Here is a 72,089-nt window from a genome sequence, read left to right on the forward strand (position 1 = left end):
TAGAACCAAACATGTCATCATGTTTGCAGTAACTTGGATGTCACTGTCTCAAGTTACTATTCTCAAATAGCACAAATCGGCTAATCGATCAAAAATCCGGTCTTTTATTGGCTTGACTCTGATTTGGTGTCAGATTCAGTTAAAATCTTGTATAAGGCAAGCGTAACTCTGATTTGGTACTGGATTTGGTGTAAAGCTGGTCTCAGATTGCAGTAATTCTAATTTGGTGCCAAATTCGGTCAAAATCTGATCTCAAGTCGATTTGACTCTGATTTGGTGCCGTAAATCTGATACCATGCCAGAATCTCGCCGACCTGGTGAAGAATTTTGCTTTTCTGGTCTGTATAACAACTTCCACAGCATTAAAGCTTCAAAAATCTACAAGCTATCCAAAATTCATTACATTCACCATCAAAACTACGCTCTAAGCCTCATCAAGCATCTCAAATTTCCGTCCTAGAACTCGATTCTTTAACTTTTTTTTTAGCACAACATCATGATTTATTAAAGTGTTATAAAATATATTTTATGAGTAGAACACGATTTCAGTCCACAATTCATTACATTCAATTACTCCACGACTACGAGCTATTAAATGAGTGAACGACTCAGTTCACAAGAAGACATATATGAATAAAGTTTGTCAGGATTAATTAAATTTTCTATTCATTAATTTGTAACTTTCAGTGGGTTTTAATTTAATTTAACGTTTTGTCAAGTATGAGAACGAAAAATGTGTGATATTTGTTATTCTAATAACCGTAGACAGGAGAAACCAGCATCGTAGGTAAAAAATTCATGTAAATAAATTAAATATTTTAATGAAAAACTCATGTTTGTGCTTTCATTTGAATTGTAATTAAATGTAAAGAACATTTAACATGAAAGCTTATTTAATTTTAATTATGAAAACAAAAGTTTTTCTATAAAATATTCCCTGTTGTATTCCTATTAAAATTATCGAGGATCTTCACGAAAGTTTTGTGTACTTTTAGATTGTTTTTCAATTAAAAATGTAAGACTTGTAAAGACTAAGAAGTTTATCCTGTGTTAAGAAAAGTTTGAAAAGATGTTTTTAAATAATTTTAATGATTATGAAGATTGTAGGTTAAGTACGGCTGATATTTTTGAGTGGATTTTGAGATTTTTATCGATATTACGAGAAAGATTTAGATAAATGAGATTAGATGAGTTTTTAAAGCCGACTTTTGAGTTTATTAATGCTAAATATTATTTATCTTTTGCAGAACAGCACAAATGTCGTCCTGAAGCTCAAATTCAACTCGAATTTTGTATGAAAAAGTCGATTGAAGTCGACTCGCCTTTAAATAGAATTCGGCAAAAGCTCAAAAATGACTTGAATTTTCAATTCAATTCGACTCAACTCCATATACAATTTGAGTCGAATTTGAGCTCTGCTTTGCACTTAATACCTGAATTTGAGACGTCAAAATACATATCAACAATCTCTGCAAATTCTAAATGATCTAATGATTAACAAATAGTCTTTTAATAGCAGCATTGTATAAAATAATATTAAACTCGACTTTATTTGTTGAACTTTTTATATGAACTTTAAGTTCAAAACTATTTATCATCCAGTTTGTGACAATTAACTGTCACATGGAAACACTCTTTGTTGCTATTAGCTCTGAAAAGTTAGTTCTGAATTTTTCACTGAACGTTTTAATCTTTATAAGTCAAGTATTGTTGTATTGTGCTGTATTTAAGCTTTATAGCTGTTCTATTCAGTTGTTTGTTTTGGAAAATCAGAAAGTTTTCTGTAAATTGTAAGTTGGATGAAAAGTTTTGGGATATTAATGAATTACTTAAGTTGATGCATTTAATTTTGGAAAATATACAGTGTTTTTCATCAGTGATTAATCACGTTTTGAACGTTGAATGGAAATTCTCATATGCATAAGGATTCACAAAACCACAACAAATTTTCTAACAATTTCAAGCTTCTTTCCCGAAAAATTTGAAGTCTCTATCCATTCTCATGTCTTCATGTAGACGTCCTCATGAAAACTCAAGTTTCATTCACCAAAAACACATTTTCAAAATTAACCCAGACATTTTTAATGGGTAAACTCAAAATTATTTATGTGACATGCATATATCATATCTTGAAGGAACTTTGTCAGTCTATCAGACACATTACACACCACACGGGCTTTGTGAGTGTACAAAATTTACCGAGAAAATGTCATAAACTTTTTAATGACTCTTGAATTATAAACAGATGCTACAGAAGGAAAGCTTTTAAGAACTTTTATGTCTCAACTGATTCTTGATATTTTATTTCTTAAACTTTTTACTTTTCTGATATGTTTTATGCATCTAGCAATGCATCAGTCTAACATGAAGTCATAAAATTTATATGATCTCAATTCAAGTGATTGTTGAGACTTTGAGGTCCTTTACTTGAAGTTTTGACTGAGAATTGAAATTTATTGCAGCAGTCAAGATGATCATTAAACGTTACTAGACATCGATTTATGATTACTCGACTCCAGACCGGCGTGACGATAACTTGATGCAAGAATCGATTTGAATTCAGCGTCATGCCAGACTCAAGTTAACCTGTCATCTAATTATGGATCTATTAACCAACTTGTGCTATTCGGGTCAAAGTTGCATGACCAGATCTACACAAATTTCCAAAAATCCTCAATCCTACCCACGACCACCCAATTTCTCAGCCATAATTCCACGCCAACAATAAACAGCTGACTTATCTCATAATCACACCAATTTTCACCTCAACATCGTTATAATGACACTATAAATTACAAGCAGGTCACGTTATTTTTTTCCCACAAGACATAAGACTTGCTCTCAGATTACGGATAAAATTCTGAAAGATTAGATTGGGTCAACTCTTCTTCCTTAACATTCATCCATCATATTCAATTTACGAAATACAAAATTTGTTTTCCTTCAGTAATATCATTTAGATTTTCTGGTTTATTTTTGTATTATTAAATTTATTTATTATGAGTCGCAAATTGATATTAACTTCCTTCGTACGATGTTGTTCTTTTGGGGCGTTTACTTGTGAGAGATTTGTGAGATTATTGAAGAGTTGGTGATAATAATTCACTCGGAGTGGACAAAAATACGTTATAACTAGTTGATGGAAAGTTAATGTCCAGTTGAAGACTGGTTTTAACGTATTTTTGTCAATTAGGGACAATAGCATAAGTTAGCTGTTCGATCCATATCCAGCACTAAGCAGGAATGACTCTAACCTGATTGATGCCGGATTCAAACTAAGTCTAGTCAAAATCAGACACCAAGTCAGAGTCATCTCGAACCGATTTATGCTATTCAGGTAGTAATAACAAGGAATCACCATATTTTAGGAACTGGACGAACGGAAATCCATAGAAAAACTACTTTAGTAACTGATCTCAATTCACTCAAGAGCTGGTTAATATTTACTGAATCTTTTTTCATAGTTTTTGGCAAGAATCTTAACTGAAAACTCAAAATTGAAAAAATCATAAATTAATTTCATAACGGTCTTTCAAAATTCAAAATTTTCAACCTAAAGAAAATTCAAAAATATTGCAAAAATCAAACAAAATTCCCAAAATTAATTTCAACTCTGCATCCATTTACTCATATCAACGGAAACTCCTCTGCTTCCACATCCTCCACGATGAGATATCTTCTCTATGTCATCAAATACTCTTTCGGTACTGTAACTACAAATTTATATAATTTTTTTGTTTTTTTCGTTAGACATTATCAATCATTTCTGTAACAATTTTATCTTCTTCGTCTCTATTTTTCTGCTCTACATTCAACAACTTCACATTATTTGTGAGATTTTTTCAGCTATCAAAAAGAATTTTTTTTACTTCTGCTTTGTCTACCGGAAAATTATTGTGTCTTTATCTGATATCCTTTTTTTGGTTTCTCTATGTGAGTATGTATAAGATGCTGATTTATGTGATGCTGTCTAATTTAATGTAACATATGAATTGGACACTTTGAGAGATATGTAAAATTTAACGGTTCATTGGTTTCATTCGATTACTTTTTTTATGTCTTTTTGTTCATTTTAAGCGGCAACAAAAATATCGTGTTAAGAAGCTGAAATTAATGCAGCATAAAAACAATCACATAATTTTAAGGGGTAACAAAAAAAATTTTATATTCAACTGAGTGGCGTTTAATTGGAGATTTTTGAGGTTTTTGTGTAAAGTTTAATTTTGTGGGTCTTTTTTTTTGTTTTAATTTTTGAGGTTAAATTGGGTTAAGAGTGGAACTTTTAGTTTTTTGGGATGTTTAAATAATTTTTGAGGGTTTCAATTTTTTAATTAAGTAGGCTCTATACAGAACAGGCGAGTTGTTTACTCACAGAATTAAGCATAAACTCATTTAGTTGAGCATGTTCATTGTCTCCAGAGCTCCACAAATGACGTAAGCTCTGCCATGGAGCTTTTAAAGCAATGCTAAACCTCTTTTATTATTCCCAAATAGAAGTTGCCTCCATTTTCCGTCCATTGACTTCCAAAAACTGGCGGCATCCATTTGGTGTCATTGAAGCGGAGCCTTAAAAGCTCGCAACGGAGCTTTTTTCATTTGTGTCGCTCGGGTATGTTAGAATAAACAGCTGTACAAATTAAAAACAGCTAGATATCATTACTGATTCCATATTCTTAATTGCCTCACATAATTCAATACCTCCTGACCCCTTTTAACCTCAAAAAATCACCCATCGCATCAGTCCATTCTACCGCACTCCATATTTATTCATTAAAAACCAAAAAAAAACTAAATTGACCTTTCTTCATTCATAAATTGCACTTGTTATTTTGACAAGAACCTATCAAAATGTTATTGCTACAGCTAGCTACATATCTCATGACCTATCTAGATTTTATCCACCATTTGTTATTATTTTATTTTTTTGCTCTATTTTTGCAGCTGCACGTGCTGAATTTTATTGTTTTTTTTACTCTTCGTGCCCCCGAAAAAACAAGAAATAATCAAATATTGCAGAAAATAAATATTTTCATTGCATTTGTGTTTTTTCAAAAAAATTGAAATCAATTTCTATTTGTGTATAACTCATTCAGCATGTATCAATCAATTTATTTACTTTATTTAATATAAAAATAACTTTATTTATTTTCTAATATTTTTATTTGTTTTTTTGTGTTTTGCAAATAAGTTAGTTTATAGCTTGCTCATTTCGTGAGAAACTCAATAATTTTTTTTTAAGCTTTTTAAGGACTTTTTTTTGTTAATTCGAAAGAGGAAAAAGTTAGAATTTTTTAAGTAAAAGTCACATTTTTAAAAAGATCATTAACATCTTAATTGCTAAAAAAGCACTGAATTTTTTTTTTCATAATTTTTTTACATTCTCATTTTACATTTTAATTTTATTTAAACGCTAATAAAGCAAGGAATGTTAATATATCGTATTCATCTCCTCATAGTCATCATTCTTTATTTTTTTAATTTTGAGAGGGTTTGACAGTTTGTTGAAGGTATTTTAAGATTTATTTATATAATTTGTTTGTTTGCTTTTTGAATTAAAGTTGAGTTATAAATTTTAAAAAGATTTCAAAAATTTTAAAAAGCTTTTAAAAATTCTAAACAGCGTCAAAAAAAGATCAATTTTCATTTAAAACTACTTTTAATTTAAAAATAACAAATTCAAATAAATTGTAATTAAATGTTAAAATTTGAAGTTCAAAAATATTAATATTCTTTAGGTTCGAATCCTATCAAATGATAAATTGTGAATTAGTGGCGGCTAACTATATATTTTTGGCATTATATTTCCTGCAGTTTTAAAAATAAATTCAAAAATAATTTTTAATTTCAAAAAATACCTCCAACAAACTGCTAAAGCCCTTCACGTCCTAAACATTATAAACTTTTTAATTTTTTTTTTTATCATTTCATTTGCATGAAAATTTCGTTGCTACTTAGGAATCAATTAAGTAATGTATGTAAGTTTTGTGAAGAATTTGGAAGCATTTTACGAGTGATTAAAGAATTAGAAAACATTTTTTGAACAATAAAACGAAGAAATAAAAATGTCAACAACAAGAAGAATTTTTTTAAAAAAAATTTCCACTCAAAATCTTCCTTAACTTTCTAAATATCAATTTAAAAAGCTTGTAATATATTTACATATATCCTATCAAGATCACATTCAGAGATTTTTTCTTTTAAAATCGAAAAATAAAAAATGAAAAAATTATTTTGCATAAATGTATGCCTGTGTATGCGCGTGTGTGTATGACGAAAAAATAGCAAATAAAATATATTCTATATTATCATCATATACCGTAAACATTCATAATATTCTATTCAGCTGGAATAAATTGACATTTCGCGAGAGCGGGAAAATGAATAAAATGACTCGATTTGATGACGTCTGTTGGCTTATGAATTAGATTATGTTTTAAACTACTGTGTTGTGTTTATGAATGCGTTTGACGGTTTGGCTTGGAAGGATTTTGGGGAGTTTTTGAAGATTTTTATTGAATATTTTAAAAAAATAATTTTAATAGATTTTTGTCAATTTAAGTTTCAATTCTGAGAAGTTGATTAAATGATAATTTAATATTTATTCTAAAATGCAAAGGTTCAAATCCTGACAGAAATAAAGTATATTCTAAACGTGTAAATTTTTTCTTTTTAATTTTAAAAAATAAAACTTTGAAATTTTCAAATCTTCAACAAATTAGAATAATATTCAGTATATTTATTTCAACAAAAAAACCGATCCAAAATTCTTCCAAGGAACAAATGTTTCTGTATAAATGTTTCGATATTTTTAAGCGTAAATTGAACAATATAATTCTATGATTGCTTCTTTTTATTTCGAGCATCGCGTCGTGCTGCTTCTGTTGGCTGTTGCAACGACAATTCACGAAACTGTATCTGTGAGCATGAATAAATTAATGTAAAGAAAAAGTTTCAAGTGTAAATTGAATTATAGGAATAAAAATTGAAAAACTTACAAGTTCTTCATCGTCAGGAACTCTCGAAAGGAAATCAAGAACTTCATTATTCGTCACAGCATGCGGTCTTATTATTCTCTTTGAAAATTTTATAATTCCCCATGCCATTAGAAGCACTCTAATTGGTATAAAATGCAATACAATCATCACACCAAAAAGTAGCAAAGCAGCAAGCCAACTTAATTCTGGGACGGAAAAATTAAAGGTACTGAAATGAAAAAAAAGACACAAAAGAGAGAGAGCAAAAAAAGGGATAGAGAAGATTAATTAAAATGCTGATGTTGATGAATGAAATATTATTGTACATCTCCCCATTGATGCATCTTCTTTCTACTTTATGTTAATCATTTTCGTGTTCTTAATGAGCTTCTTTACATCTTTTATCAGCAATTAAGCACATTAAGGATTTGACTTGTTTATGAAGCAATTTGTCAGAATGTCATTTGAGTGATTTCTACTTTTAAATTTATAGATTTGGATATGAATGGGGTTTTCTTTAAATATTAAGCTTGAGAATGTGCTAAAGTGAACTCTTCAGGTCAGTGGTGGGCAACATGTGAGCCGCAGCTTTAATATACACCTGTATCCCGCCAAAAATGTTTTGAATTCCCATGAATCGCATGTCAGTTTGCATAGAGGCTTATCAACAAGTTGTGCCATGAATAATGAAAGGTTGTCCACTACTGCTCTAAATGTCCATGCCTAAAGGACACTTTAGTGACTCCAAAGTTATGAAACGTCTTCACTAGAGTCTAGACTTCAAAAAAAAGTTTAGTCCGGACTCTAGTGAAGGTTGCCTTTTGGCCTTTGGTGTCAAGACTCCCATAGTCCTTCCAACTCTGTATTATCCCATTGGGAATCATTCGGGAATTTACATTAAACTCCAAACCTCAAAAATTCACAATAATTCCACAACAAATCAAAACCGTAATTCTGACAAAACACTCCATAAGCTTGCCATTCATTAAACACGATCTAGAAAGATAACCATCTTCACTTCCCCATTTTTCACATTTCTTTCTTACTTCTTAACACTCTCTCCTAATGATGCTAAAAAGCCAATTGTATTCTGTACGGTTTGTGATACTTCTTGTATTGCTTGCAGTCTTTCTTTAATTGTTTTCTTTTCTTCATCTTTCTTATCATCATCATCACATTCATCATCACTACCTAGTTCAAGTTCATCATGTATCGTCTGTACGGATGTTCCTGTTACCCATCTAACAAACCAATTTCTAAATTGAATGGCAAAAAGTTAATTGGAAGGAAGAAGATGAAAATTGTAAATAAAATTAGTAGGAGAAATTTTTTTAAAGATGAGAAAACTTTTTGGCACTGAGTTTGAAGGTTAAAGATTGTGTCAGGTGGCTGATTTGAAAGCTTGATGATTTAATGATATGTAAACTGTCGAAAATTCATTCATACTAAGCAACTAAAGCTCGAAGTCGATTTGGATTTTGTATGGAAATGAGTCGACTCAAATCAACTCGATTTCTAGGATTTTGAATGGAATCAAGTCAACTTGAGTCGATATTCTATACAAAATTCGACCCGACTTCAAGATCCGCAAAAAATATAAATGACTTTCAACATCAACAACCTCAAAACACAACGAAAAACTTTTTAACCCTTTTAAAAACTTGCAACCAAAAAAATTCTCATTGCGTGATTAATTCACAAAAACTAATCTGATGAAACAATAATTACTTGAGAAGATATAGTAGAGCAACAGCTGGTACTGTTGAGATATCAGCCCAAATACACGCACAAATCCACACAACAAGGGCAAAGAATGATCTGATAGGTGATTCCCATTCAAAGCAACTCCTAAATTTTGAATAAATATTAAAATTATTAAGTATAGAATAAAAGAAAAGTTTTTGTATTATTTTGAAAGCTCCCTTGAGCTTAATAAGCTTTTAATTTCTTCGTTCTTTCACCATTCTTCTATTATTTATGAGTTTTTAGAGCGATTCTTTATAAAAATTCAATCAATTTAGCTGTGCTTAATTCTCATCTGAATTTACCACACTGTGATATGATTTAGCACTAGTCAGGTCGATCTCATTATGAAATTTCCCATTTCTACTTATTATTCCCTTCCAATTTACATAATTCAAAAAATCACACTTACTGTATAAATTGTCCCACGTCAATGAAGAACATGATTAGCTCCTTGAGACGCGTAACATTCCTAAGGAAAAGTTGTCGCTTAAATTTTGCTTCTTGCTGTACAAGTTTCTCTTCTTTCGGCTCAAGTACACGAATTGCCGCTTTAATTGGATTCCAAATCACAGTCAGCTCTAATTGAATTTGAGGGGATATGCCTTTGGCTCGCGTTGTTAAATTCTTATCTTTAAGTGCATACCAACGCTTCTCGCCATTTCTTATACGTAATAATGGTATCAGGACACGTCCCAAAAATTCAACTTTATGATCGCGGTCTTCATCGAAAACAGTTACGTCTAATACGGATGAGATGTCTTTGACATTGCTGAGGGATGGATAAATTAAATGGATGATTAAGAAGAAAGTTTATGTTAATGGATTTGGATATGGATGGACTTTGTCAGATTTTATGGATTTATGACCCGTCATTTGAATTTTCCCAAAAACCTAACAAAATTCCACCCAAAAATCCACATAAAAGTTCAACTCACAATGTAAAAATCTTATTCCAATTTGGTGACAATGTTTTGTATTCAGTCTGTGTTTGTAGTCGACTATTAACCAGCTCAAGTACACAAAATGGATCCGACTTTCCACCAATATCAGCTGATGCTAATCCCGTCGCGCCATAAACTCGCACCGTGAGATGTCCAACATCGCGTAAATTTTGATAAAATTTATGAATTGCCTGTATCAATATAGACATTGTGTCAATACATGCTTTATGGCAATAAAGATAAAAATATATTTACATATTTTTTATTAAGAACTCTTTTTTCATTCGTATCCTCGCGATGTGTCGTCAAGTCACTAATTGTCTCCGCAGCCGTTGTTCCACTTATTGTGAGTAATAAAAATATTTCACCAATACAGTCTTCAAATTTATTCCATAAATGTTGCGTTGTTTCACGTGGAAGACTTCTTAGGTCAATAAAACATTTTCCTAAATTTGCGCTTTTTGTACATACGACGACTTCAAGCAATTGATCCTCTTCGAATAAATGAAGATCAAATTGCTCAAGCCATTTGGCTCGTGGCGATGATTTACTTTTGTATTTTTCATTGCCGAGTCTTTGAGAGATGAGAAAAATAGATGAAAAATATTTATGTTAAATGAAAGCTAATAAAAATTTATTTGTTGGCTAAATTAAATCAAGGTTGGAGCCGAATTGGTAATTTATTCACGGTGTACGCGTAATTTGATAGAGTTTGTAAGCTTGGGAAACTTGTGGAATGAGAATTTATTTTTTGATTCATTTCTGTTGCTTTAAATTTAATTCAAAAAGTTTGTTTTGAATCATTTGGAAATGACTTTTGGGTTTTAGAGAGGAAAATAGAGTTTTTCCTTAAACTGGAGACCTGCAATACCGGCGTTTTAAATGCACCGGTCTACAGTACGAACAGTCAGTAATGTCAAGTGAAAAATGACCAAATGAGCCCTAAAATTAGCCAAAAATGAATTTTTCAGCAGAATTGCAACATTTTGGCAACTCCAAGAGAAAAAAACATAATTATAGTCAAATGACACTTGTTTTAGTGTTCAATGAGAGTCCACCCAAGAGTTAAGAGCTGCCTGACACCCAAGCTTACACTCTATTAAGGAACAACCTGTTTAACTTCCCAACCCAACTCAATTCCGCTCCCAAAAAATTACCAATTCCGCACCAAAAACCTCAAAACAACAATTTACCGAAACTTAACGAACGTCTCTTCCGTGCTATCAAGTGCAGGCAATCCTTTCGCCTCCACCAACAGTATCGTCACAACCGAACTCCATATTTGAGACTTCAATCGTCTCGATGCGTCCGCTAACTTTGGATTACGCTGGAAATACTGAAAATATGACAAAGAAGATTGCTAAAATGATCAAAAAAAAAAGAAGCAGAAAAAAAAGAGAAGTGAAATTTTTTGTAGATTTTTTCTATGCTTTCTTCATTCAATTTTTGTTACGAAACTCAACTGAAATGGAACGTAACTGCTTATTGTACTTTTTTTCAAGCTTCTCAAGATTTTTTTCAAGATTCATTCAGATGCGATTTTCACTACGCAAAAAAATAAAAATTAAATTAGAAAAAAAAAAATAAATAATTTAAATTTTTTTTTTTTTTTTGCAGTACAACAAGTGTAGTTTTTGTGTGTGATGTTGCCGATTCACTAAAAGTGCTAACACAAACTGCCCATAACAATTGAAAATAATACTAAAGTTTAGAAAAAATAGTCGAGCAATGAATTAACCTGTCTGTAGTCTCTTTTCTGTTGAAATTGAGAATGACTAACTACATTGTACTGAGATGAGTGTATTTTGTATTTATAGAGTGTTGTAGCTGTGTGAATGGGAGTGTTGTTGGTTTGTCGGAGCGGCATGACGCATGGGACTTTGTGAAATGTTTTATTGCAGTTTTTGGGATAGTTTTTGTTGATTTTTGTCAATTTTCCTTAGTGTTAATTTATAAAAACCGGTGATAGTTGTTCAGTGACGTAGCATGCATTGTTTCCTTCTGTAGGTCACTCCAACTGTTGCTGTGTTTCTGTTTAACTAACTAAAATCGAATATCAAACTTCCTAAAACTGCCACTGCTTAGATTCTTCCCAATATTCATTCAATTAATCGCAAATACCAACAAAATCCATTATTAACCCTCAAATGCGCTTCCAATTTTACATCAGCAAAACCCCTCAAACTTTGCATTGCCGTAATTAAGTACAAACACTAACAAACATACCGTATGACTCAGTCTCTCTTTTCCCAACAAACTTGTGTAGCTTTTAATCTGTTGAAATAATAACCAGTGTATGCATTGTTGATGTTTGGTGTTATTATTTCACATATGATTCTTCATATTCATATTTTGAGAATATGCCAATATTATTTCTTCTCTGTCGATTTACTGTAAGTCTAAGCAACGTTTCATATTTCATGTTATACATTATATTTTATGAATATCAACGCTTATGACCTTGAGGTTGGTAAATATTATAGAAAAGAATGATTTTTTTTGAGCAACAACGAATTGAGAAATAAGTATGAAGCATAAGGTATGTATGTAATGAAGGAGGGTATTCAACATGATGTTTTACTGCTAAAAATAATGAAATAGGAAGGTAATTTTTTGTGCGATGTCATGAAATTAAATAGGTCGTCACTATATTGTAATCTATGGAGAGTAGATTGCTTTGTCTACGGGGATTAAACTACTGGATATTCTGAAATACACACTAAAGTGCTTTCTATAAACATTTCTAAACTATTCGAAATTTAACATATTCAAAACTTTTTGAAAATTTCCAAAAAATTAAAAAGTTTCAAAAATTAAAAATTTTCTTTAAATTCCAAGAATTCAAAAAATGAAAGTTGTGAAAAATTCCAAAAAACTTAAAACTTTAAACTTTTTTAAACTTTTAAACGATTTTTGTAATTTAATCAAACTTTTAAATTTAATTTTTTTGAATTTTAGAAAAATCTCGACTTTTTTTTGAATTCTCTTATTTAAATAAACTTTAAATTCTCTTTTTTAAATAAGTTTTAAATTCTGTTTTTTAAATAAATTTTAAATTCTATCAAAAATTTAATATAAAGACTTTTTAAAAATTTTGAAATAATGTCAAAGGTTCTTTATTTATTCATCAGCAGTGCTCCACCCTTAATTCACTTTTTTTTATCATTTTGAACTTTTTTTTGCTGCCCACATTTTTATATTTTCTCATTTCACCTGAACCACACAAGTCAAAGGAATTTTTAATAACCATAAATTGTAGTCACATGAAAGCTGTTAATTAAATGTCATTGAAAGTAAAACTTTTTTTGCCATTGATGCTGGCAATTTGTTAATATTTACAGCAAAAAACGTTACATCCGTCTATTAAATCGGGGAAAAAAATCGATGAATGTTTGTTTTTATTTGTGTACATCCTCATTCCTCCATTTATTCATCGACTATAAGTATGTGTGTGTCGTATTAAGAAATGAGGTCAACAGTCAAGCTCACGGCTGTTCGTGATTCCTTTTTTTAGGAAAGAAAGAAAATAAATGAAGGCGAAAAAAGGAGCTTTCCGATGTTTGTGTCTACCTCGGAAAACATTGTTGAATATCGTTGAATACCCACCCACTTTTTATGCTTCTACGATGCTCATATAATGTCATATATTATTTATATCGCCTTTTTTACATCCATTAAAGTGTGAAAATTACTTTGGGGAAGTTAGATACAAATTGATGTTTTGTATTTTTGAATTTTTGTGAAGAATTTAATTTTTTAAATTGAAATTTCTTCAAATTTTAAATTTTTTTAACATTTTAAATTTGTTTCAAATTTTAAATTCTTTTCAAATTTTAAATTCTTTTCAAATTTTGAATTCTTTTCAAATTTTAAATTCTTTTCAAATTTAAAATTCTTTTCAAATTTAAAATTCTTTTCAAATTTTAAATTCTTTTCAAATTTTATATTCTTTTCAAATTTTAAAATCTTTTCAAATTTTAAATTCTTTTCTGATTATAAATTATTTTCAAATTTTAAATTCTTTATCATTTTTAAATTCTTTTCAAACTTTAATTTTCAAATTAAAATTTCCTCAAAATTTAATATTTTTTAAAAACTTTTGTTGAACATTATTCAAAATTTAATTTTTAAAGACTTAAGTTGATTTTTCATAAATTTTTAAATTCTTTTCAAATTTTAAATTGAATTCTAATTTTAAAATTTACACAAAATTCAGTTCGAACATTTTTTCAACCTAACTTTTCACAAATCCACCTAATGTGAGTATTTTAGAAAAAAAAAAACTATCGTAACGATGACACCAAATCGCACATCAACTGAATGATTCTACCCCTAACACAATTTATGTATGTTCATATATCAATAAAGTATAATATGTCATGTGTGTGACTTATAAAAAAAACGAAAAAAAAAAGAAATATTGTTATTCAGTTCACATTGTATCGTCATGTACATAGCAAAAGTATAAAGTTAAAATGGAAGAATAAGAGTGTAAATTAATTATGCATGAGTTGTGTGTACCGAAAAGAGAGAAACGTCAGAGACGAAAAAAAAGGATGCACGAAAGTTAAATAAAAAGAAGAATTGCTTAATCAAAAAAATATAAAAAAAAGTCAAGTCAACTTGAATGTGTCCTCCAATTAATTCGAATAAGAAAGAAGAAAATGAAAAACTTTTTAATGAAAAACTTATTTTTACTTTCATATGATCGACTTTTATGATGTAATTTTGATCAAATGTTGGCGATATTGATGAGTTTCGTGAGGTTAAAAGACGCAGTTTGATGAAATGAAAATTGAGAGCTTTTTTTAATTAGTTTGGTTAAATGTTGATGGATTCGACAGATTTGAGCCAATTTTAATTGATTTTGATTCTATTTTGTGAGAATCACACTGATATACATGAAATTTTGATAAAATTTTGAAGTTCTTTGCTGATTTATCAATTATAATTAAACCCTGGAATTCCCAATCGACGCATATTTGAATGTTGCCATCACGACGACGAGACGACGATAAACTCAGTGTCAAATGGCAGCCAATTGACGAAAACAATCAAATTTTCCATTTGGCTGCCTTTTTGTTCTAAGTGTACTGCCACGGTGACAACATTCCAATTGGGGTCTCAATCAGGGCTATTTCTTAAAATCAGACCTATCCTGGAACCCAATTTACCTAATTCCGAATCACCAACCCAGATTGAACCATTTTATATTTGAATTTTTAACCAATTTTCCAATTCCAATTTTAACCAATTTTCCATATTGAGTCAAGTATTCAGATTACGCAACTTTCAAATTCATCAAAAACACGTTAATAATTTTTTATTTTACATTTCAGTCGTGTCAGAGAAAAAATCTACAAAAAAAGGTCATTGTGTATCACATGCTTTTAACAACATGCTTTATATCCTTTTTCACTTTTCTGAATTTTTTTCAATAATCATTAAATTTCATTTAACACATACCTGTTCCTTATCTTCTTGTGTTTTTGGCATAAGTGTTGCAATTATCTTAATTTCACCCAAATCCTTTATCGGTCGTGCGGGATCCGTTAACTTTAAATAAATTTCTTCCGATTGATTCAATTCCAATTGCGTGAGATTTAATCTCGTTGCACCCATAAAGTCGTCTTGAAGACCCCAATCGTAATCGAAGACCTGTGTGTGATGAGAATATATAAAATAAAATTTTTGGTGCTCTTTTTTGGGGATGTAAGAAATATTTATATTGATCCCTATCTATTTTTCATGATAATATTTTTGGTTGTACAGTAATTTATACTAATGATCGGATTATTTATCAAACGTGATTTCATGCCTCATGTTTATCATGAATTTTTAAGTAGTCGCTGGGAGATTTAATGTAAGTTGTTTTGATTTATGTTGAGTTCGTAAACATTAAATTTTCATGTTTTGGAGATTTCTTCGGTTCATTTGAGATGAGGATTTTGAGGTTAATCCCCACCTACTCATTAAAGCTAAACTTACCTTAATATTTATTGGCTGAAAAGGATCCTCAATCGGCACCGTAAATACCTCATCAAATGTCGGATTTAAGTCTTTGTGCACTGTTTTTGATTTATATAACAATCGACTGCCTAACTTAAACTTAACATAAGGATCACTAGTTCCACTTTTATCCATAGCTATTAAATTACGTCCACAAACTAAATGCACTTTTAGTTGAAAAAATGTGTGTTGTCTTAAAAGTGTTTCACGTTTTCTCTGTACATCGTCGATCTGCTGTGGGTGGACCGAGAATAAATTAACATTTAGCATCTTAATCTCGTTTTTGATGATACTTACATTTATCACATCGTATTGTTGATTGGGAATGTAACCACTCGTTGATGGTTCACATTCAATTTTAGCTGTTGTGGAGGTGAAACGATTTGTAGAAAAGTCATTTTTATCTCTAGTACTATTATTGTTATTAATATTTGTATAATGATCGTTGTTTCTTGGTCTAGCTAATGGAGAATCTGTTAACGTCGTGGCTCTGTGTCTTGGCGATTCAAATGGTGTAACGGAACTACTATGTTCACTGCTATTATCAGCAGCATAATCACTATTGTCTCGATCATCGTCTATGTGACATGGACCAGGCGATTTTCGTCCTCGCTCTTTGCTACGTCCTCTTGACCATCGATTCTGTGGATTTAAAAAGTTTATTTTATGAGAAAATCTGAAAATGGGAGTTTTTGTGTAGGAAGTTGAAGCATTTGTCGAGGAAGTTGAAGCTTTAAACAGGATTTATGGTTTCAAAATTGTGGATTATCATGTTTGGAATGCTTTTCACTGTGCTATGTTGAGTTCATATGCCAGTTCGACTGCGAATCACACAGTTAATGCATCTTGTCAGACATTGCTTCCGTTTGGAAGTAGTTTTCGTTATATGTTTGAATTGGCGACAGTCTGGGAGCATTTAATGTTGAGTTTGACTCAAACAGTGCTCTGATTATGTTGAGAATTGGTCAACTTGAACGAAAGTCATAACAATTGTCAGTAAAGTTCAATTTGAAGTTTAATCAACCTGAGGATTATTTAGCTAAGATTCAATCGTAACATTCCCAAATGCTCAGCCTCTACAGTAAAATATTCAACATTTCCAGCAGTTTTTTCAATGCTCAGTATTTCTAGCTTCAACTTCCCACAATAGAATCTATTTACATATTCTCAAAATTTCTCAATTCTCACCTTTAGTGTATTTAGAAATCCCGATGTGCGTTGTAAAACAGTTGTAACATTCGGATTGGCAGCACTTTTTGCACGTTGTGGTGATGGAAATGGAGTTGTGATTGTATCGCTTGCCTGACTTCCCGTACATTCTTTACAGCTTAATTCCGATGCTGATTTACTCAAATGTTTTCTTAATGATGAACAACGTGATTCTAAACTCAATTTTGCTTTTTCTGAAATGAGAATTAAGTTTGTTTTTTTTTCGTGAGTTTTTTTACGACAAAAAGAATTTTTTTATTTACTTAAAAGGGAAAAGAGAACTTAATGAAATTCATGTGAATGAATAAAGCCTTCACTCCACATAGAGCATAAAATAAATTATGAGGAATGAAAAGGAAAGACTTTTATTTCCTTATGCAAACAATTTTTTTTGTTTATTTATTTATACAGTCTCAATCGGTGCAAATGAGAAGAGGAATAGAAGGAAAGAAGGTCTGGGAAACGATAATACATAAAGAGCTTTTGTCGATAAAACTTGAAAATAATATGAGAAGATGAAATCATTTATTATGTTTAAGTAGGTTAAGGAAAGAGAGAAAGGAAGGGTAAATTAAAAAGATAGTGAAGAATTTTTAGATTATATTAATGAATCGATTGATCTAAATCAAATAGATTGAACCGGATTCAGTAGGTTCCATTCTTTAAAACTCTTTAGAACGAGTTCAGATCAACAATAAAATGATTTAAATCAACAAATCGTTTTTTTTTGTTGAAACCAATTGAATCAGTTCAAATCAAATCAATTTAATTGATTTGAACCAATTGAATCGGTTCAAATCAAGAAATCAGTTCAAACTTTTGAACCGGTTCAGATTGCAAATCGATATTTCATTCGAATAAATTGACCAAAATATAAGAAAATCAATAAATTGAATTAAAATTTATTAGATTTGATCAAACCAAACTGTTTAGATCAAAGAATAAAACAAAACACTCATTTAAACCATAAAATCGATTCTAAATATTTACAAAATATCCTTTTATACCCAAAATATCACTTCTTTTAATAAACTTCAAACAAATTATCTGTTTAAATCTACCAATCGTCCTTAATATCATCACAATATGATGGCAAATCTCCTTTCATGTGTGCGAAGCTTAAAACTATGTCAAATACAATGAAACTGATTCCTTCGTTTGACTTCAAATAGCTTAAAAGAGCTTCATTTACTTATTCATTCAATTCACCCCATTTTTTCACTTTTCTTCTCTATTGAAAGAATATTTTCCATTTCATATAATACATGTGCAGCATAAATGGCATTTATGAGCTTTTTTTTTTTGTTAACATATACAGAAATAGAAGAATAAGAGAATCTGTTGTGGATATAAGATGAAAGTCAACATCAGAATGAGCACATTTATGTGCACCATAAAATAAAAATTTCATTTTTTCTTTCTTCATTTTTGATGATTTTTATTAAGAAATCAAAAACATGAACAGAAAAACTATTTTTGTTTTCCTTTAAAACCGCATCAAAAAAGAAAATTTTTGGTCTCAAATTTACATAATATTGACACAGATAGAAAGGGAAGAAGCTTTAGACAAAAAGGAACCGAAAATGATTTTATTCGAATTATTAATTTTTATTACTTTCTGTTTTGTTTGCTCCGGAAAACTTTTAGTAAAGTTAAAAATAAACATTTCTAATACCATAATCATCGATAATGTAGAATAATATTTGTCTGTTTTTCGGAGAAACTATCTTCTGGATTTTTAGGTTGAATTAAAGTTTTTGATGAAAAGTTTTTCAATTTAAGTAAAGATTTTTGTCATAATAGGAACTGTCGAAGCTTCAAATTTGATGTAAATTGAATTGCTTCTTTAAATTTCAAATTTCAGAAAAGTTAGTCACTTTGCAATTTTTTTTAAAATTGATGAAACTAGAGAATTTTCAATTTGAAATTGAAGAATCGCCGATTCAAAACTAAGAATCGTCGCTTTGAAATTGACTAGTCAGCGCTTTGAAATTGAGCATTCGTCGCTTTAAATTTAACTCTTAAACAAATCAAAGCTCTAATTTAAGCAAAAACAATTGATTTCGACTTAAAAACAAAGCAATGCTTTGATTTGAATTTAAGAACAATCAGAGCTTAATCATTGAGTGTCTAAGTTTGAAATAAACTCGTATCTGGTATGAAAAAGCCGACTAAAGTTAATTAGATTGCAAAGACTACTTTGGTCGACTATGAACTCTGATTTTGACACAAAAGCAAGTCGTTGTTTTGAATTTGACTTAAAAATGCATCATCGCTTTAAAATTTATTCAAAAATAAACCGTTGCTTTGAATTTGATTAAAAACTTGAACTTTAGTTTTAAATTTGTCTAAAAACTTATAAAAATTAAGAATTAAGCTTTAACATTGTTGATCTACTGCTCATTCTTGACCTAACACAGAACCGAAGTTTAACCTTGATCTAAATCAACACCAAACTCAATAAAAATATCTCATAATTTTCGTGAGAAAAATCCCATCCCAAAACTTTCACACTCAATCGAAACTTATCCTTGCCTTTCTCAACTCCTCCCTTCCATCCATCCCCCATATTCCTAACTTACATCAAAGAACAGCCTTGTGTGGGTTTTGTAGAAAAATATATTATTCACACATAAATGAACACAACATCATCCTTAATAAGGTCAGATGTATAAAATTTCAAACAATTTCTTCTTTTTTCATTCTGATACCTATCAAACTTCACTAACTAACACATTGTGTGCAAGGCTCAATCGACATAAACAAAAACATTATGTTTGATGGAGCTGTGGATGGAAAGTTTTCTCGATCGGAAATTGGAAGCTCTGCTGGTGTATATCCCCACTTATGTAAATACACGTACATTTAGGAAAGGTAGTGTCATGAGTTAAAAATTTCTCAGGTAAAGTATTTAAAATTTTCGACATATTTCAACCTTTTATGGCATCAAAATAAGTTTGAGTTTGCAAAACCAGAGATGCAAAACAGGCACCTGTAACAGGAGGAAACCGTACAAATTCTTGATAATTTGTACGGTTTTGAAAGAAAAAACCATACAAATTATCAAGAATTTTCTTACAAAACCATACAAATTATTAAGAACTGTCAAAAGGCCTCTTTTGCAACTCTGCACAAAATCCCCCAAAAGTTCTTCACAAACTGTTTGGGATGCGGTAAAAAATTCAAATTTCCTCCTTTTTTGATATTGGTAGGAAAAATGCCAATAACTGTCAATATTTCGTACATGACATTATTATTTCTAAGTGCCATAATCAACAAGAAGACTTTTCTGAGCTTTTATTACATGTGATAAAGACAACAGAGCTTCTTGTGCTGTAATCCACGTTTGCGATTTATTTAATGGTGCTTGTTTTCATGTTCATTGTAATTTCTTAAGTGCCTAGTGGAAAAAATATTTTTCCGAGGATTTTTCCTTTTTATGATCCTCGCCAATGGCACTAGAACTTTTTGTTCTACTGTTCATGAAATGCCTACTCAGGCTTAATGTTTTCTGTTTTTTGTGTGTCTTTCTGGCTCATTGCTTCATTTGCAGATAGAAATGGTTGTTGTTGTTTGGAGTCATTAAGGAAGGGATGAATTGCCTTTTTCCGACTGTATTTTTAATTGTTTTGAGGATCAGAGTTGGAATTTTTTTTGGAAATTAAATTTTAAAAAATTGAAGAATTTTGTGATTTTGAATTTAAATTTGAAAAAGTCAGCAAATTTTGAAATTTTGAATTTTAATCTTAAAAGCCATTAAGATTTCAAATTTTAAATTTCTTTTAAATTGACATTGTAAAAAGAAAGAATTTTTTAAATTTGAAAAACTCAATAAATTTCAAATTTTAACATTTCTTAAATTTGTAAAATTTTGAATATTTAAAGATTGTTGAACAGAAAATTTGAAAAGTTGTTAATTTTTGAACTTTTTTCAATTTCAAATTATTCAAAATTTTAAAAACTTTTTAAATTTAAATTAATGAAATTCCCATTTAGCTTTCAAGATCTAAAAATTGTCCTTCCAAACAATTTCAAAATTCAACTCTATCAAAAACAAATTGTTCATCTAACTCAACATCTTCTTTAATCCACCCCAAATCCCTTCTTGTTTGCCAAACAACCAACACTGTCAACAAGGAAAATAAATCCACTAAATTACGTCATGCTGATTTAATAAAAATGAATTAAATCCCCTAAATGGTCATTATGTGAATTATTTCACAATCGCACAAAAAAAAGCGACACAATTTTATAAAAATCCTCATAAACTGTTTGCATTTTTATACAAAACCGCAGGAATGAGCAGGAAATTGAATAAAAATTTATGGGAAGTGAACTTTTCAATGTGCTCGTAAAGCTTGTGAAAAGCTCTTGATCGCTTATGAAAATTAAATATTAAATCCCTTCAATTGTCTTCTCGTGTTTTGATTGTTCTGAATACTTTATGCAATGTACTTATTATAAGAAAGGTGGATAATTGGAAAGGGATGAGTACTTGGTAAGTCGATGGTACTGAGTTCGTTTGGTTGAATTCAAAAGCTTTAAAACTTGAAAATCAAATGCTTTTAAAATTTGAAAAATTTCAAAAATTCGTTAAAATTTTAAAAACTGATTTAATTTAAAAATTTTGCAAATTGATAAAAATTCAAATTTTGAAAAAAATGATGAAAATTTTGGAATTTTTTTAGAATCACTAAGGTTTTTGAAAAGAAAAAAAAAATCAAAATTTTTGAAAAAATTAAAATTTTGAACTTTAAAAAACCGTTAAATTTTCAAAATTTCGAAAACCGCTCAAATTTTCAAATTTAAATTTTTTAAATTCTTTAACTTCAAAATTCCGAAAATAATTAATTATAAATTACTACTGATAAGTTTCCATCATAAATTCTTATTAAAACTCAACACAAATTAAACAGTGGGCAATAAAAAATTGTAAATAAAACTTACTCGCTGATGATGAGTGGTGAAGTGATGACGAGCTTTCGGCCATATCAACAGGTGAATAAAACTATGAGTGTATTTGTTCTCTCGTTTCCTTATGTGATGACAATTATATGTATTTGTGACTTTATTTCTCATTTGACAGGTATTCTTAACATATTCATTATTGTATTTTAGTTTCGACGTTGCTTCTTCTTTTAATATCCTTTTTATCTATTTTTTGCTATTTTGTGCTTTTCCTGTTGAATGTAGAGAATGATAGACAAGGTAAATAAGGTAATTTTGATGTATATATTTAAAAATTTGTGTGCCGTTAAATTTTTTAATTTTTCTTCTTTAGTTTTTAACATTTTTAAAATTTTGAATACTATTATACTAAAACAGTTTGTGTCATAAACTCATGATCCCTATTTAATATTCATAATTTAAATTTCAGTTCCCACAAATCCTCCCTTTTCACATTTTCAATATTATAACTTGTGTAGTTAATTTTATGCGGTAAAAATTCTAACATACTTTAAATACTGATTATTATCGTAAATGTGGCATAATTACATGTATTTACTCGTTTTACACAGTAATTATGGAAGTTTAAATTACAGTTTAACATTACGATGAAAATATTTTTTGACTAGATAAGAAAATGTCAGTGGAATTTCGATTTTGAACTGTTTTACGTGCTGATGTATTAATGGAGGTTTGAAATTGTTGAGTTTTTGAAGACAATAATCTCAGCAATTATTTGAATGAGTTGAAAATTTACTTAAATTTTTAAAAAATAACTTAAAACTGAAAATTTTGATAAAATGTCTCAGAATTTCAAAATAAATGAATGCTTTGATTAAAATATTAATTTTCTGTTTAAATTTGTGATTTTTATGCTTTAACCTGGCTTTAATCAATGGCTTTAATCATCTGAACACACCCCAAAATCAAATTAAAACCCAAATAACCTATATTGACATTCGAGTCTTCCTTCAATTCACCATGAATACATCAAAGTCAAAACATACACTTTTCTACTATCACCTCAATCTTTATTATCATCTCATGTATTCAAAAGCCATAAAAACACATGTCAATTGAATAACATACACATTGTCATCAATATAAAATTGATCGCTTTATTTGATAAAGGATTTAAATCTCAATAAAAGTTCTCGTTTTCATTCTTGAGAGATTGATTGTACTTCATTGGATTCAAAGTACATGAGGAATTTGGAGGATTGTTATTCATAATGGAGAGCAAGTGTGCTTCATTTGAATTTATTTTGGTTATTCATTTCAGAGAATGTCAAATTTTTTACGTTATTTTTTTCATTTAAGACTCAAATTAATTATAAAATGTTGAAATACTGTGGCAGACAACCTTGTATTTTTCACGGATGGTAAGCCTCGACTGAAATCGCAAACGACACACGGTTCATTGTCTATTTAACCTTTTTTAGCGGCATACTAGGCTACTGCCATGGCACACATGTTCCTTATCACTGGTGTAATAAAACTCATCGAAACATAAATGAAAGGATACCTTATGCTCCAAATTTTACGACAGAACACCGCTCATAAATCATTAATAAGCATCACCGTATTTATGATCATAATGCTTATTAGAAATGCTAGAAAATTTATGATTAGCAGAACCATAAAGTGATCTATTCGTCCACGAAGAGTATTTATGGGACCATGAAGGATCATAGAAAGAACTAATGAATATTACCCTTTAAATGTCCCTTCTGAACATAAAATCATTGACATTATGTAGAATGAAATCAATAATTCATTACGCAAAGGTGAATAACATCAGCAAATGACTGACAAAGCAACACAGTCAACTTTAATTCAGCATGAATTTGACACTAAGCTGACATCACTATTCAACTACTCAACGCCATGTAAATCTTAAGGTACAAATTAGCTCATCAATGCCAAAATCGACACAAATCCACATTAAGTACTTTACATCACCCAAAAAACAAGAAGAAAAGTTGCCCAAATCCCAATAAATAACCAATCAACAACCATAACTCAATAATTCTCTTCACCAAAACTCATTCAACGAAATATGAAACACAAAACCGTTCTATTGATTATCAGATTAATATTTTATGTCATATCAAATTTGACAGATAACAAGCCTTAATTAAATCAATTAATTTATTCACCCAGGTTACACATGTTTGGATTTATCAAAGTGTGAAGTAATAGCTTTAATAGGTAAGGTAATTTTGACCACCTTGAATGTAAATAATCAATGGAATATATCATTGCAAATCACTGAGCAAATTTAAAGAGAAATTTACAAATTAAAGGCGCTAATGTAATTCCTTTTGTGTCCACACAAATTTGCACATTAATTAAAGAAAAAAATCAATTTTAATCAAAAAAGCTAATAAAATTAAATGATTCAAACTTCCAAAAAAGACAATCTTGCAAATGTCAAAAGTCGCTCAACTTTACAGGATAAAATGAAGAAATGACATTCTCAGTTTAATGCATATTTTTATTTTTGTGGAGCGTATAAAAGTTTATTCGAGATAGAACTTTTTTTTAACTCTCTTGGCAGCCATAAAAAGAAATGTTAAAGGTAGTTTTGCTTATGCAACAGTCATGAACTTAACATTACGAAATATTTACACCTATGAATAAGATATAAGATGTTGACTTTATGATGATTTTCTTATTACTGTAAGTATTATGGTTCTTAAAGCAACAAAATTTGAAATTTGCTTCAATGTAGTTAAGGAAAAATTGAATTTTTTGGTGATTTTTTGCAATGTAGACAAATCTAATAATGTGTAAGCATAGCTTATAGTCCTAACAAGAGGACTAATTTAATATACTCTTAATATTGAAATTGGAGATTTTTGGACCATGTCTAATGTAAAAATTTATGCAGAGCTTATAATTGACTCGGATTTTGCATGAAAAACTCGACTCAAATTGAATGGATTGAATCCAGATCTTCAAAAATTGCAAGGTTGAACTTTTGTGAGTAAATTAAGTGATTTTTAGCATTTATCTGAGCGACATAAATGAGAAAGCCCCGCCACGGAATTTGAAAAGCTTCCCAAAGCCTCATTTATTAACACAAAATGCAAGCAACATCCATTTGGTGACCATATGGCCTTATGAAAGCCGCATCCGATTGACTCATGTTAAGCAGGTAGAAATACAAATTCAGTGCCATTCATTCCTGTTTTGTTTGAAATTCATCATAAATTATGCAATTTGTTTTGAATTTTCGACTTTCCAAAAAGTCTGGACATTTTGTGGTCTTGTCGGGACACAGCAATAAGGGACAATACATTATGGTGTAGACAGGATAAATCAGATGAACCCAATTGTGAAAAATCAACTCAACTCTCAATTTTCCCACCGACAGTTCATCAATAACCAATTCATATCGTAAAGCAACCAATCGACAACAATAATGCACCCAAACAATTTTTTTTGCCTCAATAAGCTCATAATAGTTGACTAATGAGTTGAACAAGCAGTGTATGAATGAGAAGTATTAAGTGGACTGTCATTTATTTCACTGAATTTATCCGAGAAAAAATTAAGTGCGCTAATTCAATGTGTCAGTCGATGATTTATGGTCAATTTTTGTGCTAAAAAGAAGAAGTCATTGAATAAGTTTATCAATAAGCAGATTAATAGGCTTAAGGACGACAAAATTCCAAATTTATGATTAAAAGATAAGAGGATCAAGAATTTCTCATGAAAATTCAGCCAAACATGCCTCTCACCTCCAATTTCAATAAAATACTTTGCCATCCGTAGCCCCAAATCTCTCATAACCGTATTCAGTCGCGGTTGGACTGTAAAATTTTCAACCCTCATTTCAAATCGCATTAAATTCAACAAATTAATGGAGCTGTTCTACGGAGTTCCATACATGTACATATGAAAAATGAAAATGAGGAACAAAAAGCCATCATAATATCAAATATTTTCCACTTGTATTCACACACACTTATGAGATTAAGCAACATAATACATGTCACTGGATGTACATCATAAGCACACATATCTAGTTATTGCCACATGACCAAACTCTCATGAATTACACTCACATGCGTTTATGTATGATATGCGGTATAATTTTAATTGAATGAACTTTTGTCACGCAAAATTCTAAAAGCTCTTTGTCGCCAGTGAAAATGTCTCTCGACAAAAAATGTTAATTTTGATGAAAAAATTGAATTTTTATGTAAAATAGTCAAGCATATTTTTATAGCTTTCTTGCTAAAATCTCGTCGGACATAAAATTTGAGGGAAATGAAAAACGAGAAAGGATGAAAAAAGAAACAAAAGAAACTGACTTGGTTGGAAATTGTCCTTAAATTTATTAACATATTTTATGAATCGGTAGGAGATTTTTAGCATGCTGATTTGGATTTTCAATCAATATTTGATCTTTTTGCACGAGTTCAGATTAGGTGACGATTCTAAGGCTGATTAATTTGGATGAAATTGATACGTTTTAGTGATTTTAATGAGCTAGCTTCTTTCCCGAGCTACAGATATGAAGAAGACTCCGACGCAAAGCTCGAAATCGAATCGACTTCAATTTGTGTCGAATTCGAGCTTTTGTTTAAGGGAAGCTTAAAAGCTCCTATACTTTTATGTCACCCGGGTTTGAAAGGAACTCCCTTAAACACTTTCAATCACCCGAAACCAAATTTGTAAGACAATTCTTTCAAAAATCCATAAAAACCACAATTTCATTCACCAAAATTCAGTTTTGCATGTCCTCTTATCAAGATCATTTTACATTTTCTACAGCAATGCCTCAAAATTCAATTCTATTCTTGACAATCGGATTATCAGTCAAAACTTACAATATCAAATTAAATAAACTCAGGAAAGGAAAATAAAATTACTAAAATTTGAGGAAAAATCGAAGTAAAAAAAAAGTTGAATGTGCTCATAAATTTGCGTAACAATAAAGTGAAAGCAATAATGCGAATAATAACAATAGCAAGAAGAAGAACTCCAAAAAAAGCTCTCGAGACCTAATAGAATACAAAAGAAAAGAAACGAAAAAAAATCGATATGATATCAGAATGTTAAAGGTACGGATTTCGCATTATGTATACAACAATAACCACAAGCAGCATGAATATTATACGAGAGTAAGTTATAAATTCATATACAGGTATAAGCATATTAAAAGACATTTTTTTTTTGGTGCTGAATCATGAAATATCGGGGAAATAGAAATTTAGTAAGATTTACATTTTTACGACATCGGCACTTAAAAGTGGCACCGTTCTTATACATTTATAGACTCATATATTTGACTTTCTATAATCGTTATATCCTCTCAAATGGAAGCAACATATTAAAATGTTGTAAAACATAGACTGAGAGAGATTTTTGATGGCATACACATAAGATGCTTATCGTTGATATTATGAATACGTATCATATAATGGTATGATATACAAAATTACATGTCTCGTTTGTTTTTTAAAATTTACAATGTTTTTAGGAACGAATATATTAGAAGAATTGAGTGAGTTGAGGTGACTTGATGGCGGAATGGTTAAGGACTTCGGTACCTAATTATCGTGATACCGACCAAGAATGGGTTGGAGACTTGAATCAAACGCAGTGAAAACGTAGCTGACAGCCTTCCTTTGAAGGCTAGAGACAATAAACTGATAATAGGGTCATCACAGGGGAGTGACTTTTTGCGTCGACAGAACTCTCAAAATTTTATGGAATTTATGAAATTCTTCGTAAGTTCTGCAGAAGTTCTGTCGACGCAAAAAGTCACAATCCATAAAAGGAATGGATCTGATTCCATTATGAACTGCAAGTCTGCTGAGTGCAGTGGTCTGGCGCACCCTTAATCGTTAAACAGTCATTATTCGCCAAGAGCCTTAGCACAGCTCTAGATCTCAATGATCTGAATATCTCGAGGTTTGTAAAGATTTTTTTTAAAGGAAAATTGAATTTTTCCAATTTTTAGCCTTAAATTTGATTAATTCTACAACAATACTTCCATTATTCTTTCACACAATATCAAAAAATCCAATTTTCTCAAGCCACATAAGTGCTTGCCGTTCTATTGAACTAATCTTTGAAGAATACTTGCTACCAAAAAAAAGACATTTCTTTGAAGCCCTCCCGAAAGCTAAAACAAAATCTTCTTGACGGACTAGAAATTTTATTCAAAGAATTTTTTGATCAATTGGATGCCTTTTAAGTTGATGATGCCTGACAATCACAAGAACAAACCTTTTTCTTTCTTTAGTCATGTCTTTTTTTAAAAAAAGAGGAAAAAATGTGAAATGTTGAAGAGAAACAAGCCCCGGAAGTATCGATGGCTACAGGATATAGCAGATAGAAATAGGAAATCAACATGATTGTGAAAAAGATTTTTTTAAAGGTCAATGTTTAGTCCACAAGTGCTCAATTTTCTCGTATTCAGTAGTTTTTGCTACCTTTAAAAATAAACTGGAGCCCAATAGAGTTATTTGAGCCATTGAATTGGATCTAATCAATTTTGATTAGTTTAATGGCTTACTTCGTAGAAGGTTGCTTATAGATTTACAATTTTATTACTTTTTCTGTTGCTTCTGTCGGGCTTTCGAGGTGGATAGGAAATATATTAAATTGAGTTATTGTTTGAAATATAATCGAATGTTGAAATTTTAGTGGATTTTTTAATAAATCAGATTTTGGATGAACTCATAAAAGCCAAACCGCATGTTTTGATAGCTTATTCTATACTTGAGAGCATGCTCTTTGCCAGTTCTGGAAAAGTGTAATCGACTCTGTTTGTTTCAACTAAAATAACTTAACAAATGAGCAAATTAAAGTTAAAATTGTGAATTATTGCAACAAAGTTCTAGATTTTGATTGAATATTCAGATTTATAATAAAATGTCTTAAATGATGTCCAATTCCAAAAAATGTAAGCTAAGGTATTTGATTTACAACATACAAGACAAATGACAAAGAAATATACGAATGCAGCGTGGGATTTTAATGAGAAATACTAAAAAAAATTGCAATAATCATCAATTTCTATCTTATAGATTATCTGAATCAGACATAATTCATACTCGTAATTGAAATATGAGAAGTAAATTCATGCAAATACACAATCCTTATTTCCCATCATTTTCATGTCTCTTTTCATTTTCATTCCGATATTTTCCTTCCTTCCTTCCTCCATACATTCACATTTTATATCATATTCCTTCATCATTAATCGGATATGTGTTCGAGAGAATCTTTCATAAAATCATAATGAGACAATTTTTGCTCATTTTCATTTTTATATCTAAAAACGATAACAATTTATTTCATTTCATAAAAGTTTGATTAAGTTTGTTTTGTGTTGAATCTTTTCATTCCTTATTGAAGCAGCAAAATGCTTTTTTTATTTTATGTCCACAGAAATCACCATTAATGATTAATTAGCTAGAAGACATGACGAAGTGAACAAACTTTCTTATATTCTTAGCGCTTTTGTTTATCTAGCCTAGAGAGATAATGATGAATGTGTTGTAATTTTTGTGAAACTTTGCTTTATTGAATTGAAAAGATGTTTCGCCTGTTTTTGAGTAAGGGAAGTTAGGTAATTAATTGAAAATTGACGCCTGTCTTGTTGTTTTTGAAGGATATGAAGTTCATAGGACTCTTTGGGATATCGAATTGTAATTAACTCCTAAGGCTACTATTAATTAAGTGTTATTCAGTAACATATGATCAAACACATCATCTAAACTAACAGAAATCGTTCAAAATCAAGATTTCCATGAAATACCCTCCAGTTCTTCATTTTAGACATCATTAAGCTTCTTTCAACAAAAGCTTTATAACGACCAAAACAATTGCCTTAAAAGAATCCTTCATAGATGCTCATTTGTTATCCTTAATTCCATACAAGCCCATTCAATTTGTTTTGTATCTCGAGATAATCAAGAAATAATAAAAATCTAAATATTTTCAACCAAAAACAAGGATTTTCATTACTTTTATCTACATTGACCCATCTTGTTTGCAAGTGCTTAAAATTGTATCATTATGAAGTAAATTTGTTGTTTTTACGATCAGAGTTATCAGCCTAGAAATTAAATAAATACTAAAAATACTAAATTTAGGGAGTTTTTGGGGTTTTACATTATGGCAAGCACCTAAGCTTTTATTTGCTGTTTTGATGTAGATTTCAAATATTCGACTTAAAAATGTACAGTTTAGGACATAATGTCACTATATCTTAGCTAAATTTTAACGATTTTGATTACTGGGGTAGTCTAAGGTACTCAGCATTCAAAAATCAGAAGGTTGATCATATTATGCAATTCTCAACTCGATATAGCTTAGCTTAAACATTTGGAATTAATTTCCTAACCCATTTCTACTTTAGAAAGTAGTCCACATTGTCTAAGTCTTGAGTTATGAGCCAAAAATCAGATCCAAGTAGTCACAGAAAAGATATTCTGCAAATTATTACTTCCCTAAAGAAACCCCCAAGCATAACTCTGGATCTTAATGATCTGAATAGCTAAAGGCTTTTTTCCCCTAAAGTTGCTGCTTAATTCCTAGTGAAAACCAGTAAAAATGCTAAGGAATCACCAAAACAACACCCAGTAGCTCCAATAAAATTGCTAACCAAAAAAAGGATATTTTTTATAGAGTCATTTATGATAATTATTTTCATTTTTATAAATCCTCAACCATTATATCTTAATACTCTCATTGTTAAGCACTAGCTTAGGAAAATAATAGAACAAAAGTCCATTTTGTGATGGTCGTTAATCCATTAAAATGTATAAAAATACATGAAAAGGATATTAAAATTGATGAATTTCAATCATCATTAAAGCCAAAACAATAGCAGAATTGTGTCTGTAAGCAATATAGAATTTCATTAGATCGAACAAGACGAGGAGCACAAGCAGCATTAAAAAAAATAAACAAAAGCATTGCCAAGATCATAAAATATGTTGCGCTCGATAAAGTTTGCCATTGGCTAAGAACGACAAAAAACAACAGAAAATTTTTGTCTTCTTTTTGTTTTGTTTTGTTCTCCTGCACGTGACTGCAATTCCTCGTCTCCATCATCCAAAAGGCATCCATTCAAAGTGTGTCAAATATGACAAAAACTTTTTATTTTTCTGGAAGACAAGCTTTTTCTTATTTTTTAATGGGAAAATATTTTTTTTTAGTTCACAGCAAAAATAGTTCTCATGCCTCACCCTACTTCCTCTTCCCGTTCCCTTCTCAAGTGTCTGTCGAGAGAGGAAAAATTCATTTCTATGCGACATGAAATATGAAGTATAAAGTATATTTTATATGCCAATTTATGCAATGTTATGGTTCATCACACAACTCAAGCACATACTTGTCGTTTGTTGTCGTGGTTGTGGTTTGGAATATTGGAATGAATATACATGATGGGGAACTTGTGGATGAAATGAATGAAAAAAAAAAATTGAAGAAAAACAGATATTCGGAAAAAAATTGGATTGAGGGGAAGAAGTTGAAGAAATTTATTAGGATATGAAGAGTTTAAGTGCATTTATCGAGTCATGAAACTTCAAATAAAAGTGACGAGCTAATTCATAGCTTTAAAATGAAGCAAAGATTCAAATCAAAAGCAAAAGCTTTGCTTTAAAGCTGCATAATAAAGTTAAAAGTTAAAGCGTAACTTCAAAAAATTGAGAAAAAAAAACGGTCAAAATGAAGCAAAACCTTCAAAAGAAGCAAAAAATTAAAGCAAGACTTCAGATCAAAAGTTAAGATTGAATCAAAGCTTTAAAATGAAGTAAATCTTCTGAGTAAATTTTCAAAAATGAAGCCAGCCTTCAAAATGAAGCAAAACCTCGAAATGAAGTAGACATTTAGCCAAAAATTCATTTTATTTTTCACTAAACTACATCCAAAAGTATTGAATAAATTGTTAAATGAAAGATTTTCTGCTATCTGCTTATACATCTAGCCACAACAACATTCAATTGAACGAGTATTGCATAAATAAATTTTGCTGAGGTTTTTCTATTTCATTTATTTCGTCTTCCCCTTCTGGATCATCATGACAAATGGAGATAAAAATCAGAAAAAATGTAGTAAAAGTGAAAATTGAATTATTTTTACTATAGCGCCATGTTTATGTCTGCAGTATCTAATAAATATATATTTAAAGGCAACACCGACACCCTCCTTAACTGCTTTAATTTCGCAAAATCGTTCAAGGACTTTTAGGCTCCAGCAAAATATCTAATCGATAAAACTTTTCTTTTCTCTTCATGCGGCAATTTCCCTTTTTTTTATTATTTTTATTATCTTTATTCATTATCATGATAGTTCAACACAGAAGCAAAAGCATTAAAATCTGTCAGTATAAAAGCATAGCAGATGTAGTTTTCATGTCCATTCATTGTTACTTTGCATTTTTATAGTATTTTCATGCCAGGAAAAGCCAGACATTGTCGTCGTGCTTATAATTCAATTCTTTTAAATTTGTTTTGTCTGAATAATGAAGTTTTGAGACATGTGGCTTTTGGACTAGGGTTGGGAAGCTTATTGTTGTGGGTATTTTAATTGTTTGGGGAATTTCAGTCAAATTTTGTATTTTTATTCATTTTCTGACTTTCCTAAGCTTCCAACAATCTCAGTTCTCATGAATTTCATCCAACAAACCACAAGAAGACTAAAGACTCAATACTTAAACATAATTACATTTTATCACGATGCTCTCAAGCCACGATTGCTTTAATTAGGATTTACTCACGCAAAACAATAAAAGTACAAGAAAATTGCTTTCAATTTTCCTAATGGAATCAATTCACATCCTGTTTAAGTATTTATCTTTCTACCACTCAAACTGAATGAATTTTCAACATTAAACAACGATAAATTTTCTTGTAACAGTTGAAATGTGATTAATAATGTGGAAGTGATATAAACAAAAGTGAAATAAATACAAGAATTATGCGTAAAATGTTTAGTGAATAATTTAAAGGTGATGTTTGAGTGATTAATTTGATTAGTTTGGATTTAGAAGGATGTTCAAGGTTTTGCAATACGAAAAGGATGCTGGACGCAAAGAAGATGCGATATTGGTCCACAAAATCAAGATTATTGATAAAAAGAAATTAAAAATGACACAAAGGGAGTGAAAACATTACAAAGAAACCAAAAAGTGATGCGAACGTGAGAAATTGACGCAAAGGAGCTTAAGTTGCTACATAAAATCTTAAAAATAATCTTAAAAATAATCCAAAATACTTGAAATTGAACCAAAGAAACTAAAAATAACTCAAAGAAGCTTAAAATAAAATTGCAAAATCTCTTAAATCTCTCAGCACATCAAGACATTTTTCTACATACAATATAAAGCCATCAAACTTTTATAAATACTTCAACCACCAAAAAACGAATAAATTGAAGCTTCAGTTTTCATGTTTCTAAAATGAAATACAGAAACTTTTCTTTTGAGGATTAAAAATAGCTTTCAAAAAAGTTCATTCAAAAGACAAACTTTTATTTCTGACACTCTTGCAATCTGTTCTTATATCAGCAAAACTTTTAAATGACTTTTTTTTCGACGGACTGTTTCAAAAAAGAAGCCAAACAATAAAATTTATTTAAATTTTCTGGCCTCATAAAACATGAAGATTTTTCATTACGGAAGTTCCACTTTGTTACATTTTTGAATTTATTGTATCTTCTTAATGTTCTACGTCAAATTGTGTTCACGTGAAGGACCTAATTACCATAAAGAACATGAAATTTTCATAATACTTGACTCACGTGGACGTGTCGTCGGGGGAGACTTAAAGTATCCAAATTACCATAATCAATCAATATAGAATTGAAGTGAAGATGGAATATAAATTAATAAATCGATTTTTTCATGAATATTTTAATTGATTTTCTTGGAGTTTGCTCGATTCTTCAATTAAGATTGTGGAGATGATACTCATGCGGGTTGCTAAGGAAATGGATATTTACTTTGAATCTATTACAGTTTATAAATAAATTTTCCTAGAAATTCTTCAATTAATTAAAATTTCCTCGAATTTCCTCAATGGTAGTTAAATTGGTTAATTAGCATTTCTCAATTACTTCAATTAAGCTAATTAGTTGTGGAATAAACAAAATGCATAAATTGAAAATAATTAATTTTCAAAATTAAGAACCTAAGTATTGCTTTTTAATTAAAATATTTTAATAGGATTACAAATCTTTGAATTCAATGTTGAAACATTCATTCCACGATTGCATCCCTCATTGCTAGACAAACTCATAGACTGTGGTCTATATAACAATATTGAATATTCCTTAATGGATTTCTATTTATATAAAATAAAATATTTATTTAGGCTTGAACATTTGTGATGTCCAATGCATCCTGGAGCTGTTAAACTATTTATTGAAAATATTTTCCTCAAATTGTAAGCCTAAAAATGTTATTTAATAATTGACCTTATTTGTGAATGAACTCTTGATTTCATTCAATTCTAATTTAGCTAATGATTGTGTCAGTGAATAGGCGGAAAAGTTTTGAAAGTCAGTGAATATTGAACAAAAGAGGTTTTTAATAGGATTATTAGTGTAGGATGTTTTTGGGAATTAAGCAATACAATTATCGGCAATTTTCATTATGTTGTTTTGTTTCCCGATTAGCACAAGTCGATTAATCGATTCCGAGAAATCCAGAAAATAATATTAAATATTATTATTTGTATTATATTAATATAAATTAATATTTTTCCTGCTATATTTGACGGGGTTTTATACTAGTTGTACTAACTTATGTTACAAACAAGTTGTTCAGTCACTTAAAAATTTACTTAGATCATTTGACAAGAAGTTGTGTAGGTTTTGGTGTAAAATATTTAGGAGGAATTTAATCAATTCTCCTTGAATGTTGAAAAATCATGAGGAAGTGGGACGAAAGTCTAAAAATTATAAATTCAAATTTCTTTACACGAAATCATCCTTTCCAAGTTTTTAGGGATCATTAGCTAATTTGATACACCTTTTTACATCATATCCACCCACCAGCAATTCAGCATCATTTCCAACCCCTCAAAATGATCAATAGAAGTCATATAATACCAAAATAATTAGATTCCTTTGATGTTTTCCTATTCATTGACATAACATCTCAAATATAAATCATATTAAGGAACAATTCACGAAAATTGCTGCCTCAAATGAATGGAAAAATTGATTGCGAATATTAACAATTTTTATTCACTAGACTGGACACGAAAGCTCTTTTTCGAAAAACAAGTGTAATGGAAACTGCTCGCAAAATTGCTTGTTGCGACAACATAATAATAAAAGCATTAAGAGGCGGAACTGAACGATATCAAATTTATTTATACTTTTTTACTGTCGTATGATATATGAAAGAATATTTTTAGACCAAAATTGAATGTTTGAGTAGGAGGATGAGCTACAGTAAATATGTAAAAATATCCATTTAATGCACAAAAAAATTCACAAAATACGTCATGATGAGAATGGCCGAGATCCTTCAATGAACAAGCCATTATAATTTCATGAAATTCATTAGAATTTGTTGGAAAAAAGGTTATGAATTTGCAGAAATATTTGAAGGGCAATGGAGATTTGGAATTATTTTTGGAACGGTTAAAGACGTAGATTGAAGAAGAATCTTATTTGTTGGAGTTGTTTGACTCTTTCAAATTAGAATGCATAAGCTAAGATCTCTAATAAATTTGCCTAATTTAATGCAGAACTCGAAATCGGCTCGAATTTTGAATGAAGTCAAGTCGACTTTTTCATAAAAATTCCGAGTCAACTCCAAACTCTAGTTAAATGACAGTTTACTGCTCAGGATTCTGACATAGCTATTCAACCTCTTAAACTATCTCCATTGAACAATAAAATGGCACAATTGCCCTCAAAAAGCATTCAAATGAACAAATTTAATCCTCAAATTAGTTCCTTCAATCTCCTAAAAAAAATCCCAATTAAAATTTAATCGTCTCAATTTTCTCTCACAAAACTGCTTCCGAAAAGATCAGCACAAAACTTTTCATCCAATTAACATTTCAAGTGATTTCTTTTTTTATTTCATCATTTCCATCGAGTCATTCATTTCACACTTTTTTCATTCAATTTTTCTTCAGCTCTAGCCCGAGCGACGCAATATTTTTGGAAGCTATATGGCTTCCATTTGGTGTTAATGAAATAGAATTAGGTGACATCTGAGGAAGGCCATGGAGGTTACAGTTAATCTGTACGGCTATCGAAGTAAGTAAAGGATGTAAGAAAGAGGTTTAGGGAGCCTTAAAGTTCCGCGACGAAGACTTCTTCATTTGCTCGGGCATTTCACCGAAAAGATTACAGAGCACAAAAAAAAAATATTCATTCACACAGTCTCAAAGTCACAATTTTCATAAATCATCACTCATTTTTTTCGTCTCGATTCATCTAAAATTTTCATGAATTTTTCTTCACCTTCATCATTCACAATTTAATCTTTGAATTATTCAAGGAGGAATTTTTGCACGCATTGCATGAGAAGTGATGAAAATAATAGAAATTTTCTTTTATTGTTTCGACTCATTGTACTTGGTTCATTCTCTTTTTCATGTAATTATTGTCGTAAAATAAAAGAAGCTTTAGAATAAATGAAGAACGTTTCTGTTGAGTTCATGAGATATTAAAGTAAAATTTGGTAGAAATTTTTCGTTCTTGGAACGTTTTTCAATTTAAACAATTTTGTAGTGAAGCTTATTTATAGTCGGATGTGCCACAACTTTAAACAAGATTCGGTTTTAAATAAACACAGACTGTGGTATTTGTTTAGTAAGGGCAGATAGAAGGGAAGGCTGTTGAGCTTTAAGTATTAATTCTCAAATGGATTCCGAGCGACACAAATGGAGAAAGCTCAGCCACAGCAGCTTTAGGACTCCCCTTAACCATTTTAAATTGCGGATCCTTCTTTATTTGTGCCGCTCAGGTATATTTACAGCAGAAAATGCCTACAATGTTAAAAATTATTTCACAATTCAAAAATTCCATTCACTATGGTAAATCAAACTCTGGAAATATTTGCTTCATTTCATCCGGTCTCTTAGCATTCAAGCATTCTCTCATTTCATTCCTTTATTCTCATTCAACTCCCAATTATATAAGAACCAATGCAAACAATGAGCATAAAATAACGAGCAATTAAATATTGTTGATTGCGTTGTTAATAACTTTAAGAAGATTGAAGAGCATTAAGTAGGAGGGCCATTTGGTTTTGTAAGGAATGGAAAAAATTGTCAAATTTTAAAAATAGCCATTAAATCGTTACTTATAGACCATTTCCCTAAAAGACAATAAGCATGCAACTTGGTTTCTTTTATTATAAATTGGTTATTTTATGCTGCAAAATTGCAAAATGTTAAAAATTTGATCATTTTGAGTACAACTTGACTCAACAACCACAGAATATAAATGTTTTAAGCGTTTAAGCAATAAAGAACACGAATTGAATGTCATGAATGCACAAAACTGGTTATCACTTCATTAGAATTCATAAGAATCCGGAACACAGTTGCTGAGAAAAAAAGTAGCTTTCAGAGCAACATCGTCCCTTAAATAATACAATTCATAGCCATCCTTATAGAAACAGAACATAATTCACAAGCAACCGTAGCACTTGCACTTGCAGAACATTCATTAATTTATATAATTTTTTCGTCTCATTAAAATGAAAAAAAGGTAAATTTTTGTTTATCGTTTTAATGCCTTTGCAGCATTCTGTGTTTACTTGACGAACGTTAATTGCTCGAAATGGAAAATTATTTTTTGTATGAAATTTAATTATTATTTATTTTTTGGAGTAATTTCGTGGGGAATTATGAAGTCATTCAGAAGGTGATGCAGTTGGGATGAGACAGGTATAAGTCCTGGGAAGAGCATATTTAAAAAGATTCTCTTATTTCAAATTAAGTCACAAGAACACTTTTCACTAAATCATTGACAAAAGAATTTAGACTCAGTTCTAAGAAAGCTTTCATTTCATTGAAGAATTTCGTAATATAATCTCATAAAATTTCATTCTGAATGGAGGATATTAACATATTGCATCGCTTTTTATTACGGTTCATTTTACATTCTTCTTCTGATTTTCATCCCTTTTTATTATGCTTTTATATTCCATACCTTTATCGCTATTTATCTCACTTTATAAACAGTTTTTCTTCTTTTATGAGTGTAAAATTGAAAGAAAAAGAGGAAATTTTCCAATTTTTATTTTCGTCGACAGCGAGAAGACTACATTAAATGATGTTGAGGTACTCTCAAGCAGAATTGATATCGCTTTGAGTAAATAATATGGAAGTGGAGGATGGAGAAGCCTTTGATATAAATTATTTTGATTGAGAAGTTTTCTTTCATTTTTAAAATTATTTATTTAGCGTTTGATGAAGCTTTTTATAGAGTTTATTAGAAAAAAGTTGAAATTTCAGGATGTAATCATAAGCGAAATGTCCTGAAGGGATTGATGACAATTTTAGAATGTATATTTACAATTTTAGTATTTTTAGAAAGCTAACGACACACTTTTTGATGTTGTTTTCATGCCCATGAACGACAACCTTACTTGTAACTAATTTTAGCAAGCTACAGGCTCTTATTACCCTATCAAAGCATTATCAAACGTTTCTTTAATTATTTATGGTAATTTCTAATGTTCAGAATATGTCAACTGTCATTTAATATTCAAATTATATTTGCAACACAAATTAGCTAATTTTCACCTTTCATAGTTGTTGACCCTTCCATATAAATATTTTAGTTTGATTTAGAAATTCATAGAATAAACATTATCTTTATTTAAATCCATAAGGAAGTTCTTTAATTATACTTATTAATAAATAGTTGTTGCTGTTTAATCACTTCAACACTTTGTAATCAAATTGGACAATATTCAATTCTAAAGCATTTATAAAAGTCTGAAAAATTCAATATTTTCGACATTTTCCCATAAAAAAATTCAATTCCGTTCCATTTAAGCTATTTATCATAAATATTTTATAACATCTCCCACTCTTTTAAGTACTTATTTTCATAAATAGACCACAAAATAAACAAATCAATTTCTTCCTCTACAACACCTCTGATTTCCTCTAATTCAAATACTTTATGAACAAATCAAATAAATATTATTAATGTATAACAACAAAAATATAAGAAGTCAGCATAGTAGGAAGCATAACAACATAAACATTGATTTACCCAAAAAATAAGAAGAAGGAAAGAAATTATCGACAAATAAAATTGTTGTTGTTGTGGCTTTTTTTTACAAAAACTTTTTATATCTTCCTTATTTAAGCCAAATAAAAACCCAAAACAGAAAGTTTTTTTTATGGAATACGAAATGAAAATAATTTTAAATATTCATTTGCGCCTAGAAATAGGCAAACTGTCGTTCAAAAGCAATAACTATGTCAATTACCTCGCCGTTCTCCCCTTCGATCATGAAAAATTAATGGAAATAGTCATGAAAATTGAAGGCAAAAGGGACATAAGAAGTCAATTGAAATGAACAGCGGCAGTTATCTTAAGAATTTGACTGCTGGATATTGCGAAAAAAATAATTAATTATGGATATGATTTTAGCAGCTAAAAAGCTTTTTTACATTAAAATTTCATGGCAGCTTTGTAAATTTTTGCTAATTTTTTCTATTTTTCAAGCACTGCTTGGTAAAAATTACAACAAATACAATTCATTGCTGATAATTCAAGTTAATACCACAATTATCGAAGCCATAAATGCTAAATGGTGGTAAAATTGATAAAATTTTATTGTTGTTGTAAAACTTTTGTTGTTTTTGTGGGTTTTTAATGTGAACTTTTTTGTACTGGACATGAAAAGTTTTCATATTTTTATAAGAGGATTGTATTTTGACATGAAATAGAAAATTTTTTATGGCATTTAATTTTTTAGGATTTAAAAATAATTAAAATTCTATGTTTATGTGAAAAATTGTTACAGACAAGCTTTAGGGATTAAAATTGTCAAATAAATTAAGAACATGTGCATTAATGTCTTGGTAGAAGTTTATAATCTTTGGGGATTAGGCTTCATTTGTATGTCATAAGCAGAATTAAGAGATGAATTTTTAAATTTCTTTTATTTTAACTTAGTTTAATCCTTTTATTTTTCGAAGCACGGTGTTGTGCTAAGTCTCTACCAAAACCGCACACGACGTACGGTTCATGACATTTCCAAGAACATTTTTGGATTCACACAGTTTTTCCAACACTGTCACTGATTTAACTGGTTCTTTTCTCAAAAAACTGTATCAAATTAAAGATTTTGATTCAAAATAGGATGGGGGAGGAGGAGAGGAATCGGTTGACACCCCAAAATCCCATCTGAATACGCCCCTGGAGTCTAGCACATAGAAACTGAATAAATAACCTGGTATCATTAATATATCCAAAATTCCAATTTAATTAATGCAAATGCATTAGGCAATAATATAACAGATAACAAAAACTTGATTAAATCAACTTCAATTTAATACAAAAAAATCCACAAACACCTCAAATGCTATAATTCTACCTTCCACTAAAACCTCATGTTCTCCTGATAAATTATATGATTGTTACCCCAAACACTCAAATATAATAATACTTTATTGTTGCTGAACTTGAAAATTATTGCTTTAAACTATTCCAGTTGTTGACTTCATTTTTCTTTCACAAAAAAAGGCCGGCATGCACTTCACAAATTAGTTTTTCAAGTTTGCATGTCAGGCATGTTAATTGTCAAAATTGCATGCCGACTTCAACAAGCTATTCACATTTAAAACCATGTGCAGTTGTGTAGTAGCCACCGGCTATCGATTAACAATAAATTGTGTCTGAGTTTAAACAAGTTTTGGTTGTTTTTGTTCCGGAAAATTTAAATGTTGATAAAAATTTGTTTTGGTTTTTGCATTTTGGACATTGAATATTGACAGGATTATTAGATAAATCATAGAAATAGTTGAATTTTACGATGATCTAATTTAGAATATTAATTACTGTAATTGTTTTAAGAACTTACAAACATAAATTAAATTCTAACAAGAAATTTAATTAAAATTGACATTTTACAAATGAGAGTTCATAACTTTAGCAATAATTCATCTCATGCATGTATGTGAATTATTTTTTCATGTTTTTACAGACTGCACATTTGTGTTTTTAAACAATTTTTTATCTCAAAACAAAGTTTCAATACAGGTTCATTCAGAGTTTTAAGGCCAAAATATGTCCTTGAATTTTGAACTAATAGAAATAATTGGAGGATTGATCAGAGCTCGAAGTTGATTCTGATTTTGTATGGAATTGTCGACTCAATTCGACTTGACTTTATGTTAAATTCGACTTCGAGCGTTGAGATTAATTTTAAATTAACAAATGTTGACGTAACCGAAAACATGTTTTTAAGATAATTTAACTAGACAATTAAATGACAAAACTTTTATTTAATTTTAATTCACATCGATCACATATCAATCTCCCAAATAAACCATGATTTCCGAATAAAAAATTTTGCAAATTCTATTCTTTCAGATTTTAAAAAATCTCAATTTCAAAACAATTTCAATTTACTGCAGACATTAACAAATTGCCTGACAAATGGCAACAGACAGAAGAACATATCCAATCTATTCATTCGTGTATTAGTAGAACTTGATGTCATACAAGGTACTCATTAGATCATAAATTTTAGTATGTGTTGAATAATAATACAATTTATAACATTTAACGTCCGATCGATATATGGACACAATTTCACATGGAAAAAAATTATCTAAATTGTGTTTTTTATTCCGCCTATTTTTGTTCATTTTATTGTATTATTAATTTATGTTTGTTTGAGTTTTTTAATGGCAATTTATGAGGTTAGAAAGTGACTTGATAGGATTTTATTTTAAATTTTTTGGGGGACTGAAGCTTTTAAGAAAGTGATGGATTCAAAAGCTTAGTGAGGAATTTTAAGGATGTCAAAAAATTAGTGGTGGTTTTGGAATTTTTGTCCCAAAAACTCTAACAAATTGATGAATTGTGTCCAAAATAGAGAAGTTTCTAGGTTTAGATACGTTCCTGATTAGGTCACATCTGACGGTCTACCTTAATCAGGTTAATCATGACTGTTTAATGAGAAATTGATTATTAATTTAAGCAGAATAAATCTCAGACTTATCAAGAATATTAAACAATAAGTTTCTTAAATGTCAATCAACTTTTTATAATATTCATTAGTTATTTAGCATTCCGTGCGTCAAGAGATAAACGAGATAATTCTATAAAAACTGTTACTTTCACGATATAAAGACAACTTAGTTATGTGGGAATTTCCTTATAAAGACAACTTAATATTTAAATATTCCTTTTTTAAGATATCGTAAAATGAATATTCAATCAAAAATGGTCCCAGTTTGATCAACCTTAATACATATAACAAAATCTTCAGATTCTAACTCAGAACAATTCTGACTAAAACTTCCATTCAACATGAGTTCCTGCTATGAGTTTCCATTCAATTTCAGGTCACTTAATCTAATATCCAGTCTTGCTAATCCATTAAGTTTAATGGATTACAATACAATAATCTCACTATCGATCCACTATTTTTATCACACATTTGAATGTTTAGTTATCACCCCTAACTGCATGCACAGCAGTAGTAGACAGAAAACAATTCATCCAACTGACATTTTCATGATTAAAACTTTTATATTTTTTTGTATTTTATCCATATATAGATTATAGAGCACGTAAAACAATTCACAAGAAATTTTTCTTTCGTTATCACTTTTTGGGATTTTTTTTTTTTATTTCTTCCGTATATTTTTTTTTTTGCCACTGAGCTTTTTGTGTATCGATTTTTCTCCGAAAAAGAGGAAGAAAAAAAAAAGATTTTTTTTTTTGGCACAAATTGGTTTAAAGACACAAAATTACTTATTTACACTTATTTGTTGAACAATTGTTGATCCATTTCCTATCAACTTATGCTACAATCATTCACTACAATCACACTAAAACTTTCTTTAAACAAATTTACTTTTTTTTTTTAATTTTTCTACTAAAATAATTTTTTTTTCTCTTTATTTTTTGAGAAATTACGGGAATCACATCTTGCATCAACGATGTTTCAACTCTTACTAGTATTATGCGCAAAGAATATTGTGAGAGAAGAGCTTGGAAGTGGAACAGAGCTTCAGAACCTTTCTGATAATCTTTCAACCGGCTTTTTAGAATTTATTTGTATTTATTTCAAGTTTTCTTCCATCCCTGACAAACAAGTTTTGTTATTTTCGGACACTTGTTGACCTTGACGAAGCAACTATGAATAGATGATGATCACAAGATTCACGTTTAGAACATTTCACTAAGTAAAGTCTTGTAAGGCTTACAAAACCATGAAACAATAATTCATTCATAGATAGACCACATTACAACATGGAGAAGTCATGGAACATGCGCAATTATGAATTTCTCACTCGCCACATGACTTTTTTTCGTAAAATTCTTCTCTGAGAGAAGAGATTTTTTTAAGTGAGTAAAAAGACAAAAAATGCACGTTGCTTGAAATTGTGTAATAAAAACATATGATGATGATAAAAATGAAGACAACAACAAACGTTTCTCGTTCTCGCTCTCTCGCGTGCTTTATGTTTAGTTATTTAGCGCTTTTTTGATAAAAGAAATTCTCACCTTTTTCTTGTTGTTAAGGCTTTTTTTGCACATCTAGATTGACGTACTTTTGTTGAATTGACAATAGGAATTTTGTCAAGTCAACAATAGAAATTTTTTTCAGGTTATATTGGCCTTTTCAGGTTTAATTTAGAGATAAGATAAGTTTAGATTCGGGTTCGATATACTGAGAATTCAATGGTAATAGGAACTGAAACGTTTAGATAAAAGATTGCCTGTTTATGTGAAGATCTAACTTTCAATTTAATTTTGATTTAACTCATTCAGAATCAATTGAATTTGAATTTAGCTTAATTGACTATTTTGCATTGAATTGATTTAACATTTTGCGTCAATTTAATTCTAAAATTTGAATCAATTTAGTTCAAAAATTTCGCATCAATTTAGTTCAAAGTTTTGCATCAATTTAGTTCAAAACTTCGCATCAATAAAGTTTAAAATTTTGCATCAATTTAGTTCAAAACTTCGCATCAATTAAGTTCAAAGTTTTGCAAAGTTCAAAATTTCGCATCAATTTAGTTCAAAACTCTGCATCAATTTAGAATCTATGCTCAAATTTTCATCTCAACGTTCCATTTCAGCTTCAATTTCAAATTAAAAATCCCATTCAACCTTAAATTTTTAATTACTTTGACTAATTTACACAGCAATTATCAATATTTTCATTCATTCTGATTGTAATTTACATTATTTAAATTAATTGCCTACGTAACATATTCATATTTGTTGTCATTGAAGCAGCATACAATATAATATCAAATTAATTATTTATACAGTTCCAATAACTTATGTTATCGTAAGGTGCGTTTATTATACTTTCAATTTATGGCACACAAATTTAAATTATTTATTGCTCCTAAATTCATTCTTTCACATTCTAAATTATTCTGATATTTTTGTTACTTTTTTCGCTGTATTTCAATTGATTTTCGTATTTATGACCGGTTGTCGATTTTAAAACCGAGGCATTCAACTTGACTCGTAAACCTCAACTGACAATATTGCCTTTATTTTTACATTGAATGTTGTTTTGAGTTCGCATATAGTTGCCGGTGAACATGATAATTATATCGCACATGCATACTTTATATGTGCATAAGTAGACGATTCGAAATGTGAGTCAATGATATTTTTAAGCTTGTTGAATTTTTATTTTTGTTGGAAATAGAAGTGAATTAATGTGTTCAAGCTGTGGTTAATGATATTTCGGGAATGTGACATTTCTAGTCGATTTGTCTGACTGGTTATGGATAAGACACATAACAATGACCTTTACAGCTGAACTTTCTTCTCCGTACAAAGCTAGGAGTCATTTATGAACTATCCGGAATAGCACAATTCGGTCTAATTTCCACACCATGACAAAATCATGTCTACCTGGTTCTGAATTCTAGTTTGACTAATCGACTTGTGCTGTTCGACTATCAGTATTTATGAATTCTTAATTGCTAATTCTTTACTTGTGATAATTTTAGCATCGTCCAAGTTAGAGTCATGTCGACTAGATTCCTGAGTTAGATAGAGGCTAGATTCCTGATCGATTTTCCGATTATTTCTATTCGGGATTTAATCTCCGAACAAAATCCGCTGACACCAAATCCAAATTACTCTTCTGCATCAAAAAATCTCAAAAATGCGCCTTAAATTCCAAAAATCCTCCAACTTACCCCACAATATTAAACATTGTATTTTCCCATACAAGTCTTTGCATTGAAATTCAATCAAAATTTCTATGCCATACTAATTACATCATTTCAATCAATTAAACTTCGCACAATTATGACTGGTCTGGTCACAGCAGACTTTGATTTATGAATTTTATGAACTTTTACTGCAGAAATATTTAGGTATACTTCAAATTTGTCAATAACCTCACCCATGTTGTTACTTTTGAAAGTAAGTCACAAGTGAACATGTAGAAAAAGTTTGATAAGACCTTAAACTTTGAATGCCACAAATATGTCATTGCGGTTTATCAAATAACAACAAAGTAATTATTATCGTTACATATTGTATAAGTTAGGTTGTTTGTTTGAGTTTTGTAATTTGTAGCTATAAACCCTAGTTTGCAAATGCCTCGAATTGCATTTTCGCCTAAAAATGGACAGAAATCAGCTAAAACGGTGCTTTTATGAACCTTTTACTTTTGGAGGTACACCTTAGTGATTTGCTTCGACTGAAACCGCACACAACAAACGGTTTCCCATCACTGTGTTAAGCAGAGTTGCAAAACAGGTGTCTGTGATAGGCAACTGTAGTTTTGGAACAAAAACCATACAAATTATTAAGAATTTGTATGGTTTTGCCTGTTACATGCGCCTGTTTTGCAACTCTGGTGTTAAGGCCACTCCACATAGTGTCATTAATACGGCGAGGTATTGGTGTCCTAGCAAATACGTTTTGCTGTTCAAGAAAATGCATGAAAATTCATTTGTTTTACTTCATTTGATTTTGTTCCAAATTTATGAAATAATTTAAACTTTAACTCACCTAATACCGTAGAATTTTTAAGTTCCAGCACTAATTTCTAGAACTTCCAGCCAAAATATTCACAAAACAATTTAAAAGCTCCAATATTAATTCCTTAAACTGTACGAAACATTTAAATTTTTATTAATCTCAAAAAAACAAACAATATAAAAAATAATTAATAAGTAAAATGCTGACTATGATGTGCAATTATTTCCTTCAACAATGACATTTTCGCTTTAAACATCTGTGTTATGATTGCTTTGCTCATTCTACAAAGAAAGAAAAACGGAAGGAAATAAATTTTCATATTCCCGCATGCTGAATATCTAAGAGCTGTGAATTTTGCATTGAGTAAGGTCAGTTGAGTAAGAATTTTGTGAAAGCATCAATGTTGTCAGATACTTTAAGAGAATATTCTCTGTGGAAATTTTTAATGCTACATCAACTCTTATCAATATTACAATATCACCCCATAAGCAATAATTTAATAATTCACGAGTCATTCCTACATTTCACAAATGTTTACAGTCACTGTAAGCATTAATAATATGCTATAAAATGTTTAAGAGTTCAATGCATTGAAAATTGGAAGAAATTTTGATGTTTTAAGGTTGATGAAGTTTGACAGGCTTAAGTGTATTGAGGTTTATTGGATTAAATTATTGAAATTGTCAATGTTGTGTTATGCAATTTGTAAATATTCGAAACACATGTGTTGTGTGTAGAATGTCTGTGAGATGAGTGAGTTGTAGAAATGCTGATGACATCCTACACCTAGTCTGTATCTTGGTTTCATCAAAGGAATTGCCATTTTCCTCTAAGCTAGTCATATCCAAAATATTCTGTGTCACGGCACACCTTGTTGGTAAGCCACATTCATGACACAGTTGCATGACCCAAGGCAACACAGTTGGTGTGACTAGAAGCAAAGAAACATCACCCAAATCTGACTAGTCCAATAAAGCATCAAATTCTTCAACTGAACCTTCCTAAATGCAAAATTCACATGTCTATCCCATTTCCATCAATACTTACATTATACGCTTCTTTGTCTTCAATGGATCCATATTCCGGTGGAGATCCTGTAGAAAGAGCAGAAAAAAGGAATGAAAATTCATAAATATTTAAGGAATTATTTAAATATTTAAACATTTTCTATATAAAAAGTGATTCGATTCCGTTCATTCGAATGAAAAAAAATTACAAAAGTACTCAACTTTATCTAGCGATTTTAGCGCATTTTTGTCGCAGCGATCAGTAATCGATTACAAAATTGGATCCAGTTCAAATCACTTCCCAAAAATTTATAAACGTTGCAGGATTTTATTATTTAACGTTTTTTTTGAATTTAAATTTTCTAGCGGTTGCCAAAAATTTAATTTTTTTTAAAGCGACGCCTTAAAAGCTTTCTTTAATGTCTAGTTGCCAAAATCTCGTCCCTCACCCAGCTAGTCAGCCAACTGAACTGCCTAAGTGTATTATTAAGTGCCCTTATTTCCAAAAATACGCGTTTATAAAACTGAGCATGCAAAACGGAAATTTAATTCACAAGGGAAATGTATGAATGAAGATATTTGCAAAAGAAAATTGCAATTTGCATGCAGAAATAAAATGATTTTTCTAAAGATTCATATCTCACCGATAGGTGAATAATAGATCTCGTTAGAGTTATCGTCATTGGGTGGTGGAAAATTGTAATTTTTCTTAAAATAATTCAATATCTTCGACATAATTTCACTCTCAAGATCGCTCATTTGAGCTGATGTGAGGGATAATTCGTCATTACATTTATCGTTCTCGCACTGCTCGGAATTTGTGACGTCTGTAGAATTTTCTTTATTTTCCATTTCGGTGTTATTCTCTTGTTTATTTGCTGAGCATTCACCTTGAATGGGAAAGAAGAAATGATTGAAAAATTTAATGTCACTTAATATGAAGTCTGCATGAATGTCGTGGAATTTAAGCATCTTAATGCTTCATTCTGGATCTGAATGATACTATTGAGTTTAGAATGTCTGAAAAATGTCTCAAATTCAGTTAAGCTGTCTGTTTAAGTTTTCAATTCTTCTAACAAGCTCAAAATACTTTAACATCAGCTAAATCAATTCAAATAAGCCTCAAATTCAATAAAAACTTGTTAAAATATTCTAAACTCAGTTAGGTTCTGAACATCCTCTTACCTTTCAATTCTTCAACATTTTCCTCTTCAGAGTCGTCGTCCTCAGAAGCATTTTTCGCTTCTAAAATTTCACTTTCGTTCGGCTTATAGTCCGGATCAGCTTCCAATGTGTCTGGTTCTTTTGCATATTTTTCAAGCAATTCATTTGTATTTAAATCATCGTCTGTATCTGAGGAACCTTGACCTTGGTCTTCGGATTGTTTATCATGTCCATTGGATTTTCCATTCTGTAAATTCTAAAATAGCTTTATTATTCAGTCATGAAATGAGTTTATAAGATGATCTTACATCAGCATCAGCATCAGGAGCTGCAGGGGCAACAGGAGATTTAGGTCCGTGTTTTTCAACAAGATGTTTAGTCATGAAGAATGTCTCATAAAATCTGTAATAGATTCGCCACCAAATCCAAGCTTTACGTTTTGCAATCATTTCCCTGTCTTCAGCTGTCCATGCATCAACTGCGTAATGTCTAATCGAACGATAATAGCGACGAAATTCGGCAACTTTTTCTTGCATATCTTGTGCTGTAATTTCACCTATTCCTAATATGATGCAATAAATTGACAGAAAAAACCTAAAAAACCTTAGAGATATCAATGCCGGTATGAAAAATATCCATGCCATCGGACGATCTACTACTGGTAACTTCTTGTGTCTATCAATAATTTCATCTGCGTTAAAATAATCTTCAGGCTTACAGAAGTCTAATGTATTTTCAATTTTAACCATGTAGTAGTCTAGTATAGAGATGACAACTTGACCCAGACGAAGCTTAGACAGAATAATAAATGTTGAATGAAGCATATTGTAGAACATTTGGATGAAATAGTATTCGCTTTGAGGCTGTAAAATTAGAATTTCATTTGATTAATTATTCAATATGAAATTAGTGATGTAATTTTGTATGGTTTGGGAATTCTGTTGTCGAATTTGAATCTGGAAATGATTGTCATGTTGAATGTTGTTTACATGATGCCTGTGAGTCATTTAAAATTCATTACAGGAGATTTTGATTACTTTTGGGAGATAAATTTGATTCCAGACAGTGCAAATAGTTTTAAATTGCTTATAATTAACTGTAAACTTAGATCCAGGCTAGGAATTTAGTTAATTTCGATCCAACCTCATCACCACAGCATGCTTTTTACTTTCAAGATCCAGTAGATTCACACAATTATGCAATTATACATTCCCAAACCTGTTTAACATCACTTAAAAACCTTTAGAATCCTCCTATGTGCATTACTCACCGGATAATCAAAAAGTTCCTTATCAATGCATGAAAGATGTCGATGTTTCGTTCTTCTCATTCCATTTCCCGAAGGTTCTCCATTTTCATCGATTTCCAATGCCATATCCATCAAAGTTCCCATTTTAACTTTCTCCTTTTCCAAAAAAAATTTTATTAAAAAATTAAAACTCATCTGGATGTAATGAATTCACTTTCAGAACTGATCTGATTTATTTACACAAAACAGAAAGTAAGAAAAAGCGAAAGATTGATAGCAGTTATGGCCAAAGGTCATTAAAGAATTATTTCAGATAGACATGCTGCATGTCTATGAGTTCCTGTAGTCTATACAAAATATTCTCGTTCCGCAGTGCCTCATTGCGTGCAACTTTGGACTTTAGTTTATTATGATTATGAATGTGACGTGAATTCTTTGCCAATTCATGCTTTAAACTTTGATATTCATAACTATAGAGCTCTTATCAATAATACATGATGATTTTATTGTATTTATAGAATGAAAGTTGTCTAATTAATCAATTTTTATTTTAATTTCTGTTTGTGTAATTTTTTTGCAATTTTCGCTTACCTTTTATTGAATTATAGCTTAAATTATATTTATTTCACTATTTGTAATTAAATTAAATATTTATCAAGCTTGCTAGACACTTATAGAACGATTAAACTGTGAAACAAGAGAAGTGTTCAAGAGTAAAATGCCGGGAAAATTTTGAGAATCTTTGGTCAAAACGAAAACCGCGCAAATGTTTTAAGCGGTACAACAGCTAAAAAATTCAAATATTTTTTTTAACGGAAAAATGAAAGCTTTCTTTGAAAAAGCTTGAATTGACTGTTTCTTAATAGTTATGTATAAAAGCTTTGCTTAGCATGCTGTGAAATGTTAACGGTATGGTTCTTTTTATGAATTTAATGTTTTTGGATATTTTGAGGGCTGTTAATAAGTTTACAAATTGAAAGCTTTTTGGAGAGCTTTTATTAGATTAATTCCTTAATCCTGGATGTGCGAAATGGGAAATGAAATATATTATTTTTGAAATTTCATTAATATTACTTCCGTTTACCATGCCAATTCCTCTAGTTCCGCTAAATCACCATCAAAAGTTCAAAACCACATCAAAAAATCATAGAAAATTTCCATTTTAAACATTTTTTCTTCTCTCATTTCCAGCACAAAATCCATGCTCACAACACATTGTTATGAATGGAAAAATAAAGGTCAATAAGCGAGTTCAACGAGTACACACAAAGATTCTATTATGGAAACAAATGCTCATAAAGTCATTAAACTGATTTTTAGCAAAGCAAGCGAAAATAATAAAAAATTCAACAAGTAAGTTTACAGTTGTTGAATAAACAATAATTTACATACATCGTGTCTATTCACACATATTATCCTCCTTTTCAACCAGCTGATGAATGGACGTAGCTGATGAAGGTGCTGTGTGTTGTGTGTGCAAACTATAAAATAAGGTATTATTTTTACAACAAAATCGTGTATTTATCTGATCGACATGTGAAATTGTAGACACATAGCAATTATGCAGTATTGACAGAATGTTTAATAAAGTAGCAGATATTATAATTTTTTGTAGTATTTACTTTTTCTTTATACAAAAGTTATGACTTGAAATGCCAAATCGATTAAGTAATTTTGTACTGTTTTATGGTCATTAAATATGGTTTAATGCAACATTTAAGGCTAAAACAGGCTATAATTTTAAATAATTATTAACTGATATTTGAATTTTAAATGTTTGCATCAATTGATGCAGTATTCAATCAACTTGAAGAACAAATTTCACGACTATCACAATTTACAGTCTTCAAAAGCTTCTGTGAATTTTTAAAGAGTTATAACTGTCATTTGAGATTTGAATAATATTTGTTCCACATAGTTCAAAACCCCTTTTCATACAAAACAATATATATATATGTGGTCATATGAAAAAGTGACCGTTAAATTTTTGAAATTTACTAACACAATCATTAGTATTTTACACGGAGAACAATGGAAAAATGTGATAGTGTTAGTTTTGTTTGGGGCGATTTTGGGGCGAAGTTTGTCTGCATGACCACATATATATATATTGATACAAAAGTTCAGTCTTTTTTTGAACTTTGATAAATAAACATCTCATTTATTTATAAATCAGACTAGCGCCATTTCGAATACTGACCGTTATTATTTGAATGAAAAAACGGGGATAAAAACTATGTTTTTAAAAAATAAATGACCGTTGAAATTTTTTAAAATCAAAAAATACGTTACAAACAAAAAGTCAAATTTTTTTTAAATTTTGAGGCGTGTAACTGTTTTCTTTCAAATAAGCAATGATTACAATGATCACTTGAGTCTTAATTTCATGAAATTTCATGAGAAATATTCATAATTTTTATAAAAAAAATTCGTTGTTTACATTTAAAGTAACGGTAATTTTTTTTTTTTTGAATTTTCGCATCAAATTTCGAATCCTTCGAAACCAATGTCGAATCCTTTCGAAATGAAATGGCGCTAGTCTGTTATAAATCTGTGAAGAAGTCGCTTTTATTAAACTACATAGATCACAATTGAATTGAGCAATAAATTCAACAATTAATCAAAGCTTTAAATAACAAAATTCATCAAATTTAAGTGCAAAAATCAATTGATTGCAGAAAAAGAAAACTTTTCACTCAACAATCATCAAAATTGTGCTTCTAGATCAAAATTTTCCTATTTTGAAGCTTTGGTAATGTACAATTACAGTTTTCTAAATATATCTCGCTTTAATGCGTTTGAAGATTCTCCGAATTATTAAATTTTTCAGCATTTAGAGAGATCATAAATCCAGCTAACTTCAATTAGATGAATAAATAAATTTGTAGCTGTATTCGGAAGATGCTTTTAGGTGCTTAATTTGATTTAGTATGTATAACTTAAAAAATGGAAGTAGCAATTTTGTTAAGCGCAAAAAAACATGAACAATTTTTTACATATTATCAAGAATTAATTCAGAAAATTATATTCTATAACTTAATTTCACACAGAACTAACTCTTCCCATACCATTGTAATTTTCCTACACGTGAATGACGTAATATAAATTTCTCACAACTGATACAAATTATGATTATTAAGTGATTTTAAATTTAGGAAGTTCAATCAGTTTTTAACATCAAAACAAGCTCAAAAACCCATCAAAAAGGTAAGAATCCAAAACTAACGAGTCCACAATCTTCTAAAAAAGGTCATTAGAAATGTAATTTCACTCAAATAAACAGTTGATTGATTCGTGGAATATTCATTATCAATCTATCAATAAATTGATTATATCCGGTGTATAAGTTGTAAGTACACTCATTCACTCATTGTAATTCATTCAAGTTTTTCATTCAATTTTTATTTAGTTTTAATTTCATAAATGTTCATGACCTTGATTATTGCGATTATCTTTCATTTACATACTTTTTTATTTTGTCGATAAATATCGAAATTTAAATTGCTTTTTAAATTCGTGTGCGGTTTTTTGTTTTCACATTTCCGAAACATTATGAATTATAGTAGTTTTTTTGGTTTTTGATAAGGTTTTTGAGTGAATTCTTTTCGTAAATTTGGAATGAAGGTGGGTTAGGGATGAAGTTAGACAATTTGTAACCTAGGGAATTCAGCAAAAGTTTAGAGTTTTTGTCAACAGTTGCAACAAATGAATTCTCAGAAATGTAGGACTGCGAACTCAGAAGATTGGTCATCATTTAGTTCACTACTAAGAAGAGCTGATCAAATACGGCTGAATTGGTCTCACACTTCAAAAGCGCAATGCGGTTACGGGGAGAGAAATCCGTGAGGAAAAAGCGTCCTAGAGTTCCAAAACCAGCATGGTGTAGAATGGTTGTAAATGAAAATCAATTAGATGTAAAATTAGATAATTTGTACAAACTTTGTGAAAAGGCCAATAATAGAGTCAGATGGAAAGCCTTTTGCAGTAATCAAGACTCAACTCGTCATAAAGCTCCATTCAGAAGTATTCGTGATAATTTTGTTCATTCAAGAACAACGAAGACGAACAAAATTTCATGTCAAGGTCTGAGGATTGTAAATTATATCAAAGAACAACAAAACTTCTTCTTCACAAATAAATGCATACGAATGCGCAATTACATTTCGGCAAATGTTATTCACGTTTTGAACAACAACATCTTTATCAATTTTATTTAGCAGTTAATTGATAAGTGTTTTTGTTTTGTTTATCTTATTTGCGTACATTATTTTAGTTGGTCATATTTACGTAGCTATTTGAATTTTTATGAATTGGTTGTAAATGCTAAATGATCACGTAGACGTCCAAAGAACTCGAAGGAAACTTACACAGTATTGTACTCGAAATCAGAAGTTGGCTAGCATTAGTCAGCGATAGACGGCATCTATGGGAGGACATGGATGAAAATTGATCTGAACTGACAACGAAGTAAGTAAACAATGTTCTAAATGCTAGATCAATTTGATGAATTTGTTACTGATTCATAAGTGATTAAAATCAAATGAGCTTCAAACAAAATCCCTGTTGCATGTCAATAAAGTTAAAGAACCACTTAAATGAATCAAAATAAAAGGAAAAATAGTTTATGATTCTCTGATGGATTGAGTCACGAAAAAAAGTCAAAATATTTCATTTATCATAATAAGTTCAAATAAATTAGACTTAACTGTTTGATATTATGAATCATTTTTAGGTAAACAATCACATTGATTTCTCCCTACTTTATGTGTTTAAGTAATTGCCTCTTCTATTTGTTATCAGCACATGCCGTTTATTGATTTTTTTAAAAAAGTGTCGGGATTTCCCTCAGTCATGTATGTAAATATTAAAAATTTATTTATTTTCACTTGGTGCTAATTTGCGATCAACAAGAAAATGGGAATATTTGATTTAAGTGACAGTCTCGTGACTCTCTTTTGAATAACAAATTATCCATTTCTTTCCTACTGTCAGATATACCACACACAGCAACTGAATGTAAAATCATCATAATGTTAAACTTTATTTCCATTATGAATAATGAAAATTTCTCAGAATGAGCGTGGCTGCAATAATCATTTAGATGCAATAGGAAATTGAATAAAATGGCGAATAAATTAGAGATGCTTAAATCATCAGAATAGAATTAGAGGCATTGAAGAGTTATTGTTGAAGGTCAACTACTTCCCTGGAAGTTCAGTTTGATTCATTCTTACTGGTTGAAGGGTTTCTGGTCAATGACAAGGCAATGTTCCTCTTTTAGAGGCATAAAAGATGATTTAACTCGTGGATATCTCCGGAAATCTATGATAATATTGGGTAGTAATGTCGTGAACATTGAACGAATCCAGAGGGAATCTAACCCAAGTACTCACTAAAGAGTAATACAGATTTCCGGTCTATTTTCTAACTTCCTCTGGCAGATTTGCATGCGATACTCCAGATTCTACTCCTTTTAGACACTCTTTGACATTCTCTGAGCTCTTTAACCTTCAGGAAAACAGAGTAAAATACTCTAAATCACTAAAAGACATCAAATTCCATCACTTTTTTCAAATTCACAATACAATCTAAAAGCACTATAGAATGTCCACTCTCAATTACCTTCAAAAGCAAATGTTGTTATCGAAAATTTCACTAGAAAAATGTTGGAAAAACACAAACAATTATTTATTGATAAGATAAACTTTAATTAGCGGCATTTTGTGATTTCTTTTATTATTTATCTTCTTCTTCCTCAATGGAATCACTTCCAAAAATAATTGAATGGTTTATTTTTGAATTGTAGACATGAGAGTGATTCAGATCTTGAGTTGAAATCTTACGTTGGACATAAAATTGATTGAATTTTGTGAATGGAAAGGTTAAGTCAGAAAGGAAGTTGAGGTTGTTATCTAGAAATTGAAAATTCAATTCTAAAATTGTCAAAATTTCGAAATTTCTATTAAGTTTAAGCATCAATATTCATCAACTTAATTACTGGCGCTCTAATTAACTCCAACAAATGACAAATCATGTCTCCTTGACAAGGTCTTTTGTATCCATAGACCACTTTCAATTGCGTCATTATTAAAGTAAATTTAAATACTTTATCAGCTATAAAACTTTTCATTCATAAAAATTGACGCTAATGATGACATTCTTGTTTAAGCATCAAACTTGAGTGGGTTGTGATTCGATGTCGATACTTATTGTTTTGAGTCTCATAAACTCGATGATTTCATGCTCGACAGCTGCAAAATCTTCTTTTATTTTGATATTTTTAAAACTTTTCAGCATGAAGATTTAAAATTAAGATTTGATAAATTTAATTATCATTGGCTATTGTGCTCATGTCATTGATAGGAATGATTAAGCAGAAAAATATAGTTTTTGGTTTTGAAGCTATAAGTTTAATGATCCATGAATGATTTTTTGACCTTTTTGTATTGTTAAAAGCTTGAAAATTGAGCAAAAATATTAAATCAGCTTAAAATTCACTCTTAATACTAAATTTATCCCAGCATTTAAATAAGGCGCCAAATCAACAGCTCAATGTCAGCATTAGAAATTATTTCATAATAATAATGCCGTAAATAGCAACAAATTAGCGAATAAATCGAGTGTAAGGTTCAATCTTCTTATTTTCTCTCTCCTTGTGTCTTGTCAAGATGATGATGATGAATTTATATTCAAAATTAGTCTTTAAATCAGATATTTTACTTGAACTTTGGCATGCTATATTTGAGTTATGGTCTGTAACATATGGATTTGAATGTTGAGGAAGAAGAAGATGTTGTTTAGATTTTTTTAAAATAATTGTAAGTGATTTATGGATTTTTAAGTAAATTTTAAGTTAATTGACTTCTTGTGTCGTCTTTATTAAGCATTATTGATAATCTGGCTGACCTTAAGCTTGAATTTGATATTTTGCACTTTCCTATAACACTCTTACTTGCTAAAACTTTGACAATAGTTCCAGATACTGTAACATATCAAATAAACATAAAAATATGACTGTCCAGTACCTTTTAAAGCTTAAGCTTTAAATTTCCATTAAAAACTAAAGGAAAACCCAACAAAATTCATTCTTTAAGACTTAATTCTCTTTATGCATAGTTCAAAAAAATCCTTTTACACTTCTTTTAAAACAATTTCCTAACAAACTTTTCATAAATAGCCTCAAAGCATCTACAACAGATCCACATTCTCTCACACGATATGCAAAAAGTTTCTACAAAAAATTTAATTATTTCAGTCATGTTCCCAATTTTCTTTATCCGACTTCGATTTGTAAGAGAGAAAAAATGTTCAATTTTGTGCTGTATTTTTCAATTTCTTTTCATGAACATCTGCGGTAAGGAGAAAAGTTTTGGGCTTATGTGAATTTCAGAAATGAAGATTTGTTGAAATTTTTTAAATGATGAATCTTAAATTTGATTTTGAGTGTTTTTCATATCTAAATCTGGTCAGGGGTGCATCAAATGTGATGTGGGAAGCCGTTCCTTCCTCAAGAAAGCTTCTTTGTAGATAATTTCTAACAAAAAAGCATTTTTGAACCTTAATTTCTTGTAAAACACAAAATTTATTAATATTTTTCATCATCATCAATAAAATGAACATTCTCATGAGGCACGAAATTCTCAGCAAAGCTTATTTTATCAGAACTTGCTACAATTTCATCAAGTGAAAGCTTTCTCGGCAACACTTCTGTCAAATTCTTCCTCAATCCAAAAGGATGAAGATTGTAAATTAAATATTCCATTAAATACATTTCCTCTGGTTTTACATAATGAGCTCCAATGAAGATGTCTGAACAGCAATTTAGTCCACCTTGTGTGACATTTCGATACAAATACTTAAAATACCAATATTTTAAATCTGGTTCTTCATGCTGCATGTGTACAACCATTCCAGCTGGAAATATTTGCTTCTGATTTTTTGAATCTACAGCATCAACAAAAATGGCAAATTTCTTCATGCATCTACCCACCATGACATCACCAGCCTCCTGCTTTTCATCACACAAAGTTGCATTTCGAGAAATAAATGTTGCAAACTTTTTCAAAGCTTTTTTGGATAGAACATTTCCTCCTCCAGCCATATAACCTTCTGGAATGTAATCTTTGTGAATTGCAAATCGACTGCCAATGTAAAGTGACGTTTGTGTATGGTACTGATAGAGTTTATAGCGAAGATTTTCCATTACGATGTAACTGTGGATGAAAAAGTTTTAGTTCTGGGAGTTTACTTTAGCCGAAGAGCACAAATCGGGTAATTGATCAAAAATCTGGCTCCAGGCCAGAATTTTACTGACTTGTTGCTGGATTCGGAATAGATCCCGCATCATGACTGTGTCCGCCCACCGACTTCTGCTATTCAGGTTAGTTTTATCCCTAATAGACAAATAGCATGCTTTTATGCTACCACGGATTCTTAAAAGCAGTCTCATTGCCTATTAGAGTATATGATATACTTACTTGTCATCATCAGCACGCAAAAACCAATCTGCATCGTCAAAATGATTTTTATAAACATACTCTAAAGCAAGTCGTGTTTTCTTCCACAAATTCTTTCTTCCGTTTTCATGATTTAATGCTACAATCTCAGGAATATTTGTGTCATTCTCAGTACTCATGAAAATTAATTTGTTGCATCTTTTCCCCCAAGTATTTATAATATGAGGAACTTTAGTTTTATGATTATCTGGATGAGTGAAAACCATGCATAATATGCGAACTTCGTTGTATAATTTGTCAGCTAATTGAGTTTCGTATAAATGTCTCGAGTATGTGGTGTGTTTTGACAGTATTTCCTTGCCATTTTCAAATGTATTTGTTTGATGACGTCTTAAAAATTTACTATTTATTGAAATGTTTAAAATAATTAATGATGATATTGCGAACCCTAAAAGAAAACACAAAATTTCTTTAACTGGACACAAATTCATCATTTTTTTGGATGTTCTTAGTATTAATATTTATATGACACGTTCATCTTTCGCACACTTTGAATGAAACTGAAAGAAAAAAATGACAAAATTGGTTTCTGATAACAGGATACTAGCAATTATCACACAATTTGTAAGGTCGTTATCTATACATCAATTTCAATGAAGGACATTAAGCAACTATGGGCTAATTATTCAATAATTGATGGTTTTTGAGCTCGGGCGTTTAAAACTTGAATTTTAAACTATTATGGAATTTTTTCTGCAGTTTTATTGAGAATGGCTTGAATAATTGTAGGAATAAGTTCAGGAATACAACCTTAATACCTAAATATTTACAAAATAATATTTATTGAAACCAAAATTAAAGTTTCCTACTCAAAACATAAACATTTTATTTTTATCTTATCTTCAAAATATTCGCAGAATTAGAAATATTCATTAAACGTTTTGTCTCTTTGTTGGGGAAGACTTTCCGGTACTCGATGTCTACCAAACGAATGAACTTTATAAATCAAATATTCAAAATAGTAAAAACCTGTATCATAAACATTTTGAATTGAAATCAATCGATCACTATAATGATTTTTGAAACTTTCAAGTTCATTTGATTCATTTGGATCAGTATCGAAAAACATGCTTTTTCCTTCATCATCGCTGAAGTCGATTTGTGTCATACTGAATTTTTTTAGACATCTTGACATTTGTTTGTCTGTATTTAAGGTAACTGGATAGCATAATGCTAAGTTACTGTTTATAAATTTGGTTAGAGCACCCTTCGAGATGATGTAGACTCCAACCATGTAATCCTGTATAAAAATTAGAGGAATCTTTAAATAGTTCAATTAAAAAAAAAAAAAAAACAGAGCTCGAAGTCAACTCGAAGTTTATATAGAATCGAGTTCACTTGAGTCGACTTACAGTTCTGATAAATGCCTTACGTATATTGAATCCTTTTGCCCAACTTGAATTAAAGAATTTGCATCAAATTGATATAACAGCCATTTAAGATTTTCCATAACAATATATGAATTGTTATTAACCTTCAATATCCAATTCATGGATGTATGATAGCGCTTGAATTAACTGTCCCCAGTCCAAATTAAGATCATTTACAATTATCATGTTTTCTTTGAATCGTTCATCTGTAAGAATTTATTAAAGGGTTTTATCTTGGTTATATTTGGAACTAGTTATCCCTAACTGGCAAAGAGGGCGCTTTTAGGTATCGCAGTGGCATGCTCTTTGCCTGTCAGGGTATTTTATTTTTTACCTGCGTATTCTGACACGAAATAGAATTTATTGCATCGTTTTCCCCAAGTATTGAGAACAATTTCTCCAGATTCATTTAGAAATTCTTGACTAGTTGGTATCATTATGCATAAAACTCTCACATTTTCATCAAGGATTTTAGTTATATTATCGTAAATTTCATTTTTAGAAGGAATATCCCTAAAACTATTTTGTCAAATTTACATACTAAGTAAAAGGTAGAGCTCGAAGTCGACTCGATTTTTACATGGAGTCGAGTCAGCTATAGTCGACTTTTCAATTCACAATCTGAGTCGACTTCGAACTCTAATTAAAGCAATAAAGACATACGGAGAAGATTCTTAGCATCAAATGAATCAAGTTTAGGAATTTCTTGCAACTCAATATCTGGAATCAAACTAATAAAAAATATTTTGACTAAAACATCAGCTTCGACATCAACAAAACTGATATCAATTTAGAATCCATATCCTAACAGACAAATAGTGTGCTCAGAAAAGCTTGTTCTACTTGAATACATATGTACAATAGCTTAGCATGCTCACGAGCTTTACAATTAGTTTACTCTGCTCTTAAGAACACACTCATTGCCTGCTAGTGTTCAATAAACATTTAAACTTTACTTATTGTAAATTAGAAGTGACGAAAGAACACCGAACAGCAACCCATTAATGAAAAGTATAATATATCGATTGCTGCCAACTCTAATAAGTGTATCTGTAACAAAACCATTAGAATCAAACTAAATTATCGGATCAAGAATCACCTAATCGTATCCAATGTCTCTTTACTGTCACATCTTTCATTATTAATAAATTTTTTAAAATAAAACTTCACTCATCAACAAGCAATTTAGCACTAAATTTGTCTTGTATTTGTTCTGGCTTGTTATCACATGTGGACATGTATAAATTAATTTTGCAATATTTTTTTGCAAGATAAAAGACGAAAAACTTTGTGGATAGTAGAAAAAAGAAGCTTTTTTACTTCAAATTTTAATTGCTTCCTCAAACTTTTCTTAAAAAAGCTTAAAAGTTTAAAATCAGAAAACTAATCCAATATTTGAAATGCAACATTGTTCATAAGCAGAGCCCACAACTTTAGTTCCAACTTTTCATTATACTAGTAATTTCTATTTGTATGCTCTTCCTACTTATAATGATAATAAATACATTTTTTTCCTTTTTCTGCTTCTTTCCGCTCGCGTTTGTCTAAGACAGGCTTTTGCGGTGATATAAAAATTATGATGTAAACATTACAATTTCACAAATAGGATGGATTATGTGCAAGCTTTGCTTATTTTTTGTACATTCATTTTTGCTTTTGTTGTTTTGTTTGTGTTTCGAAAAGGTCAAAGGATGCTCTAGGAAATGCCATGAAAAATGAAAATGTAAAGAAAATAAATAAGTTCCTTGTTGGGATTTTGGGTTAGGTTTTCTAGTTGACTTACTTATTTACTGAAATCATGCTGCGACTTGGAGCCTAGGTTTCAAAAAAAGGCTTCCATCTGAATCTAATACAGGTTTTCTAGTTAAGGGGTGGTCTTTTTTTTCCTTTTTCCGCTTCTTTCCGCTCGCGTTTGTCTAAGACAGGCTTTTGCATTGTATTCAGAAAGCACATGGTGTGGAAATGACTGAAATTATTGACACCAGAGTGACTTGACACTTATCTGAAACCGGATTTCATTAAATCTGGCTGTGATTAGAGTCAAGTCGGCTTGAGGTCGGATTTTCGGTCATTTCAACGTCGTGTGTCTTCTGAGGTATTGAATATTCTATTTAGCTCTTTTAAAGGGGTAGTTCGTCTACAATTTCAACTTTTGGGTTGTCCATGGTCATATTTAGGGAGGAGGCGGTTTAAGGGTTATAATCTCAAAAAATTCTTTAATTTTTTTAGGTTTTTCGAGAAAAGAATCCCAACATTTCTCTAAAATATTGAGTTTTATACAATAACCTTCAAATCCTTCCTCTCCAAATGCATTTTAAGCTTTTTGAAGCTTTTTAAAATAAAAATTGACAATAAACGTTTCTAAGGGTCAAAAAAGCCATGAATGAATGAAATAGAAATTTCCATATTTTCCCCATTTGTTGTTTATTTATTGTTTCTCATATGTGGTGTATTATGTGAGCGTGTGTTTGTGAATTTGCTATTTTGGAGATTTTTTTGATAAGAAAATGAAGAAATGGAACAAATTCCGACATTTTCTTCACATTCCTTCTATGAACAATATTTTTTGTGCACGTGTTTGTGGTTTTTGAGTGAAACCATTGAAAATTTGACAATTCAATTTCACAAAGGTTGACATTTGAGTCTTTGATGTGGTTATAGAAAATTTTCATTATAATTTCATCATTTATTAATGCAAAAGCTATGTAAACTGAAAGTTTAATCAAATTTTCTTCTTAAATTTCAATTTATAATAATTTTTATTTATCTACACATAATTAATGTTAACATTCTTTTTCGCGATGCCCTCATCATAATGTCGATAATTATGAAAAATATTTACAAGGTAAAAATGTGCTATAATCTTATCATATAAATATATCAGAGCTTTTTTTGTGTGTGGCATGAACAACGCGATAGAAAAAATTTTCACTCTCGATAGCTTTATTGACAAAATTTTGTGGATGTTGGGGGGAAAAGTTGATTGCGTAGTCTTGAGGACACGTGGTTGTTTCATGATCAGATTTACTATTCAAAATTTTAATCCAAAAAAGGATTAGGATCAGCTTTTGATCGATTCAATTTCAGCAATATTCAGCTCTATAGAAGCTTTAATCAATACAGCACATCCTTAGTATTGGTTTTAGCCTAAGTAGTAGGTTTAGTATTATTTTCCAGATTGGCAAACATTCAAATGTTGCCACCAGTGCACCATGACGGCAGCATTTTAGAGCCGTATTTTGAATTCGGTTGTTTTCGCTGTTATGTCAATCTTTGAATTCCTGCTTATTACGTTAGCCCTAATTAATGTAGTATAGCCCTAATTCATGTAGTATAGCATGAGTAAAATTCAGGTTTGGTAAAAAGCACATGTCGGCTAATCGATCTAAATATGACATCAAATCGGCATAATTCAGGGAAGACACCGAAAAGAATTCAAACTGAATCCGACTCCAAGTCGGATGAGTTAGTTGAGTCAGCTAAAAATTACCCTGTTTGTTAGTTATACTCAGTAAATTCATATCTGTTGATTCAATTCAGCTGAGCTTTGCAAAACCCAAACCAACAACTGCGTTGCAGCCATCAACATCCAAACCACCTCCAACATTGTCAGCCACACTTCCTCTTCTTAACAGCATCATCGCATGAATGAATTCATAAACAAAATTTATAATAATTCAAGGTCGACAATGAATGTCATTAACAACATATAGAAGGGAGGAAGAGGATGAAAGGAGCTGAAGGAGGCCAGAATAATTTGTAGAAGAAGAAGAAGAAGGTGCGTCTCGTTAATTATTTCGGAGAATAAGATAAGGTGGAAAAATTATTATAAATGGAAAAATTATTTTTCATGCATAAATTAATGGCTTTAAAAAGTCATGATTTATTACACAAATGTTTTTCAATAATTGAAAATCGTAGAGAAATTGCTGGCATTTCGTAAGCTTTTTTCATTAGATTGTGTAAGTCACATATTCAAATTTGTTTAGTCATCATTACACATGTAATGTACATTATATCGATTGAATATTACATGTGTAATAATTGCGCTCGTAAGTCGAATAATTTTGTGTAAATTTGAATGTTTAAGTAATTTCCAGGGTTAAAGTAGACATCCATTATTATTGCTGATTGTTATCGGATTTTAGTGTAAAAATTTTAACCTTTGATATATTAAATTTTGGGCAATTAATTATATGATTTGATGGTAATTATAGGCAATGTTGAGATGTAGAAATCATGAAGACAAATGAGGTTATTAAGAACCGTCTTGGTGGATTAATTTGAGGTCATGTAAGATGAGATGTTGGTCAGTGTTCCAAGAATTCACGTTTTATTCAGATTTGATCGATTTACGTGTCTAAAATAATTATCTAACAGCTTTAAAACAAGATCTGAAAAAGGTAGAATTCAGCTAAAATATTCAGCAGTGCTGAATTCAGGTAAAATATTCAGCAGTGCTGAATTCAGTAAAAATATTAGGCAATGTTAAATTCATATGAATTATTCAACAAAGCTGAACTCAACTAAATTACTCAGCAGTACTGAATTCAGCCATAATCTTCAGCAATGCTGAATTCAGCCAAAATTCTCAAATTTGTTGAATTCAGCTAACACAATAGCATTGCTAAATTGAGCTAAATTATTCAAAAGTAATAAATTCAGCTTACTTCAGCTAGTTGAAGTCATTTTTGCCATTTAACTAAAAACAGGATTGACTAGAATAGCTGAATTCAGCTAAATGGCAAAAATGATTTCAGCAAGTGCAATTTTCACAACAAATCAATCTTCAACTACCGTTTTTTTTGGGTAATTTTATTCCATAACCTTTATTATTCGCAATGTCGTAAACAAAAGACTTCAAAGATATTGCAAAGGCATTCATCTCCATTCTTTTGCCAGGTTATTGACATAAATGAATAAAAGTTGCTGAAAAGAAGGTAAAAACTAATAATGAAGAAGCGAAAATTCTTTTCATTCAGAATTCTTGAATATCATTTAAGCTTCTTTTGAATATAAAGAAATTGAGCATTTATTGCAGTTCTTTTCAGCTTTACTCATAAATACTTATTCACTTGTTTTGCTTCTGCCACTTTTTTTTTTCAAGAGATTCTTTAAGAGCTCCCTTTAAATGCACTTCACATAACATATTAAGCCAATTGTTTGAATCATTGAATGAAAAATATGAAGATGGAAATGTTTTCATTTAGAGGAGCAGATAAAAATCCTTAAATAAGTGAATTGTAGTACCGAGCGACAGAAATGGAGAAGGCCTCGACACGGAGTTTTTAGAGCTTCGCTAAAGGTCCACCAAAAAGAAGGAGTCCTGATGTAATGTCCAAATGATTGCCAAATGACAGAGCTACATGGCGGAGCCTTTTTCATATGTGTTGTTCGGGACTTGATTCTTTACATTTGTTTAATGTTGAGTAGTAGCTGTAAATTGAGGAAATTCGGAGAAAATTTTTGAGCAATTTGTCAATTTTTCATTATATTCGCTACAAATCAGTTAAGGCTCAACTTTAGCTCAGCCTCAGTTTAACGTCAGCTTAATCTCAACTCAGCTTTATTTCAGCTGTAGTTCAGTCCAGCCTCTACTAAAACTAAATTAAGTTGCAATTCAGCTTCAACTCTACAAGTGCTTAAATACAGTTCAGCTTTGGCTAAATTTTAGTAAATCCTTAATTAAGCTGTAGCTTGTTATCTCTTAAACATTGCACTATGCGCTCAATTCACTTTCTTCATACTTGACACACTTACATCTCAATTTCTGCAAAATAAACAGCAAAAAAAAAATTTTTTTTTTTGCAAGAAATTCCGCTTCTTAAATTAAAATTAAAAAGCTTTTCGTAATGGAAAAAATGAAGATACAAGCTTAACAAATTACACATAAATAAAACCGAGTGTGGGGATGTAAAGACGTACACGAGAATGTAATCAGTAAATATGCTTAATATTTTCTTCTTCTTCTTCTTGCACAATATTTCTTTATTTTTTACGTAATCTTCATTTACCTAACTTTTAAAGATAATATTTTTTTGAATTTATTTACTTCACGTAAATTCTTTTAGTTGCTTGGTAAGCACTGGAAGAAAAATCAAAAAAATATTTGCTAAGACGAAATTCTTGGAAATGAGTTTGCAATAAAGATAACAAAATTATTTTTTGTAATTTTGAATTATGATAAACAAAAATTATTTAAAAATATGGAGGAGAAATTCTAAGAATTTTAAAATTGGAATATTCAAATAAGTTCAAAACTGTGCACAATTGTGTGAATATGATTTTCAGAAAATGAGGGGTTTTTTGTGAAATTTGGCTCATTTTTATTATTAATTTCCATTATTTAATTTTAGACCGGGTTTAATTTTAGTTTCAATTACAGCTTCAGTTTAGCCTTAGTCTGACTACAGTTCATCTTTGATTCAATTTTATCTCAGTTTCTGTTTAGCTTCAGTTCAGTCTCTGGTTCAGCTCAGCCTCTAGTTCAGATCTAGTTCAGCCTCATTTTCAGCTTCAATTCAGCTTTAGTCCGACTGCAACTATTTATTGACTCAACTTTGTCTTAGCTTCCGTTTAGCTTCTAATATAGCTCTTCAATTCAGCCTTTGTCTAAGCTTTAGCCAAGCCTTTGATCCAGCAGTAATTTCTACCTTACCTAACTTTTCTGCTAAAAACCAATCTAGCATCAACAAATGAGCTCATACAAAACTTATGAATATTCAATCGTTATTCTACAGTAATGTATTTACTGTAAAATTCCACACGAACTACCCGAAGAAAATGAAACTTTTACTATACATCTCAAAAGATTAACAGATTTGATGCTTATTAGTCATGATCAGCTGATGCGATAATAGTCGTGAGTTACTTCTGACTAACAGTAAATAATATATTGATGTTCAATGAAAAGTTTCTTATTTAATTATCAAAACTTTGATAATAACAACATGCGCTAATAGACAGTAAATTATGAGTCATGCTACCTCAGAGTCTTCTTCTATTTATTAGCAACAAATGACTCAATCAGTTCTCAGATAACACAAGATAAACAAAAAAAAAAATTGTGAGATTATTTTCAAGTGCTATATATTTATAGCTTTACAATCTTATGTGAGATTTATTTTCGCAGCTGGGAAATTCCATGAAATAATGTCAAGTGGGTAAGGCAAGGGACAGGTTCAAGAAAGGTTTCTCAAGTCCGAGACCAAGATATTCTACTTTTCAGAGACTTCAAAGAATCTTTTAGAGTATCGATATCGTTCTAGATCTTGACCTTGAAATTTAATCGAAATCACAACTTCAGGAAATTCTAGAATCAATAGGATTTCTGGTTAAGGTGATAATTGATATGTCATTGACATTTTTAAATGTGCTAAGTTCTTGCATGTTGCAATTTTTATTGCTGAAATTAATTAGAACCAACTTCCGTGATAATTAAAGAATGGCTTTTAAAACTTTAGGAATATCGATTTTGAGCAGCACGTGATCGCCACTGCACCTATAACATGTCTATAAATACGACAGAATACCACAGAGACGCTGGAATAGCAGCGACGATTGTCTGGTGACAAAAAAATTAAGATTTATTGCAATGTGCTGTTCAGGTCAATAAATTTATCTCTAGTTCCTGTCTAACGGGCATATTGTTGAGGGTTTCATAGCTTTGGTCTGCAAAATGTAAAAGTCTGGTCCATCCTCATCCCTTAAACAATTATTAAAAGGTCCTTTACCAAAAAACAGCTATTTGGACTCAATTCAAACCCAGAACAACTTAAAAAACATTTCAAAATTCAAAATTTCTAATCAAAAATCTAAATTGATTCTTCAATTAGGTGAGAAATTACTAGAACAATGGAGCAACTGTCATTCAATCAATCATCTTCAAGCCCTTGATACTCAAGATATCAAGAAAGATAAACAATTATTTTGGGAAAACCCCATCAAGTAAATACCAAAAGTTAAGAAATATCGTAAATTACTTAAGTCAATTAACAACCAAATTAAATGATTGGCAATAATAAAAGGGTCGAGGAGCGATAAAGTGTGAAGTTGCGAATTTGATAAGAAATTATCAAGGTTCTTATCTAGAAATTCTAAAAAAATTTGATAAAAGGCAATAAAAGTTAAGCTAAATTTAACGGGGGGTAACCTATAATTCTCAATTTTTAAAGGGGGTATTAGGTCAGTTGTTGTGAATTTGTTTTGAAATTTAATACGATTTTGTAAATTCTATTTGGAATTTGGCACAATTTTGTGTGGTAATAGTGAATAAAGAATTAAAGTTGGTGAACCAAACAATAATGATGTTTGAACATTTTAGAACTTCCTGTTAGAGATTTTAGCTAGAACGCTAACTCAAAGCTTGCAGCTAATTCGTAATTTTGATTGTTTTGTATTAAAATATCTGACTCGAGTTTAGAAGAGTTTTAAATATTATAGAAATTTATACTTTACGTCTCACGAGTTTCTATAATAAATTAAATTAAATTTCATCGCAACTTCAATTTATTCATGAATTTTAATTTCATTCAAGTTTTCATCACATTTTCCAGAAAAAAGAGATTTTTTACAATTATTTCTCATCTCGAAATTCCCTCATTTCCCTTTAATCACGTAAATCCTATGTGATTCCAAAGATGATGAAAAAAGTTAATCTCGAGATTTTTATTCAAAACAAATCTACTTAACAAATTTTTGTTTCTTCATCGTCAAGGAAACTATATTAATGTTATAAAGGCTTTGTGATACTAATCAAATGTAATACCATACTAATCATTATGATTCAATACGATGAAAAGAAAAGCGATAATGCTGTGGATAAAGGAAATAAGTTGAGAAAAAGTTTTGTGAAGAATTTTTGTAATTAGATTTTCGGAAGTTTTTGTTTGATAAGAATTTTGTTTTTCGAATAAAATTCAATGTAGGTCTTAAATGTAGGCAGTTGCGGGGAAAAGTTTTCGATTTAATTTGTGTAATTATGTCAATCTAGAAGAATTTAAAGAGAAATTGAAAATTGAAACCCTTTTAATTTGTTTTAAATTATTTCAACTTTCTGTGAATAATTTCAAAATGTTTAAAAAAATAATTTTTGCAAACAACCACACAACTTTTATACATTGCTATATTAATAACATATAATTACGACAGTAACAATGCCAAATGAGACGTTATCATCTTCTCCAAAAAGCCGTGACGATATGAAACGTATTTTATATATTTTTTTTGTATTGACACAAATGTGAAGAAGAAAATTTAAAACTTTTATTTTCAATGTTGATGAAATTTTTTCGGCTATTTATTTTTGTTTTTATTTCGTCTACTTTTTTATTTCGGAGGTATAAACTTAATGGAAATGATAATGTATTGCGTACACGTTTTGGTGAGTGCAGTTGTTGAAATTGTGGGCGAAATTGGTGTCAAAGTTTTTGTAATTTGTGTTTGATTGTGGAAATTTGTTCTATTTTTGAATGAAATTTCGAATTTGATTTGAAATTTTGGATTTAATTTCCAAACAAAGTTTGACTTTGGCTGAATTCTTGATCAATAAACAAACTTGTGAAATTTTAATTTTATTTTCAAATATTGTGATTTTACATTTTGGAACAAAACTTTGAATTTCAAGAATTATTTAACTCTATTTAAAGATTGGAAATGTGAAATTCTATTTAAATTATTTCAAATTCAAAATTCATTCAAATTTTCAATCAAAAATTTCATAAAATTTTGAATTAAACTCACAAAAATAATTACAATAATTCCTCCAATTTCAGTCACATTTTGTCAAACTCACCTGACTACAGTCAAACAAAAATTCAAGGTCAATAGCACCTCGTCATCGTTAAGCCAACAGCAATGCAAATGACATTTATTTTTAGTTAAAAAACGAAATTCTCTTTTCATAAAAAAGCAAACAAAACAAAAAAGGTAATTTTTAAATAAATCTATTGTAAATTGTAATCTATTCCATTCGTAGTCAGTTGCGCTCATGCATCTTTAAACAAATGTTTATGTAATTTTTCTTTTATTTCTTTATTTTAAATAAAATTTGTATTACAGGAAAAGTGTTTAGATTTAAATAATGAATGATGATTAGTGTTTAACCGGCGATGGTGATGTTCATTGATTAGCGACTTAAAACACGTGAATGCGGTGTGAATATGATTATTTTAGAAAGAAGGAAGTGCGTCGTGTCGTAATTTAAATTTTAAAATATTTATACTTTGCGAAATTTCAATTTTGGGTCAATTTATTTGCCTATTATGGCCACTAGATATAAATAACTTTAAAGGCTACACGCTTATGTTAAAATAATGAATTTTTAAACTTTGGAATCTAAAGTTTGTAACAATTAAACTAATTTCTATGAACAATTTGCATATTTCCTTCAAATTTTCAAGAACTTCACAATTCTAGTGAAAGTCAAGGGCACAAATCCATCCCACAAATGTCATCACAGACTCCATAACCATCATTGTTCACTACTCATAATCACTCAATTGTGACATCTTTTGAACTTGTTCATTTTCATCCGCAGCTGGATATCGACAATTCTAAACAGTACCGAGAATTATTTTTGCTGTCAAACAACTTCATTTTCATTTTCTAAACAGAAGCTCTTTTTTTCCTCTGAATGACAGCATGAGATTTACTTTTGTGTCTCATTTTCATTCACGGCTTTATTTTAAAAATTATTCATCATTTTTTCGTCGCGAAAAATAAAATATATAAAAAAATTATTTATTTTTGTTCCTCATCAACATGATATGATTCAGAGTCAGGGTCAATGACAACTTTTTTTTTTATCTTTTTATTGTCACTGCTCTCCGAAAATAATTTGCATTTTCATTGTTAAAAAAGATATTTTTTAAAAAAAAATAAAAGCATTGAGTAGCGTGATACTTAAAAATATTTTTTTTCAATACAGACATGAAGTAATTTTGTTATTGTTTATTCACCCGGTACTGTTTCTCACTTACTTTTTGTTTATCTGTACAGGTTGTTTAGGCACATCAGCTGAAAAAAGATAAGTTCAACAAAAGTGTGTAGTGTAAATTGCTCAATTTTAACAGAATTTGTGTGATAATTACTTATTTTTACTTATTAAGTTATTATTTTATTTTTAAGATAATGTGAGCTTTGTTAGATTCGAAATGATGTAATTTTTGTTAGAATTTAGATGATCTAAGTTGGCTCAACCTGAAATTACATAATTAAGCTAGACCTTAGATAAAATGAACTAATTGCGACTTGGGGTATGACAAATTTTGAAAATAAGACCAGGAAGTTTAGGTTTCATGGTTGAGAACCCTTAATCCAGGATCGTAACCAGAAATTTTTGAAGGTTGTCTTTCTTTGACTGTAATTTTTGACTGTTGGAATTTTTAAAAATAAGCTTGCTTTTTGGATTTTTTCTCAAAAATTCCAATCAAGCTTAAGCGGCCGATTTCACTAAAGTGAATCTTCAGTTTTTGGAAATATCTCAAACATTTTAAGAGTTTTGGATTATCCGAAAATGAGAATAATTCATTTTCGTGAAATTGGTCAAAGAATTTTGTCCAAAAAAAGGTAGATTGACTACCAAACCATTTCAGGGATAGACATTGTCGATAGAGATGTTGATGCACTTGGTAATGTAATTTGCAAACGAATAAGCGACAGAGTTAGCTTCAGACGCAAGCTAAGAGATAGCAAGAATTACAGTTGATCTGTACGGTCAGCAAAGCACGTAAGCTAGCAAAAATTAAGCGATAATTTTGAATTTTTTCTCAAAAATCTTCAGCAAATCATAGAAGTTTGTCTAAAAAACAGAGATTTGACATCAATTATTCCTCCCAGAATACACTTTTGCCTGCCTTAATCGCGATCCAATTTAATTTCATTTGATAAAACCTGCATTAACTACGTTCCAATTTGCGACCTCAATATTAACAGACAATTCATCAACATTTTATATCTCAACGTAAATATTTGTCTTTCACAGTGTTTTTTTTTTCGATAATTGTACGAGCATTTTGTGTTACTTAAAATGTCATCGTACAGCAATTTTCTCGTTGCGTAGCATTTTCCGTTAGTCACATTCAAGGCTGTGAATCTGCCATGTCACCATTATTTTATATTTCATTGTAAATTAATTAATTATTTAAATTAATTATCTCATCCTTCTCCGGACAGGTTAAACTATCTAATCATTGCCATTGGTGTCTACCGACATTTGAATGTAAATAAAATTTATAAAAAAAATTGTTTAATTTAAGTGACAAATAAAAGCTGTTCCTGTGACTAGACATGACATGTGCTTTTGTATTTACATGCTAATTATTTCATACCTTTGGCACTTTTTTAAATAAAGTCACTGGCATTTCTAATTTAAAATGTGTTGATACATTGTGTCTTATTTGTCTGGATGCCACTTTATGTTGATTCATAATGTTGGATTTTTGAAGGTTTTTGGGTTTTAAGCTTTTGTGAATATTTTCAGGTGCTAAGCTTGTGTTGACACGTTGGTTTGAAATTTAAGTATTATTTCATTGTTCCTGTTTTTAATCCATAATCTCAAGTGGAACAAGATGCGATTAGTCGACCTGATTTGTCGAACTTACCCTGAAATGTCAAGCTCATAACCAGACATAAGGTCGAATTATCAAAGCTCGTTATACTGGAAAATGGTCATGTAAATATTTAAGTTGCATACCTACTTACTTTACTGACCGTACGGACCAATTCTTATCCATGTTTTCCTTCAAAGGGCACCTAAAGTTTGGTCTACCTTTTGTCAATGTCAAG

The 72,089-nt window shown here is 30.1% G+C and overlaps 3 protein-coding genes across 12 annotated transcripts; all 3 read right to left on the reverse strand.

Annotated features, from left to right (window-relative positions):
* Positions 1–5,307: 5,307 nt before the first annotated feature.
* Positions 5,308–42,961, reverse strand: Mctp (multiple C2 domain and transmembrane region protein). 3 transcript variants are annotated; one of them, XM_070642015.1, is made up of 14 exons: positions 42,790–42,961; positions 21,827–22,059; positions 16,859–17,073; positions 15,968–16,312; positions 15,650–15,901; positions 15,128–15,319; positions 10,855–10,997; positions 9,917–10,235; positions 9,656–9,852; positions 9,130–9,489; positions 8,703–8,822; positions 8,021–8,230; positions 6,996–7,203; positions 5,308–6,915 (listed from the first exon to the last, which is right to left on the reverse strand). In XM_070642015.1, exons 2-14 carry the CDS (start codon positions 21,867–21,869, stop codon positions 6,835–6,837), a joined length of 2,685 nt encoding a protein of 894 aa, XP_070498116.1. In that variant the 5' UTR covers positions 21,870–22,059; positions 42,790–42,961; the 3' UTR covers positions 5,308–6,834. The 3 variants fall into 3 exon arrangements, with proteins under 3 accessions (XP_070498116.1, XP_070498115.1, XP_070498114.1); XM_070642014.1 differs by having other exon boundaries at positions 15,650–15,904; positions 42,790–42,960; XM_070642013.1 differs by having other exon boundaries at positions 15,650–16,312.
* A 3,152-nt stretch (positions 42,962–46,113) lies between these two features.
* On the reverse strand, positions 46,114–51,120 carry Jabba (jabba). 8 transcript variants are annotated; one of them, XM_070641950.1, is made up of 7 exons: positions 50,009–51,120; positions 49,439–49,570; positions 48,477–49,031; positions 48,190–48,424; positions 47,649–47,894; positions 47,045–47,091; positions 46,114–46,278 (listed from the first exon to the last, which is right to left on the reverse strand). In XM_070641950.1, the coding sequence occupies exons 2-7, from the start codon at positions 49,559–49,561 to the stop codon at positions 46,246–46,248; spliced, it is 1,239 nt and encodes a 412-aa protein (XP_070498051.1). In that variant the 5' UTR covers positions 49,562–49,570; positions 50,009–51,120; the 3' UTR covers positions 46,114–46,245. The 8 variants fall into 8 exon arrangements, with proteins under 8 accessions (XP_070498051.1, XP_070498050.1, XP_070498049.1 ...); XM_070641949.1 differs by having other exon boundaries at positions 49,439–49,573; positions 50,009–51,119; XM_070641948.1 differs by lacking the exon at positions 50,009–51,120 and having other exon boundaries at positions 48,190–48,415; positions 48,483–49,031; positions 49,439–49,895.
* A 5,882-nt stretch (positions 51,121–57,002) lies between these two features.
* On the reverse strand, positions 57,003–58,408 carry LOC139091782 (glycoprotein-N-acetylgalactosamine 3-beta-galactosyltransferase 1-like). Its single transcript, XM_070641989.1, has 2 exons — positions 57,895–58,408; positions 57,003–57,630 (listed from the first exon to the last, which is right to left on the reverse strand). Exons 1-2 carry the CDS (start codon positions 58,365–58,367, stop codon positions 57,003–57,005), a joined length of 1,101 nt encoding a protein of 366 aa, XP_070498090.1. The 5' UTR covers positions 58,368–58,408.
* Between the last annotated feature and the right edge of the window lie 13,681 nt (positions 58,409–72,089).

Source organism: Chironomus tepperi, unplaced genomic scaffold (genome assembly GCF_022539635.2).
Source record: "Chironomus tepperi strain 1889 unplaced genomic scaffold, CSIRO-AGI_Ctep_v1 contig_261, whole genome shotgun sequence".
Taxonomy (NCBI): domain Eukaryota; kingdom Metazoa; phylum Arthropoda; class Insecta; order Diptera; family Chironomidae; genus Chironomus; species Chironomus tepperi.

Coding starts and splice junctions, on each gene's coding strand:
- Mctp (XM_070642013.1), bottom strand. CDS start 21,869: ATGGCCGAAAGCTCGTCATCACTTCACCACTCATCATCAGCGA. Junction 10,236..10,854: donor GAGACGTTCGTTAAGTTTCG/GTAAATTGTTGT, acceptor CATCTCTCAAAG/ACTCGGCAATGAAAAATACA. Junction 8,231..8,702: donor GCTCTACTATATCTTCTCAA/GTAATTATTGTT, acceptor CATTCAATTTAG/AAATTGGTTTGTTAGATGGG.
- Jabba (XM_070641944.1), bottom strand. CDS start 49,612: ATGAGTTTTAATTTTTTAATAAAATTTTTTTTGGAAAAGGAGAAAGTT. Junction 47,092..47,648: donor GATCTATTATTCACCTATCG/GTGAGATATGAA, acceptor CTCTTTCTACAG/GATCTCCACCGGAATATGGA. Junction 46,279..47,044: donor AAGACAAAGAAGCGTATAAT/GTAAGTATTGAT, acceptor CTTTCTTTGTAG/AATGAGCAAAGCAATCATAA.
- LOC139091782 (XM_070641989.1), bottom strand. CDS start 58,367: ATGATGAATTTGTGTCCAGTTAAAGAAATTTTGTGTTTTCTTTTAGGG. Junction 57,631..57,894: donor TTGCGTGCTGATGATGACAA/GTAAGTATATCA, acceptor TTTCATCCACAG/TTACATCGTAATGGAAAATC.